The following is a 64,128-nucleotide window of genomic DNA, read 5'->3' on the forward strand; positions in this document are numbered from 1 at the left end:
TATTCTTCGTCCGAGTCGTACGAATGTTAAGATGTTTTCTAGTGAAAATTACACAAAATGAATAGATAAAGTATAACCCATATGTTATTCTGATTTTTAAACTACATAATTGCAAAGCTCCATCGAAATTTGTTCAGTAGTTCTTGTAAGAGAGACAAACGTAGATAAACGCAAATATTGTCACAAAGCTTCCCATTTATAACAACATTAGGATTAAAGAATAATAAATTTATTTATAAAGAATTCTTCTTATTCTATTTAATGCAGGTTAATAGACACTAAGTATTATTTAAGACGATCCATTTGAGTTTCAACCAATATGAGGTTTCACCTCTATATTAATGTATATTACAAGCACGCTTTATACATATAAAAAGTGTAAATAATGCTAATCCAATAACAATAAAAATACAATGACTGCAACGAATTCTATTATCGATTAAACAAATAAAATCTCGTGAATAGGATCAAATCACGATTTCGATAGCACGATTTATATTTGCATACGATTAGGCAGAATCAATTTGTGTCTAGCTATTTAAATACTTTGTTTACTATGATTTTTATGAACTTTAATAATTACGAATGAATTATTGATAAAAGGAGGTTGTATATGTTTAATATTTATTATTATTCTGCTACGAAACACAAACTGAATAACTTAAGACCGTGTTATAACCAAATGAATCAAGTCTCAGATCCTTAAATGAATATTAACAAAACACATTGTTGTAAAAAGAATAGAATGATAATGAAATTAGTTGGTTTCTGTTATATTGTAAGTAACAATGCCTTTTATGTGGACTTAATCACGGGATAGTAATAAATTTATATATATATTAGTTATGGAAAAGACTACTAGTACTAAATTAGTTAATAAAAAGACGATTAAAATAATTTAAATACAGATAATGATGTACCTAAGTATTGAAAATCAATTAATTTCTACGTCTTTATTTGAAACGCTTGTAGAATGCTTCTATTCTATTTCAACATGAAAAAATTATTCAAGCCTTCGCTGAACACATAAATATACATACGCATCTATAAAATAATGATTTCATTGATGATCTTGTGGCAGAGAACGTAGAACCTTGCGTGGATTGAATGAGCCGCGTCGGATGTTACAATTACTCTGTTATAAATATGATCAAAAAGTTTTGCTCAATTATTTAAATAACTGTGGGAAATAAACAGAGATAAACATCTCGTATTAGATGACCTTTACCTTTCACACTGACAACTCTTATAGTTTGTTTAAATTTTAAACTTTAGAATTAGTTTTGTTCCGACAAGACCGCTTTGTATTATATCTAATTATAAGAGAATTAAAGAATTAAAAATGAAGAGTATAGTATGAGAACTATATGTTTACTTATATATGTGTTCAGTATAAATGTAGTAAACTCAATATATATATCGTTTTTGTTATGTTTTATACAATATATTAAAAGTAGAGAATATTTTTTCATTTATTTGGTTTGGGAAACTTTAGTTTGGAATGTGCGCATCTTTTAAAGGTTACAGCGAGGTCATCTGTTACAGTACAATGTGATGTTACATTATGTAGCAGGCTGTATTGTGTCGCTGGATATTATCAGTCAGGTATTAACTAAATAATAGCTTTGCTTCGATCCAAAATATAAATTCTGTTATTATAATTATAAATATATTTGTTTTATAAGGCTTTAGTTTTTAATTAATGTTTCCTTTTTCATTTTACATATTTTCGCTGCAGATTTTATAACAGTATCAATGAAGTCGAAATATTGTCAAGAAATACGCGAAATAATAGCTTTTATACGCACGCACATTAGTATAAAAAATAAGCTCATAACAATTTAATATATATAAATGGTGGAGCACTGTCAAATAATAAGTGATTTTTGTTAATTTTCTTGCGTTCGACATCAACATATCATCTAAGTGACGTCTAACTCAAGAGTCAAGCTGTTACGTAAAAGCCTACAACTACCGCTCAGCTTTCTATTAACTCACGTATTATTTCTTTATGTTGTATTATGTTACTTTTTCTTGTTTTGTTATCTTTGATTTTAAGATTTTTTTAACAAGAAACTTAAATTCTATATTTAGGGAAAATCATTGATTTATAATAACTTTTGTTTAATTTTATTATATATGCGTATATATAATAATTTTTTTCATATGTATCTTGCTATAGATGTGGACTATGTAGAAGCGTATTGAAGCAATAAATTTCGTATTTCACTAAACATAAATACAAAAAGAGTTAAGCATATCAAATACTATGCGACATTATCTTAGTAGAATTATTTAGAAAATTCGCAAACGAAAAAATTACGTAATAATGCGGACTTGGATTAGAAAAAGTTTGATGGAGGATAACGGAGTCTCCGTCATTAAACAAGAAGCTGCGGACATTCTGTGGACTTGATATGTGATGTGATAAAAATTATAACAAGCTCTGTGTATTATTATTATTATTATTTTTTCGATAATAACATATTAAATAAGAGAGATTCAACCTAAGCATATAAAATTTTGAGTATATTTTCGATCGTTTTGTTCAAAAGAATAATTTAAAACTACTTTTAGTTTAACTAAACGTTTAATAACAAACTTAAAATGATGATATCTGACCGCAAAACTATAATAACGAAGCGGTTAAATGTGACCCTTAAAAAGAAGAGGCTGCGACCTCTGGGCCGTTACTTTTACATTTGTATAGGCTTTAAAGGCAATTAGGTAACGTTCAAAACATTTATGGTACTGTCGTAAGTTGCGTCACTGAAGGCTTCGTATATGTCATTGTACATAAAACAATACGTCGAATTTATACAGACTTTAGTATGACAATGAAATTATTTGTTAATGTATAATATTTAACATTATATTAACAGTATATTTTAATTATAAAATACATAATATGAAATAATTAATTTTGGTATATTACCAATAAAGCGATAACGAAATTTCTCCATACAAAAGACATCAACGCACATCACCAACTCTACATACTTAAAAATTTTCAAACAACGAATATTATTTTATTTCATCATTTATGCATATAAATGCCTTTGTTAAGATATATGTATTTCATACGGATAGAATTTAATTTAAACTTTTCTATGAACTATACAATAATTAGACAAAGAATAAGTTCATAAAACCAAATTTAATTATGGAACAGGTTGTTAATATTTACACGTACTTTTGTAATTGTAACTTTTAATAGAGCCCTACGATTTTTTGATTATTACAGGAGTGTTCATTTTATATTGACACAAGTATATTATGAATAGACTTAAGAGCATACTAACAATACATATATAGAAATAATATGTGTGTGTTATTTAAAAAAACAAATTTTTGATTTTTTTCTTTAAATAATATATACCAACCAACTTGAAGCCTTCGAAAACTAAGCATCTACATTATATAACAACATCTGACATATATTAAAGATTTAAATACACGTCATTAAAATTTTTAAGACATTCGTTATTTACGAAATGTCCTTACGTGTAATGGGTTGAAAAAATATTTCGGTTATAACTTATTTTTCCACGTTCTATATAAATTTTCTTTCAAAAACGTGTACTACGAGAATATCATTTGATTTCCAAACGAATTTTTCTAATGATATGAACAATATGATAGTTTTAGAAGAGAGGTCGAGTATTGGTTTACTAGAGCCTATTCCAGGGTCCAGTCCGCTTATAACCGCAATGGCATTGTGCTCATTCAAACAGAACGTTATTATTGTTATTAATTTAATTTAAAAAATATATATGATATAATAATATAAAGATATTTTAAGTATGAACAACAGTCCTTAAAACATAATGTATGTCACAAACGCGGACACAAAGCCTCTCGCATGTATTCTATTCAGTTATGAACAGTCGTGTTACTGCGCTTTCAACAACTCTAAAATATTCTTCATACATTAACGAACATACTAAACTTTTGTATTGCTTTCAAGCTTTTGTTACGCTTAATACTAATATATTTCTAGTAATTTTTTTTTAATGATTCCACGTAACATGTTAGCATAGATTATTTGAGAAACGTTGAATATTCATTTTTTTACATAATTAATTATACATATATATAATGATAAATTATTAAGTTAATCTAGCTACAACCATTTAATGAGCTTGAAAAGGGCAAAGCTAAATGTTGATATTATGAAACTACTCATGGAATGTCAACAAACATGATAGCGATGTTTGTTTTAATTTGTAGTTAAGAAAAATAGTAAAAAATAATGATTTTTACATACATATAAAACTACATGTCTGTTTTCTTATTTCTTATTCCATCTCCTTATTAATATTTTAAAATATTTTATTAAATATCTAAGTTAAGTATGATTAATAGTTAAGGAATCATTCAGGTTAAGGCTGTAGTTAAGGTGTTAAACAATTGTATCTGACTGAAAGCGACTTCCAGTGGGCGGTGCGGATCAATAGATAACTTTTAAACTGACTGACAATTGAAACAAATTAATTATAAATTTTGAATAATTCTGTGTGGGATGAAACAGTAAGTGAAAACTTTAAAGTAAGTAAGTAAAAAGTTAAGTAATTTAATCGTTACTGTAACAGTTGTATTTTTTCTGAATTTAAATTAAATGAAAACTAATGAAGAAATTTTAAATTTTGTTGTTAATTTCAGAGTCACGAATAATAAATGTTGTAAAGTTCTAAGGTACGTGAATGTGTGTCAGGATGTCTGTAACAAGGAGATGTATGAGTTGGGAGTTGCACGCTTACATTCTGTTTACTCGGTTCGTGACTCGTGACGATTTTGTATAACTAACGAGATGTTAACGAAATATACATCAATAAAAACTAAAACAATGAGGATCTTGAAGAAAATATTAAAAATATTCTCTTATTTTTCAATATATATATTTATATTGTTAATAATAAATCTTTTTATATGGTTGTAATTCCATTATCTTCAATATTTAAAAAAATATTATTATATATTTATTTTAATACTTCAAAATTTTATATTATAATTAAAAAAAGGTCTTTATATTTTAAAATACATTCTCATAGTGAATTTTAATAAAAAAAAACCAAGTAGCACCACGTGAAACAGTATTCTATCTAACCTTTGTTTAGTCTCTGAGGCGGGCGGGCCAGTCAAGAGTCCGCCAGTGACCGAGCCGCCAGTCGCCAGTCAGTACGCGACGCTCCTCGCGGCAACATGTCTCCCGTGTGGCTCGTGCTCGCATTACTCCCTATCATCGGTAAGTGCTAGTGATGTGCCACGGATGTGCTTCACGTGCTTTAGTGTTATGTGTCTAATACTGACATATATACAGGATGTCCGGGCTCGTGGGATATTAATTTTGTTTCATATTTGTCGTGTGTGGGAGTTATTTTAAAATATTAGCATATGTAATCTCTTTTTTTTTGTTTCGCCGCTCATATATAGAATCATTTCGAACTAAAATAAAAATAATAACGAAATTAAAAAAATTAAATCAAGAGAGATGTGAAAGAGCTTTTTAAAATATAAATAGTATTATTTTAATTTAAGTACGTATGTAAGACGAACACATGAAAATATCAAACACAGTTTTTACTCGAAACCTATTTTTTCTTCTAAGTCGCCGTTAAAGGCAATATATATCTATAAAGGTACATTTCATATATTATTTTAATTAAATCTCGCTTTGATAATATTTTATATATTTATTACTATCTGTATTGAAAAATTACAAAGAAATTTTATTTAAACAAATTTTTCAGCTTTTCTTTAAAAAAACGGTGCCTTTTTACAAACAAAATTATAAGTTTGGCATTAAAATTGGCCACGTAATTAACCCGCTGTAAAAAAAAAAATATAAATTTTCTCCTACAGAAGAAATATGTAAAATTGTATTAAAAAAAAAGATTTCAATAATTAATTTGATATTTTTTAATATTAGCTTTGCCATCCATACGAATAAGTTTACAAAAAGGTACGGTTTTTATGTATATATATAAATTATAATATTATATAATACAGTTCATATATATGTTTTTATATTTTTTTCTTACTTAAAATAATATATTTCTTTCTCACCTTTCTTCACATGTATAAATGTTATAACAATTTTAATTATAAGTAACGCATCAATTACATTTGTTGTATGACCTCGAGCAACGAATATAGGAGAGCTCATCCAACGATGGTTATGGTAAAGTAATATTTAAACAATCTTTACGTATAAACGATTATATCCCTTAAGGTGATGGTAATAAGGGAGTGTTACGTGTATCTGAGACGGTGCATCTGCATCTGTAAGAGGGATTGCAAGATCGTTGCGCAACTCTAATGCGCTTTCCATTCGTAGGCCGCCAGGCACAGACCATCGCATCCATGTTAATCTATACCCATTTGCATAAGTGAATCTCGTGACCTTTAAAAGTAGAGCGGAATCCTGGATATACAAAACGTTTCTAAGACTAACCTTGGAGTATCGCTTTTACAGTAGTACTATAAGCAGGGCTGATTCTAAAGCTGTAGTATGCTGAAACTACTAGCATTTGACAGTTGACACTACCTACTTAGGTCATATATAGACAATATGATATTATTTATAATATAAAATATTATAATGAATATGTTAAGCTTTGGAGATTAAATAAAACGGTCGTAGGTTCACATATTACTTTGGTGTAATGAAATTAAGCTGACTTAAGTATTCTCAAATAGAAACGACATTGTTCGTTCGATCTCGGTCCGTCGCGTAATACAAAAGTTACAGTCCACTTTAAAACAAAGTAGTACATAAAAATATGTCAAAAATATAATCACAGTAATCAAGTCGTGAGAGAAAATACTTTAAGAAATCGTTACTCAGCAATGAAGACTGTAGTATCGACGGCACGTCATTAATATTTGTCAATTGTTTCAAAGAAAACAGCGGATATAGTTTCACCTTTCAATAAATTGAATTCAATTATTTTAGCGTTGAATAATAATTAAAAACTCTATGAATTTAATTAAGAATTAAAAAATATAATAAAACTGCAAAAATAATAAGAATAATCTACTTGTAATATTAAAAATGTAAAAGTTAATTTATCCGTTAACTTCGCCGGCTGAACCTCTCAAATCAGTAAAGAAATGGTTTAGGTAAACTTATCTTTGGAATTATAGCATTACACGAGCAGATCCGAGAACAAAAACTAGTAAACTATATTCGGATATAACACCGACAATTAAATATTATGTTATTGCATAACAAGAATAGACTTAATATCAACAATTAGCAAGTGGTTTTTTTTTCACGGTTACGTCGAGTTTCCTTCCGATCACTGTATTGTTTGAAGACGGAAAACATTTACTACCTGTTCCAGCGCTTCAACATGCTAACTATATTTTTTTTAATTAATTCACGCCCGGTCAGCAGAAAATAACTTTTCTGTTTGTGTAATAATACATTTAAACGGTATCCTATAATTACTACAATTAATAATTGTTAATTCCAAACAGTTTCTCGTTAGTTTTCAATTATATTGTATAATTTGTTGATTATCTTTGAAAGCGGCGATTAAATCCGAAATAAATATTAACTTGCACATGCACTTACCCTTTCTACAAATAAGTTATTATAATCGTGTTTAAGCCAATAAAATAGGGATAATATTAGATGAAATAAAAATAGTATAACTTATAACATAGAAATACATTATATATAAAAGTTGAAGAATAAACGTCCGCCGGCGACCTTTCAAATAGGATGGGGCACAGGTCGCTTGCGTAATCTGTGCATGGGAACGCTTAGCCTTAACGAATTGCCATGCGAAACATTTGAGTGATGCAACCACTATTATCACAGTTTAAGAAAAAAATACTAGAAACAACAAAATTAAATGCAATTTTCGTGATGCGTGTCTGAATATTTAATACACGTGAAAAATTTGGTTCCTTTATACTAATATGCACTTTCAATGATATTAACTTTGTGTATTTATTAATTAAAAAGTTGTTGGGGCTTGTTTTAATTCAAACTACAAATACTTCAAATTTAACAAAAATGTACCATAATAATATAAATATTAGTACAAAAAAATTGTTTTATAAATATTTGAATTGACGAAAGTAGATTTATTTCACATCGCGATAATAACACGCGTGTCATAACGTATTAACAAAGTTCATAAATTCCTCTGGTAATGATCATAGTAAAAAATCTAAATATGGAGGCGTGTGAATGTGCCACTGTGGTAACGATTTAGCAACTGAATTAGGTAAATATTACTGCGGTCTGTTCTAAAGATATCAATTACATTAATATAGTGTAGATTAATATATAATATAATTAAATAATTATAGACTGGTTGTTGAGTAATAAAATTAACGCAAGATCTGTTTAAGGAGAACGTCATTAAGACTTAAGTACGTCTCTGATTTAGTCTGTAGTGCCTTAATTTGAAATTCTTAACCGCGATCGGATATTAAAAAATATTTACCGTCAGTATCTTAAGTTATATTTCAACAAAATCACATGAACCTTTTTACAATGATTTCCAATTTTTGAGAGAATCAGAATAAAAAGTCGAATAAAGACAAAATAATTTAATTATTTAAGGGTTATTATTATTCTGAAAAGACATAATAATAATCCGATCACTGTTTCATTTCCTTCCCACGATTGGCTAAACAGGTCATTTGATTCACGTAATCACCCTCAATACTGCCGGTAACGTCTAATATAAAATGAGTTTTTACTAGAAATTACATCGAAGGATTACAGACTTTAATGATGTTCTCTATGATAATGATATTTTAACGTATTTTATTGGATAAGAAAATGTAAGTTGCATGCTATGAGGAAATTGATATTAATGAGTTTTGTGTCACAGGTGGAGCTCAAAGGTTCAATTGTCGTGGAAGAATTCTCGGAGCGTACTATGCAGATGCTAAATCAGGATGCAAAGCGTTTCATGTTTGTGTGAGGGTTGCGGGCGGGGGTATCAGAGACTTTAGATTCTTCTGCCCCCCTGGTACACTGTTCCACCAGGAGGCCCAAACATGTACCGACTGGGGTGATGACGACCCTCTAGCTTGTCCCGCAGACATCTACGATGGTTCGTTTGACCTGTACAAGATAGGATCTGGTGAGCTGCTTTGCAACTAACAAACTTACAAATAGCTTAATTATATATTATTACATCTGCTGTTTAGATTCCAGGTCCTTCAAAAGCAATCGGTTGTATCGTATGGCGTAATTTTTTGTCTTTTAATCATTATAGCCAAGTAGTTATGCTGTAAAGAGATATTAGCCTCTTAAGTTTATGCTTACAGATTTACAGGCTTCAATGTGGTTCTCAAAATTGACGCATTCAAATACTTATATTATTTATTGAATAGTAACTTTACGCTGCATAACAAACGAAAGGCTTAGGACGTATGCTTACATAGTATTGCTTGAAGCTGATGAGTATAATACAATATTGAAAGAATTTAATATCTTAGATTTCAATTAACGCTTAGGTATTATAAAAAAAATATTTCTTTCGTTTTATTAACTTATATTTTTATTGTTCAGGATTCGATACGAAAAAGATCTCGTCTTCTGGAAATCGTGAAGATGAAGCCGAATTCGGCCTACAGAGATCTGAAACCGGAGATCGCCGTCTATCTCAAAATGCTCCTAGTGGTGGATCTGACCTCAGAGCAGCGCATTCCTCTGATTTCTTCACTGGACAACGCGACCGCGGCCGTGACGAAGTGGTTGCTCAGACAAAGGCACCGACATCTATTGCAGTCACTCGACAGTCATTTAGAAGGATCACAACAACCCGCCCTCCTTATACAAGCACTCTTTTCTACCAAACGTCACCGTCTCCTACAACCTTGCCTCCCCAACCGTCGTCTCAACCCCAATACGAAATATCCAAACGTAAATTTTTAAGGAAGCGTCCTGTTTATACCTCAACAACTGTACCAACAACCGTACAAAACACTTACTCTCCACAAACTTACACCGAACCTCAACAAAATTTTAATCGTAAAGTTCCACAACAGAACAAAATATTCCCAACAACAGTCAATATCCCTCCACAGTATAAGGAAGAATACGTTGAAGTTAGCAAAGTAGTTCCAAAACAATATAATAATAGATTTTTCCCTAATAACCCTACTCCAACTCCTTTCGCTGAAACAACGCTTGCCCCACAGAATACTAAAAAAGATGGATTTGGTGATTCCTTTAATTATGATACACAGTCTACTCCGGCTAATTACAACGAGAATCGTCCATTCAAAGTAAGAAATAATTTTAATGTACAAAATGATGTATCGAATGAACAGGACTTCGTCCGTATAAGAAACTACAACGGTAACAATAATGGCAACAGAGCTCCCGCTACTTCAACAGTAGATTATAATTCAGCTCGTAGCACCAGTACACCAGTTTATAAAAATGTCAACAGCCTTTCTTATGAAACGGAAAAGAAAAATTTCGCTCCATTTCTTGGCGCTAAGCAGACCTTTTATAATAATCCCACCACCACCCCTTCTACTACCACTATTTATACGACTACCCGCGCTGATCTTCCACCCAACATAAACACCGTAGCTTACAATACAAACATAGGATTCAATACGCAATCCTCGAACTACGCGGATAGCGGTGAAGACGATGGACAATATCGACCACCACAAGGTGAAGACGATGGTCAGTATAGACCAGAGCTATACGAGAGAGAATCGGAGCTGCTGTCTGGTGCACACTCGTTAAACATCGCAGCAAGTGGTAACAGGCTTCCGGAGGACCAAAAAGCCAGAAAAACTTCAAAAGCAGTAGGAAAAACATCACCACCGAGGCCATTTAGACCCTCCCAGACCTCAACTCTCCCGCCCTCTGAGTACACTACTACATACAGGCCGCAATCTGAATCATCAACTCATAGGACGTTTGATTATTATCAACCATACACAACCACTTCCAGACCTTACGAGGCACCTTCAGCGGTCGCATACACCTTCGCTCCCTCCAACCCACCAGTTAAAGTAACCACGACATTGGCTCCCAGAACAACTGAACGCTCACAGTCTAGAGAAACAGTTCCGCCAACAACATCTTCCTTACCATACTCTAAAAAATCCACTCGACCTCCCCACTATTCAAAAGCCGCAAACCACAGAGAGGACAATAGTTATGACTATGCCTATTACGATTCTGATCCCGGCTTCTCGGAATACGACCAAATAGAGGAGTTTGGTAGAACTAAGTCTAGACTTTAAGATACATACATTACTTTTACTGCCATTAAATTAGTCGCCTCCTAAATTAAAATTACTGTATTTTCATAGATATAATTGAAAAAAATAAATTGATTAAATTAAATTTTGATAAATCACATACAATGAAATTGATATTGAGAAATAGTGTCGTAAATTACTATAAGTCTCGAATATTAAATCTTAATATGTGATCTAAGTTTTGAAGTGGTATTTATTGTTTGAAAGGAAAATCTTTATCATCGAGAGCGTTTCCAATACTACGTTACCCTAAATTATAATTTGTGATATTATTGTGGATTTTTGTATAACATTAGATTGTAATAAATAATTAATAGATGATATAAAAATACGTTTCCATTATAAATATATTTTATATATAAATAAATGCAGACTTGATTTCATAAACGTATTTAGATATTTTAAAAGAATCTATAACTTTTTGAAAAGTGCAAAATAAAGTTATAGTATAATGGATTTTTTTATATATACAAGTACAATTTTAACTTAAACTTTTATTGTAAATAAAATTATGAATATACATTTCTAATAGAACACGATAATGGCATTTTTATTCAAAACTTTGGGATACCTAAATAATTTTAATTTATTAATTCATAATTTGTCTTAAATGTTTTATTTCCATATAAAATAATAGAGAACAATTTAAGTGGAATCAACAGTCCACCTATATGTTACTTTCCGAAATTTTGTAAGCAGCATAGAACTAAATAGAAAAATATACTCAAATAAGTAACTGAAATACTCAAATGTATGACTCAATCGTAGAAACGTTACATTTATTCTCCCTTCATTATAATTAGGACTGAGAATTCAGAGTAGGTTGATACAGAAATTAAAAATCATACTTAATAACGTAAAATTAGAGTAAACTTTTAGTAACTTTGTAGTGTATTTTTATTTTTATTATGCTTTTAATACATTCAAGCTTCATTGTGTCAGTCCACAAATTGAATCTTTTAGAAGTTGTGACGATAATTAGCTGATTTAATTCCGATTACAAAATCATAAAAAATACCCATCTTATATCGAAAATAATTAATTGCTGTAACATAAATCAGACTATATTATTCTAGTTAGATTAATTGAATGCATAAATATTGATATTTTTTATATAGTTTCTTATACCTATTTAGTAATCTTTTCCAAACACATGAGCGCCATCTTGTATCTAGTAGGCAAATTAGGAGATGAAACCATTTTATTGTAAAGGTTTAACATTTTCACACTAGATGTCATGAAAACAAATTAATTATATTTATTCCTTTTCATTACGATGAATTCTAGTTATTTATTGTTAATTTTTTTACTATTAAACATGTATAAATTATTTAAAAAAAGTATTAAATTAGATTAATAAATATACGTTACATATTTTTATTACGGAAATGATCATTAAAATTCTAGAAAAAAATTATATAAAACACAAAATATTATATATTAAAGAATTAAAAAATTTATATTTCATAGTATTAATCTTACAAGGTGACTTCTATTTCCTTGTACAAAGTACAAGAGTGAAGTGGAAGTTATATTTATTTAAATCTTGTTAACATTTATCACAAAGAACGTCGTTATAAAACTAAAATACACGTTAGAACCAATCAATTATGTTAAAGCGTTTTATTATACCTGTTATTGAAATAAAGTTCAAACTTTGTTTGTACCAATAAAAGAATTCCTTATAGTTCAATAAAAACCAGCGGTAAATACGCTGCCCAGAACGTAATACCTACAAACACAGTCAGAGGATCTTTTGGTCAGGTACTTGGTGATGATGCGTTGGTGCCGGCTCTCTTAGTCGAGTTGCAAAAAAAAAATAAACACAGCATATAATTTTAACAGTCGAATTGACGTAGATGGGAAATTTTAATTGTTTTATATTACGTCAATTTTAAACATACGGTCATTATATTTTGTGTATCTGAAAAAAGACAACAGCCGAGTTGTTTGTAGCTTCACATAAATGTTTATTAAATATTAAAATGTGAGAAAGGGATTTTATTAAAGGTATGCTGAGAAGAAAGCTTGTGAGATTTAAATACACATATATATATATATATATATATATATATATATATATATATATATATATTGTATATACATATTAAAAAAATCGTGTCTGAAAGTAATTAAAATAAGAAAAAAGATTATTCTAATATTTCTTTTCTTTTAACACTTAAATGTATTTTTTTTTAATTATTATTCTGAAATATTCAACTTAGTTTAACTGTAAATCCTTAATATTTATATAATTTTCGGTACGGAATACTTTGTTTCTAAATCAGACTTGATCAGATTTTTTTTGCAATGTCTGCGTCAATGGAATCTCAAAAAATAAACGATCCGAACATCATTCTCAAATGCATATCTAAATAAAAACTAATAAAAACAATTTTAAGAATAGCTATTAGTAATTTAATGTGAAGTTAAAACTATACCTACCTTTATGATAGTCTTGTCCGTAAAAATTATAGTTTTTCAGACTATTTAGCGTTTTAATAGTTTCAGCAAATTAAAAACAGCCATGTCTATCGAAAAACGGAAAAAAGGAGTGGCAAAAATGTGACTCCTAAACATAAACCTAGAAAGCTACGATAGGAATTTATTAAAATTGTTGCAATAATTGACTTATATCTATCTTCGAAAAACTTGTAAGCGTAATCACGGATTCGCGTTTGGCTTGTGTGTTACGGCCATTTAGATTTGTGTAAAACACAAGAAAAAACGCTAACAGGAATTTTGTTTACTATAAACATTACGATAATCAGATCGAGTGGTATAATGTGACTGAACTAAATATATAACAGTCAACATACTGAAAACTTTATTTATCCTGAGTATAAATATATAAACTTTATTATATAATATATAAACTTTATTTATCCTGAGTATAATAATTTTTAAAAGGTTGAAGTTAAACTTAAACTTGAAGGTTGTATAGAAGTTCAATATTAGTAAACCGTTAACATTATTTGTTCGTATAATTTTTTTCTTTTTTAATCTACGCGCAGTATGTATCTTGTTATGTCATGAGTGTTTACATTTAAACAATATAACGACTTTATCATTTTGAATTCTCTAGAACATTACATCTTTGCAAATATCCTTTAATATGAAATTATTATACGATTCGCGAATTCTTTCACACGTCATGATTGCCATATACGATGAGTATTTTCGTAAGAACGGTACAAAATGAAAAATTTCATTATTAACAAGGTTATAAGCTTCTCTATAATAAACGGACGAAATGAAACGATTAATAATAAAGTTTAAGATAATATTTTATTTCAATAGTTATCACAAATTTTATTACAAACATTTGCTTTTTAGTTGCCAAACATATTTTTAAATCGACTCATTATAATTTTATAGCATGATATACGTAATGACAACAATATTAATAAATAATATGTATGGTTTGATTGCTTTTTTTTCTCTTGAAATATTTTTACATGCATTGTATTTTGTGCCAGGACATTGTGAAACTAAGTCGATATCTCAATATTATGAAGTACAATCAGATACTGGGCTCGTGCAAACCTTGTGATGTTCACATCATTACCGGACTTTATATATAGAAGATTGCAAGTATTGGCGGGAAAACAAAAAGATATAGATTATAAAACTAATTATCTGTATACAACTCCTTTTACCAATGTAATATATCACACATAAATTCAATATCATCCTGAACGTGGTTTGTCGTAACAGTTTTTACATTGCACCATTCTTTTCATCTTATAAATGAGGTTAGTTTAATACATGAGGGCAGTCTATTGTATGTTTGTGTACAATAAATTTTTCTAATATAAAATGTTGGTACATGTATACAGGCCGCGGGACATCCCATCATTAAACGAAGACAATTTCGTACGACACAAGACCCATATACACCATCGCGCTATATAAACTAGCACTAACTAATTGAGCTTAATTTTATAACTGAGATTCACTTTGTACTTAGTCCGTCTATCGACGTACAGGGACATCTCTAGTCTGTGTCACATCACTATCACTGTGAGGCGACCGCACCAGCCATTCGTTGCCGCACGTCCCCGAGAGCTGAGCCGTTGCTGAATCCGTTTAACAGATACATCCTATCCTTTGATTCAAACTTCGATTCTACTTCTATCTCTTTAGATTTTGATCGCTGTGAACATTTATTACTATTAAAATATAACACTCCTACACATACTAGTGATATATACTTACTAATATTAATTAAAATAAATCAATGAATCAATGAGATTGAGATTCAAACATGTATTACATAACAAATGAAAGAGCTATTTCACCTTAACCTTCTTGAGGTAAGCCTGTTTGTAGAAATCGGAGAAGAGATAGTAGAACAGAACGGCGTGCATTCCAATCCACCAGACGAAGGCTCGTGGATAGTCACAATCGATGAAAAGCAACTGGAAGGCGTGGAAAAATACCAGCACGAATTGGACCTGTAACATACACGAACCAAATAGCTATCATCAAATCACCACCAATAATATATCAATTCGGGCAGACGTTTTAATAACAGGTTGTATTGAACAAAAAATATAATTTTAATAAAAAAAAATGTTTACATCTCGAATATTCCTTACAAACAAGAATGACTCAGCCGAACCGCAGCTTCCTCTATATCATTAAAGTGTTTGCGCTACGGCTTTGACCTTAGGCGGGAAACGTCCCTTTTACTCAGCACACGATGCAAACATCCAATTAGCCTTGCTAATATAAACTTAATTACAACAGTCTATGATATAATATCGCTTGCACCAGCAATGTTATGTCAACCTCACTAGGACATTTAATATAGGGTATACATTATCATTGGTTAGAGATGAACTTGAATAATTTCCTATATAGAGAGATGTTTTACGTGCAAGGTTTAATGGTTTATGTAAAGGATTTGCGTCTGTGTGAGTGTGTTTATGTCATACCATTTGGAGAGCTGTGAGGTACTTCTTCCACCACAGGTACTTTTGAACTTGAGGACCGAGAGCAGCGAGTAGATAGTAGGAGTACATAACGATGTGAACGAACGTGTTCAGCATACCAAAGAATGTTGAGTGACCACCTGCGGGTTATACTGAGATTTAGAATTTCACGACACTTAACGTTCAACAACTAAAACACACGTCATACACCATATAATTCTAACAATTTCAGAACTGAACTGTCAGAATTTTGACACTTGAACGAATAAAGTCTACATATCTCGTTGTTTATCTTAAATGTAAATAGACCATTAGAATTTAAAACTATATTTAATTATGCCTTTAATGAATAAAAATCATTTTTTGAGTGAAATTTTATATAAAAAGGGTTTTTTCAATAATTTTTACAAGGATATTCATTGCTTTTTGTCACACTATGGTTGTCTATTGCATTTCGCTATTCAAGTTACAAAGGATAAAAAAGCTACCAAATAAAATAAATCTTTTAAGGTTATCACCGCTCACTTATTATGTAGACTATGTACAGACTGAATTAAATTACAATATAGCATCCCAAATTATCTAATATATTATACTATTTGTTGTTCCCGCACCGAAACGCTGTATTTTTCCGTTCGAAAGCGGAATAATACGGACTGTCATAATAATATAATTAAAACCTAGGAAGATTGTAGCTAATGTGTTTTTGTTTTGGTTCAACTTAGAACCAGTCTCATTTACGGACTGCTTCATTACGTCATCATGGAAAAACATCATGTTATACACGTTAGACTTTTTTAAATTCGAATTTTAAAAAAACGGTTATATTTTTTTTGAGATTTCGATTATTTCTATATAATTAATTTAGAATAATTGATTTAAAAATGTTTTAATGATATAGAAAAGAATAACCTCAAAGTTAAGATACATTGAACTCAATAATTCCCAAAAAGATTTAGATCTTTTGTACGAATTCAACTAAGAATTCAAGGAAACGACTAAAGTCGCTTATATTTAATAGAAATTTTCATACTAATGTTCGTTATAAACATGCGTCTACGTTTATTGATACAATGTGTACTATTCCATTCATGACTAGATACATATATCATTCAATCTTATAACTTCTTGAACTAAAACAATGAAATATCTCGCTGCGGTTGTTTGAATGGAAATATTTCGGCTCATTACACTGTCATACATTAATAACATCAATCAGATGTATATTAGTACAAAGGTTTTTATGTGAACAGACAGACATAACGTATATGTTATATATCTGACTAGTGATTAGATAACCGTAAAACCGTAATAATAACTTTATAAATTCATGAGATCTTTGTATATTGTAATCACATATCCTCTTAATAACAGTTTAAATTAATTTTTGCAATTTGTGGTTTTATATCCTTGAAACAGAAACGTTTACTTATAATTTTATTTTTTTACACTCAATAAATTATTAATAGTAATTCTATTGATAAAAATATATTAAATTATAAATATGTTCATTAATTAAATAAACAGTTTTACACACTCAAAACATTAAATGCAAATACGAAAATTTGTTTGTCAATATGTGCTTATATTTTTATATATAATATCAGACATAAGTTATAACAAAGAAAAAGTCATTCACTCGATTCAAAGATATCTTTTTTTTACAGCGAATAATGCATAAACCACGTGAAAACCGGAATTCAACATGTTTTGCTAACTTTTTTTGCCCTAAAGCTGACTCCGGACAAAAACAATTTCGTTGTGGAATTACTATAATTAGGCGGAGAAAATAATAAATAATTTTAACTCAGGCTTTTATGTTATGACTTAAGGAACCTACACAAAGTGATTATGACTGTAACAAAAAAAAAAACACAAGGTAATGCCAACATAAAACCTCCTTGCTCCTTTCAACAAGCCGCATAACTTAAATAATGAAATAATAATTCATAAAGTAATTTAAAAATGCTGTTCACGTACAATAAAAATTGTAGGAACTGAGAATATTCTAGAATCGTGTTTGTTCAATTACGTCGCGCAATACAAACATACATTCAGGCGGATTATTGAATGTTTGAACAACATGAAAAAACTTAGTGATAAAAAAAAGGACGAACATAATCAAATTAAATATCTCGTTACTTTGAATCACATCATAAGTGTCGGAAATATCTGTAAACAATTATAATGGAATTCCATTAATATGCGACACTTCTTAGTTTCCATACATTCAGTTAATAAGTAGCTTAGAGGCAATTACTTTTATTTGCAAGTTTATTACGACACGCCCAGAAAGATATAAAACCTGTTTGCAAATTCTTCCAATCGTTTCAAATTAAAAAAGTTTTGGTTGATATTCAATGTATTACGGATAGAGCAATCAAACACGGAAACAATAATGATGCCAATTAAATGTATACAGATAAAAATTTTTTGACGTCCCCATCAATGGCTGTCTGCGTCTCATTACATCATAACGAAGTCTACCTTGAAAGTATTATCTACATATACGAAACGGCACTTCTACGTTATTGTTTTTATTATCTTGTTTGTGTGAAATATTATGTTGAGTAAGTTCAAACGCACAATGAAATTTATGACAATATAATTTTTAATGCACAGAACATTACATTTGTGTAACAAAACCTCGCTAGTGGAATAATTTCCGCCAAATATTCCATGATATCTGTTGGCTTTATTCTATTCTATCTTTTTCAACTTTATCATTAAAATAAACGTAATTTAAGATCCATTAATCGACTTGATATTCCGCCTCTCAGATTAAAAGTATTATATGAATGGTAATAAGAATAAGAAAAAATACAGCCATTGACTGTTCTTAAATATACCAAAATTACCAAATATAAATACATTATTACCAATAATTGTATAATAATATATAACAAAACATGACTGATACAAAATAAACATACCTCCTTTAGGCCTAAATGATTAGATCACTTAGAATATTTAGCAGATAAATAAAAACTGACACTCTTAACAATTCAAAACAGAAATGACGTAAAGTCCTATATTAGTAAAAGTTATGCGGTTGTACGTAAATACCGAAATACATAATAAAAAAGAATAAACAATTTCGAGTTATCCGATGTGTCTAAATTACGTAAATCTAAATAAACATTCGAAGTCAAATGTTTTATTATGACGAACGTTTTAAAACGTTTTTAACAAGAAGAGCCTCTGTATTATTGTGCAAATACATAGTTCCTCTTTACATAAAAGTGCGACGGAAAATACTATTATCACTCTTTGTTTTTACTTATTACAATTTATATTAGTAGCTGTCAACAAAACAACAAAATAATGTAAAATGACTGTATTTTATGGGACCATTTCAAGTTATTTAATTCAATATTACTGCAATTTTCCTTCTTGGAACCTTCGTTTCAGTATTTTTTAAACGACCTCAACTATTATTCAGGGTAAAGGAAATATTTTTAAATGTCTTGAATATTCAACAACAAAGCCGTAGCGTAGTCTTATGAAGATACCCGTCATACATGTAGGAACTTTGAAATAATATCCCGTTGAGTAAAATTGAGTAAACAACAGATAAATTTAATCACGAACAACTGCTCTGACAGTATGTTAATAAGTAATCGTTTACGGCAAACGCTCGTGGAAAAACAAGTTCTTATAGAGCAAGTTCAATACTATCGATGATTATTTGCAAATCAAACATCATTCTTACCCGGTGTGAACTTGACTCCAAACCAAACCGACATCGGCATGATGCCGTGATGGATGACGTGCAGCTTGGACACGTGGTTGAACTTTTTACGCATCACGAAGAATATCTGAAAGTAATACAATATGTTGTTATATTTTACATGAAATTATTAAGCATATGTTACGATGTATAATGCTCTATAAATATATATATATAAAAGAGAGAGAAAGAGAGAAAGAGAAAGAGAGAGTCCTCGATAGTCCCTTGTAGTTATAGTCAGTCCCTACTCACTCTTCTAAAATGTTAAAGTATACAACTGTTTATACTATCTATTTCATTAAAGCGAAATTTTATGAAACTTCTTGAAGAAATTTTTGAAATATTCAGTACCTACTGGTTATATGAATTGAGTTCACAGGAACTCCTAAAAGCAAAACACTTCAATACTCTATCCGGGCTGAAATATTTTTATCAAATCTTTTCATTTAATAAATCTTTTTAATCCACAAAAAATCAATAAAGGTTATAAATGATTCAATTAACCTTTTGCTGCAGACATAAATACATTAAAACATAACCTTTTATATGATCAAAATGAATCTCAAACTTTTTTATGCGATCCAATGAAAAAAATCTACACATTAAAAGTACGCGAACCTACGTACATTAATTTATGCTTAGATCTATATTTTTTTTCTGTTATTGAAACAAAAATTTAAATATCGATTATAAAATCATTATGATAAATATCGTAAAACGTAAACAATACATTCAAGTGTTCCGCGTTGAGATGATTGATATATAATATTAGGAAAATTAATATAAACAGATTATATGCTAATAAATTCGTCTACATATATGGAAGTAGGAAACTCGAATTATAAATTTATTTACTGACGCAAAAACATTTGTATCATACATTATATCGTGTTATGTTAAATTATATGAAAAATAAATAAATATATATTTGCCCAAATATCGTATATATAATGTTTATATTATTCATGTCGTAAAAATTATAAAGATGTGTTCATTATAAATAATCTATTGTATATATAGTATTCGGTTTATATTTATTTATACTTACGGTGTCAAAGAACTCCGTGAACTTAGAGAAGTAATACCACCAGCATCCGCGTACTATCTGCAAAAAAATATAACATTAATATCTTCAAACTATCATTAAGTAGTATAACCTTCAGCAGCCTTAAGCGGCTTTAAGCGCTTCACGTTAAGTTTAACTGTTAGCCGCTTTCATAATCTAATAAGCGTTTTCTTTGAAAAATAATAACGAACAGCAATCCTTAAAAAAAAATACATTATTGCAACTTTTTTCTTTCTCTAAAAGACTTCTAAGTTATTCATTATTTAAGAATAAATCATAAATTTCACAACTTGGCCATTAATTCTTCATATATATATTTTTATTAGTCATTCAACCTTGAAAACTCTCTCATTATAGCGCAGACTTACTAAATTATTATATATATGCTAATTCGCTTTAGGGTTTAAACCTTGATCGGAATTCTATCGGTCACAAAATTGCTACACAGAACCTGTTTGACACTAATAACTCGGAAACATCGGATTTGTACGAACAAACGATTTATAGATTATACAAAAAAAAAAAAAAACTTTAATGTTATAGCTTTTAATGACTATTAATTATATAATTGATTCCGGGGTCATAACACACTATTGGTAAAAAATATGTATGCGATGACAAAACCGAATTATGAGCGAAATATTCGAAGGTAAACAACTCACTGGATTTGATATCATTTCATTAAAGTGAATCGTGTATCATGTAACCTTCTAAAATTTCACAACCGGCTGTGAGAAATAACTTATAAATTTTACTTTAAATATTACAATTTGGACAAAATAAAAAAATATCCTACCCTCATGGCGTGAGGTGTCCTCGAATAATCTACTGGCTGACATCTGAAGCTGTATGTTGTGAACCAACCGCTCGCAATGCTCTGTAATAAAAAAAAAGTTATAAAATTCATGACAGAATAACTTAATAAATATTATTAAGCAAACTTAACATTAAAATAATACGAACTGATGACCTTACTGCTCTTGCAAAACAGAGACACCGGTACACACAAACTTAATTAATTAATATACATATATAGACATTAAAAATATACGTAACTAAATACACATCACAGGTGAAGAAATTAAAAAGTATCACATGTTTTATTCATTTAAAAAAAATTACTAAAACTAATATTTTCATATAGGTTACAAGAATAAGTACAAATAGTATCAAAAAATGAAGACTTTATAATATACAGGGGTGAGTTAAAAATAAGGCCTTTCCCTGATACATCCCTACACTCCAAGATTACATGAATTTGTCTCATTTCCTATGACAAAATCCTGTTTCTATATTAATTGCTGATAATTATAAAACCGTCAGTGTTGTAACTTTGTATTATTTAAGTTATTAAATAAATGAATGAAGTCTAATTTAAAAATTGATATCATACAATATACGAATTAATTTCTAAATTGGACACCTCAAGTTATAAAAGGAGTATCTATAGTTAAGAGGTGGTATCGTAATGTTGGCTGTTCAATTAAGTTATTAATAAATCAATCAACGGTGAGATGAGTCTGTTGTTGCTAAAGTATCAATTACTTTAAACCGAAGATTTACCCAACATTTGGTAGAGTTCATTGTCACTGTTCGAAAGTTCAAATCTTAAAGGTCAGCACGACAGATACATCTCTAGATCTAATCTCGTGAAGCATTTTTTTTAAATTTATAAACAATAAAATAACATAAACTTACAATCTATAAAAATATTAAAGTACCTAAATAATATTATATAGACGATAACGTTTTAAAACTATGTAACATGTCTTAGATATGATAATAATACAGAATAGGATAATAAATGTAAGATTTTATAATCATATCACACAATTAAAAAAAAAAATTATAAGATATTTTATAAAGATTTGCATTCTTTTTTCTAGTATTAATATAGTAATAGGAAAAAATATGTATTATTCCAAATAATAATAATTATTTAATATTACCTCATAGAAGAGCCAACAGCTAAAAATAACTTGAAACAGGTTGTACCATATGAGGATCTGTTTGAGTTCGAATGGTTTTCTGTTCTCCATCAGTTTTGGCCCCAAAACCTGTAAAATAATCATTAATTAGTAACTCGATGCATAAAATGCGAAGTTTTTTTCGTTCACTTAAAATAATATAATTTTGTTTATTGTATAGATGAAAATTCATACACCATGACATTCCGAAAAAAAAAAAAATTTAAAATTTAATTGTAAAGCAAAAAAAATATAATATCTATGTTTCCTTGCTAGTGAAAGACACAAACAGAAATATAGTTTGTACTGTTAAATTAATTTTTTTTTTGTAAAAAAAAGTATTTTAATTTATAAAAAGACTTTAAAAAAAAACACAAAACATCACAGACTTCAAGGTAACTGGCTTTATTATTATAAAATATTGTTGTCATAAGTCAATAAAACACAAGTGCACATAAAAAATATTCCATAGAAAAAATATTTGTATAAATGGATAAAAAACTAATTGTTCTATGAGGTTAAACTTTTTAAGTATTTATTGAATTATACATTTAATTAAACTTACTTTAACAACAAAGACATATGTGAGGCAGATGGCTAGTGTTGGGAAAGGAGATGACATAAGGAACCAGTCCTTCACCCTCTGATCACTCTGGTTGTCCATGAGGTCATGGTACCCCTCAACTATTCGGTTTATAGTTTCCATTGTTCACTGTAAAATAAAACGAATATTATAAAAATCGGAAGACAACGTGACCAGTAGAGCACGAGCGACATACATATAGCGCGTATGAGTGTTAAGAACAGCGAACGTGAAATGAACTGCAATTTCGTCAATTTCCCAACCTGGGCGTCAAGCAAACCGAATGTCAGGGTGGACCGGCCCCTCTACAGGTCCAACGAATGTATCATTCAATATTTTTTTCACCCCATTCGTTCAGTCGCATGGTATACTCTTAAGCGTCTCTCAAGTGATTTACATACTATCGGAAAAATTAATTTATGAATGGTAACTATTTAAATGAAACTCGTATTATTCAGATATACTACGCGGATTTTATTATTTAAAAACTACATAATGGACATTCACATCTCGTCTGCCCGTGATCACGGTTGCTGCAAAGTAACCGAAACGTCGGGATTATGTAGTTTTTAAATAATAAAATCCGCGTAGTATATCCGAATAATACTAGATTCATTTAAATTAATAAAACTCGCGAAAATCTTAGATCTCATTATGGTAACTATTTGTAAGGTTTTGTTTATAGGATAGCAAATATCGACGTATGTTAACTAGAGTTACATTAGAAATTAGACATTTTTGATAAGATTTTTCTCTACATACGAGTATATAAAGAAAACAATTCAGTATCAAAATTAGAATTCTGATTTAATTTTAAGGAATTTTAACAAATCTTCGTCACTATACAACGGATCGATGACCTTTTTAAAAACGTTTAATATTATAAAACTAAATACCGTTATCTGATAATCTTCTTTAATACAACACGTGTATATTTAGTGAGAGTTTAACGGTTTTCTACGATTAATTATGTAACATTCAGTGTCATCTGTGTCTGTGAGAATGGGGACAGAAGATAAAGGGAACTGACATAGTTTAATCTTGGGGTTGATATTTGACAGATGTCATTAATGTAAATTGTCATGAAAACAAAAATTTTCGTTTCTATTTGACGTTGGCAGAATATTTTATGCACAAATAACTGTATAATATGACCACAGATTAAAAATAAACTGTCAACTATATATAGTTTATAAAGAAATCAAATAAATCATGCGGACTTATATTATTAACTGTATAAAGAATTAATGGTAATATGCCTAGTAATATAAATTATATACAATAGTTAATTGTGCAATATTGTTATGGCGACCTTGATATAAACGAAAGCTTTTACTTATAAATCGGCTTAAGTTTATTGACGAGATATTGAAAAAGACATTAACAAATAACACGACATCTCAGAATTCAGAACTACATAAAAAATAGACTTTATTTTATTTATCAATCTTTTTTATTGGTAATTTATTGTGAAACAATCGATTAATAATAAAATAATGCTTTTATTTATGACAACAATCAAAGTTTAATGAACATTATAGGATTAAATTTATTTGTTATTTATATGTTTTAAATTTTTTCTCCGTCTTTATGTTCGTTTTTATATTTATTCCTTGCTATATATAGCATACTATTTGCTTCCTAAATAGTAACAACATACCGAGCATTACATTTGTATCATAGCCGACTGTGACGACAGTGAAAATGAACCAAATAAAACAATATTTTAGAACCCAATTTAAACTTAACACAAACGTCTAACACATTGGTGCTAATGAAGTCTATCGACCTCATACCTATCGTTTAAACCATACTTAATATAAGAGAGAATAATTATAATTTTTAAAATGAAATGTTCATACAATTTTAGTAACGAAACAATCTGTACCACCCAATTAAACCTCTAAGCTAAAAGTTGGGAAGTTTATTAATAATAAAAATCTTTTCTTCATAATGGTGTAAAAAAAAATACGGTAAAAATTGGCATGCATTAGTTGATCTCAAAAAAAGTAAGCAATCGATTCGGTTTATTTAATTTTAAATTTGTATTACAAACATTACACTGAACCTTCATATATTACTTGACTATCAAACTATTGATTCTAATACAGACTAAATTTTTATAACAATTTGTTGTAACCCATTACATATATAACTGCATAAATCTGTGAAAACTGTTTTAACGATGCAGAATCGGATTTTAACTATGTGTAATATATTAAAAAAGATTACTGGTGTGCTTTCATCATATGTATATCAATAAACTGTAGGTAATAAATGGTAATCAAATGTTATTATATACGAAGGCTGCCATGCATCTTGTCTTTGTACAACTATCACCAATGAACTTCAGAAATGGTGCCATGGTCCGAGAAATTTCCTAACACGATCGGACGCAAAACAGGTAATACATTTAGATTATTAGTCCGTATTATTTTAATTACAAATATTTTATGATTTTTTACATATTATAAGAGATTTAAAGTTATATATATTTGACTAGAAATAGTATTTTTTTTTATATCTTTTACAATGACGTAAACAAAGCCCACATAAGGTCAAAAATATTCCGGTACACAGATGTTATTTGCGGATTTTAAGCGTATAGCGATGACCGTGAAGTATAATATTAAACAAAACCAACTCTACCAACTCTACCTACTCTACCGTGTTCATAATTAATTACTTGAGATTTATCTAAAAGCCCGCACCTTAAACCAAAACAGATCTAAAGATCCGCGTAACCACCTTTTTAACAGGTAGACAATTATATTTTTTTGTTAAAAATATTTTATAAAAAACGTTCGCTTAAAATGTTTCGAAACGACAATGACAATTTTTAACATGTCACTATAAATAACAGATGGACTTATTATAATATTTTAATCCAATTCTGGCATTTCTAGATTGTTGTCATACGCGGAAGAACGAGAATTTATACCGAGCGTTGTGTTATATATGTTTTTATGAAATATTTAAATTTTATTAAAATCATATGTCGCGTATCGTAATAATCGCTAACAATCAAGTTTTATTGCGCATTCAGTTGGCGAGAGCAGCATACACATGGTCCGAGATTAGTTTAAACAGTGGCCCTGAGACCTGAAGATCCCTATGTTACCCCGCCATTATTGTATTAGCCGTACACTAACAAAGAGATACACAAACAAAGATGTTTTATTTATATAATTTACAAAATACAGCCTCAAACTATTATTTCTCCAATTATCAACACGCATTTCAGTATTATGACATTTGGTATATGCAAGTTCAAATTTATTTTTATGTATAAAAATATATTGAAAACTTGTTACCATGTTTTCATATTGATTCTAGAGTTTATTAATAAATGCTGTTTTATATGTTAGTATATGTTTAAAATAATTATGAACTAACAACTAATACTAAAAAATTAACTTCATATTTCCGTCAACAAACGCAGGAAATGATATATGTATGTATTAAGGAAGCACGTTGGCCGAATATTACAAAAAAAAACTTTTAATAATATAATATATATATATATATGAGGTCCAGTTTATGAGCTACAAATTGCAATAGTGCTTAAAACATTTTATCTGCGATCGATTGCTCAAGTACCATTGATCTGATTTACGTTTTGATGTATTAAGATACTATTGAAATCAATACGTCATGTCAATATTCTGTATTTCTATAATATTTCATGTTTATCATTTGTTCTGATCCACTCCCAGCTTTCAAATCACAATATAAATAATATTAATATTACGGAATTAATATTAAACGTTGCGTTCTCCATTAATGCAAAACAACGATTCATCCAATCTAACTTTTTTTTATTTATTATATACTGTACAAGGTCGAAATTTTTATGACATTGGTTGCAACATAATTTTTATGTACTTTATTATTATGAGAACTTATTAATATTTAATAACAATTTCTATTTTCCTTTTACTGTCCCACTTTGAAAACTAACCTAGAATAACAATGACAAGGGCAAAAATAATTATTGTATAATAGAAGGGAACTAAAAAGACGTTAATTTAAATCTAGAAAATAGAATAGTTTATTTGAAAAAAGAACACACGTTGAAGTGTTATAGTGAAGCGAGTGATGAATAGATGAAAAATGTGCGTGTCACAAACCTATTGAATCTCAATATGAGACGGTGCTTGCAATGAATACAGAAGACCTATAATTTGTTATGTATTTATTTATTTTTGTATAAGCACGCATGCGAACGCATTAAAACATTGATTACAAGAGACGAAGGACAATCGTAAACAATAGTAAAATAGTAAATGTTTACAGATATATCTTTGATCATCATTCACATATTTTTTTTATCATTATTTTTTTTCAATCTAGCTTTACTTTGTTCATAGACAAAAGAGTCGGTCTGGTTGACGTATAATATAATGCTTTCTGTATAATTCGCACTGAAAAAAATCGATTCTCATTTAGCAAATTTTATATAATTTTATTTTTCCGTTACATTACAATATAATAAATTATAGTGGTGCAAACGAATTAGATGTAAAAGAACACTAGTGTTAAATGTCGTTGCATGTGGGTCAATATATCATATTCCTAACACGGTAATGCTAATTATACTATTATGTACCTGCGACTTTGGCTGCTTGTTAAATATAATTAATTTCTTTATATGTTTGTAAAACGATATGGGAGAAGCTTACTTCCAATAATCGACAGGCTACGGCTGCTATTTGAAGATAATGAATATAAAATTCTTTTCAGTATGACCAGATAGAAATAAAATATGATATTAACCGCGACGTCTAGTGAATGCGAATTTTAAAAAGTATGCTAAAATATAAGGAAAATTATTATGTAATATGTATTAATAGATTTCAAATTTTCTTTATTCCATCTAAATAGACCTAAAGAGATTTTTTTTTAAATATAGGTACATATGTCTTTAATTAGTAGTATAGAAAAATAAAAAGATAGATCAGTGTGGGTCAAAAATAAATGGAAAACTATTAAAATTTATATAATAAAACATTAATTCTATACCATTGTTTAGTCTAAGATGTTGGTAAGCATTGGTATTCATTAATTTTTCATATTAACAAAACCGGTACATCCGTTTCATCCGATCCTAATAACCGGCTAAACACGTTATTCACTGGCTCCACGAGTATGTAAAAAAAAAATTTTATCGTATAGCAGGGAAATCCCTTTTCGTTACAATAAAAATTCATACGCGATAAAATCCCACAAGTAACCTTTAAACATTTTTACCGTGTAAAGATAGTCGAGTATGGATTTTGGGTTACAGAAATACGTGAGTTACATATTTCGTTTGTGTTTATTTTGTTATGTATAACTACCTATTTCATATTTTATGACCTAAAAGTTGTATACATACATGTCAATTTGTATATCCTATCTGCGATTAAAATATATCTAGAATTTAAACCATGACGCGTTAGAAATAGGATATTTTATAAAAAAAATCTCTATATCCATAACGAGAGAGTTCATTTTTGTTTAATGTTTTTTTTAAACTTAAAATAAAAAATACATTTAATAAAAGCGAATTAATGTTTTTAAAAGAGGGGAATAAGTTTTGACGTCAGTGTAGTACCATTAATGTGAGAAAACCCTACGCAATATAAAGGTTGCAACGAAGAATAAAAAGCGGAAAGGCCATAATTGGTGTCAAGAATCAGTGCGGAAAAGCCTTATTGATCCTAGTATTTGTGACGTTATTTACATGTTCAAGGGATAATAATTTAATTACATACTTTGCGAGGACATGCCATGGCCGTTAGGATATTATGTTCCATTTGCTTATGAATACTCGGAATATATATATCATAGACAACTATAAATTCCTTTAAATAAATAAATATCAGTGATATAAATATAATAATATCAGTGATATAACATAATAATATCAGTGATATAACATAAATTGAAAATAAAACAACTTTATGTGGTCACATAGATTGAATGTGGTCGTTTGAACTGAATACAAGTCGCATCTCGCAAGTAACAATACATTTAAATTGCATGGTATTTCTCAAGCAATTATCTCGATTGTACTAGTAAAATTGTATATTACCAAACTTTTCCATAGCTAATCGAAAGAGACATGTAAAATTTTAATTAAATTTTTATAATTTAATATTAATTAAATACATATAAAACCTCATTGCTTTTACAAACATTCAAATTCTTTAAATATACCTTTGAGTAGAATACGATTTCTGCTGCGGATATTGTATTTATTTGTGACTCAATAGTTTGTTCTTCCCCTAAATAATGTACTATGTATAAATGTCACTTATCTCAATGGCCCATCTCGTATGTTAGTACGAGCGCGTATCATATACACTTGTGAAATTTTTAAGGGTATTTAACTAGATTCAATCGAAAATATAAAATACTCTCATATCTTTATAATTTATTTCATCAAACTGGGATTGCTACATGTGATTGCGAAATGGTTCACGAAATGCAACTCCAGAGGGCGCTATGTTCAATGTTTGACTCATTAATTCTTAAAGGATTGAAGATATACACATAAAAATACTCTATACACTAGTATTTTATTTAATTTAACGTTTATATATTTTTTTTATTAGCCAATATTCCATTTTACCGAATCTAATCCTCTCAAAAAAGATTCTAAAATAATGAACAGTTTCGTTCAAAAATTTCAAAAATTTGGTTGTCTGTATGACATGCAAATATAATTTATATGAGAGCTTAAGAAAATAATTTATGATAAAAGTGGTTTAGAGTCAATGTTCTTTGAATGTACAACACGTTTTCCATCATTATGTTAACTAATGTGTTAATCGCATACTAAAATTTTATCCTTGCAATAACGTTTACTACCGACATCTTAAAAAATATTTTACTGCAATCAAAATGCAATTAATTCTACGCGCAATAAACCTATTTTAATATTATTAAATATTTGATACCACCAAACAAATACGTTTGATGTACGAGGATTCTGTCGCTTTAATTTTCTGTTGCTTTCGTATTATGTTCATATAGTTTTCGTTTAGTATAGTTATACCAGGTCATATATGTTTCCAATATTGTACTTAGACTAATCTACTTGTGACTTCTTTAAACTACACTAGACATTCTTATGTTTTCCCTACAATCATTTTCCTGGGCACATATTAACGGTATAAATATGTAGAGGATGTTAGACCCGAAATCTTTGTACAAACCTGTTATTACGAACATCTTAAACACACCAAAAGGTCACATTATGTTAAGAAAACAGAAATAATCATTTTGTATTATATTTATAACTCAGATTAGACTTAACTGAAATATATTAAAATAGTTATTGATGTAATCTAAACCCTAAAAAAAGGTCACAAACATTTTATGAATCGTTCTGTTCAGATTTTAACTATAAATTCACGAATGATTACTTAATGTCAACGAAATTTCAAGGTTTCTTACATCCTTACTTATTAATAATGACCATATGGCGACTAAATCAAAACAGGTTTATCGTTTAACGAATACCGGACATTCTTTCATTTATTAGTTTATAGGAGAGTTTGGTGAAACATAACTATGAAAAAAAATACATTATACAATACACAATATTGAAGTCTTTTTAAGATATATTTGTATTGTCAATTTTATATACATAAATAAAACGAATAAATTCAATAATCAATATATTTTTTCTTGTTTGAAATGATACGTACTCTTAATTATACACATAAATTTAAAAGAATGTTTTGAGAAGGTCATTAAATGAGAAAAACCTGATTTTAAATATACATAAATATTATAAGAAAAAGTATTTTAATATGCGTTTAGCTCGGAATTCAATATGTTACGATATATATAATACAACAGGTGTTTAAGATCCGTAGACGTAAAACCAGATATTCCATGTCCACGACCTGTCCGTAGACCCCAAAAATAACCTTGTACTTATTAAGACGTGTGAGAATTATGTATTATTTTACATATGCAATTTGGTCAATGACTTTTGTAAAAGTATCAGAGCATTAAAACCTTCATCTATTACGAAAACAATGTTGTCCATAATATATTCACGTGGTATGAAGTTTGGCGCAGAGACATCTATTAAATATATCATACACTATACTGAATACAGTATTAAAATATTTATTACTAGACATACCATAAAATGGTATAAAATAATATAAATTGGGCAACACACACTACTGTACTGTCAATATATTATTAAATAATGAGCTATTAGACAAAATGAAGAAACTATAATGGTTAATCGAGTCATATTAAAAAAAAAAATAAGTTAAACATCCTTATTATATAATAATGTTTGATTTTTGTTATGCAAAATAATTCAGATAGATAAATAAAGAGATGACCAAAAAAAAAACAAGCAAGAGAAATAAAAAAAAAAGCTATCGCATCAACTGAAAAGCTGACGGTAATTTGACATGTCGTTATGTTATTTTGTATGAAGAACCATCCATCCATTCAGACCGAGAAAATTGTAAACAGTGACCCGATGACACTTGACTTTCACGGACTTGACTCGTTTGAAATTTGTTACGATTTCCTTCACTGATGCGTAAGTCAACAAATTGTATGGAGATTTGTTGATCAATTAGATATTGAAGAAAATATATAAATATAGAGATGGACTAAATTTCGATTATTAAAGACGATTTTACTTAAACGCTACTGAATAGTTTCGTAATGGAACTTTACAAAACTTAATGGCTTTCGCGATTTATTTAATGTAAGTTTAAAGTGACACTCTCATCTCGCCTGCTCATGGTCAGGGTCACTGCAAAAGTATTCTAAAGTTCCGGAAAATAATGATAGTTTTGTTTGTAACTAAATATTTTCCTGTTATATAGCGAGCGTGGCTACGGGGGCCGGCTAATTATATTTAAGAAGCAAACAGTCTTTATATCCCTTTGTCTACGATACAAGATAATATGTACAACCACTTGTAGAATATTTATGGTGTTTTGTTTGCAATTTTAACTTCGGTACGGAAAGACTTTATGTTAGAAATATATATATATATATATATAGTATAATATAGTTTTTATTAAAATATATTTTTTTTAACATATACTTAATTTATTTTCTATATTTAAAATAATTTCGTATGATATTTTTTTAAATTTAAATTTAAATAACAATCTGTCCAAGTATTCATTTATCAGTAATGTGTTAGCTGATTTTATTACAATGTTGTTTTATGGGAATGTTAATGAAAAATAAATTTATAACCATTTACAACAGTGCTAATATAAAACCAGATCTATAAATGACATCATTAAAATGCGACTCTAATTATTTCAATGGAATTTCTTCCATTATATTTTACCTCCATTAAAATTAACTTGGAAAATATTAGTTTAAAATTTATTTATGAAGTTACAATGAATAAAATAATATTTTATTAATATAAATGAAATTTTTATTTATATTATTTAATATAAAAAAATAATAAATAAAAATGTGATATTTACTTAAATTCATCAAAATGATTGAAAAATTTGAGTATATAATCTGGGAAAATGTTTCAAATTAATTATAGTATTTAAAATTCATGCTTACCTGTAATGCAAACACTCGTGGCAACACTAAACACTATACAAATAAATAGTTTGAAACGTATACTTCGATTACAGTACGGGATCACTCGCGTCAACTTGCAATGTGCGCGCGCGCCGCCATTCAGCAGATATATATTACAGACGATGTGACGTCACTCTACAAAACTACTACCAACGTGCCATATCTCCCACAGAACCATATCAGAGATTAATTTTATCTATATACGGTTTATTTCATAAAAAATAAAAAGATTTATAATTTTTTAACACCGAAACTAACTTATTAAGACTTTTGGATGTGATCTTTATTTATGATTTCATCGTTTTATTTATTAACTTCATCATTTATATGATTTATCATTCGTTTTTGTAAACATCAGAAATGTAAATTGAATTTGTTTTTATGTCATTTGTCATCAACAATATGTCTATGGATTTTGGGTGCGTTCAAGCGTAATAGAAAAAAAGGATAAATATAAGTTTTATTTGATTCAATTTAATCATAAAAATAAATCGAAAATTTAAAAAAAAGACATACTTTAGGAGAGCATGTGACGCATTTCAAGTTATTTCCTTTCAGTAAAAATAATTCCAATGTATAATTTATGCCACTGAACTCATCTTCCTTTTTTGTTTCGAGTGTGCCTCATTCGTGATTATTATTTAAAGATACACTTGAAATTAATGTACATCAAAGCAACATTTCTTTTTTGTTGGTCTCGAACGTATGAATTATCTGAACGGTTATAAAATTTATATTTAAATTTTTATATAGACATCGATAAAAAAAACAATACGTTAATGTATAGTGCAAATCTTATACCACTCGCTAATCAATATTGTCTATATGTTCGCGTGTCCTGTTTTTATACATGTATATGTATAATGACAATTATTTGTATACCAATCATATAAAACCTGCTTGTTTAAACAGCACCTTAAAATGTATAATATCTTAGATCTTCGCGTGTACATATTTCAATGAAACTAAGTTTTTTTTGGATATTACTCGTTTTCTGTTTTTTTTTTTTAATATTTAGATGATCATCACGTTTTGGTTCCTGTTAGGGAACTGTTTATAAAATCATAAAAAAATCACCGTAAAATCCTAAAAAAAATTGTCATTTAAATCTTAAATATACTTTATTTAAGAGCTATATTCTCATACATTAACATAACTGATGGAATTCTGGTATAACATAAATTAATTTATCCGATTATACCGCGTGGTGAAACACGTGCCTAATACTGGACTCGTTATTTTCATTCAGTGTATAACATGAACATTTTGATGTATAAAAATATGTGTTCCGTTTAGAAAATTATAATGTTTAATGTCAATTATATAATGTATGTAAAAATATAATTAATTATAATATATTATCAATAAAAAATAATAATATTGCTTGAATCATAGATAATAGAAATATAGAGTTTGTTTCGACCGCTGCCTAATTACCATATTCGATATCAAAACAAAACACGACATACGGAAAACATATTATCCGGAAATTCAAAAAAAAAAATACAATAATTAATTTGTAGAACAGATCAAAGTATATGTTATAACATATATATTTAAATTGCTTCAACTATTTTGACATACTAGTTAACATAATGAATCGGATATTTATGTTTTAATACTATAACTTTATCCTGGAGCTCCGCTCTTGTTCCGGAAATTTTAAGACGGAGAGCTATCTGACTGGTTTTCCTATGTAATAGGTACGTACAAAACGAAAAGTCATTCAAAACAATTCGATAGTTTTTATATGAGATCATACAATACGCACATATATATATAAATGTGTATGTTTCCATATATGTATATATGTATATGGAAACAATTTCTAATAATATTGATAAGAATCAATTAAAATGTTCATAAACTCTACATGAAACTAATAGTTTTCGGATAAACTATTCAGACAGACAGAAAACTCGTCTGCCGGTGATCACGGTTGCTGAAAAGTAACCGAAACGTCGGGAGTATGTAGTTTTTTACAAAAATAATTCACGCGTAGTTTATCTGAAAAATATTAGTTTCATTTAAATGAATAAAACTCGCGAAAGCCTTAGAATTCACTTCATAAACTCTTTCAAAATATTCTTAAAATTAAAAAAAAAAATTATACGATCATTTTTGTTGTATATAAACATATGAGTTTGTAATAATCTTTACTGTTTTCCACTTCCATTATTAAATATAATAAATGTTTGATAACATTATGAAATGTATTTATCGAAATGGAAATAGTCTATGGTAATTTATTTACATCCTTATCATCATCTCCTCTCACCTATAATAACATGTTGCATAGAAACAATTATATTTTTTTATTCAAAACCACTAAAATAATATTTAACTTAAAATAATACTATTTCATTAAATTTTCATTACTGATTATTTCAATTTTTATTATATAAAATGTATTTTTTATTGTTAAGTTTTAATTTTTTGCTAACAGTTATTGTTAAATATATGTATATAAACCATTTACTAAGACATTTTCAGAATACTTTGTATTTTATACAAAAAATATATATTTATATATAAATATGTATATTTGTATTATTATAATTTATTTTATCGAATTCAACACGTCTTTGATTTTTTTCTTTTGATATATCACTTTTGATTTTTAATACATACCTAATGTTTGTAAGGTCATTTAACTGGGACATTTAAAAGATAAATTATAATTTAAGGTCCAGCCTAAAAAAAGACAATGCTTTGGTGATTTTACAACTTACCTCAGATATTATATATACTTATAATAATATGATTCAGTGAATTATTTTCATATCCTGATAATAAAAAATAAATTTGAACTTTGAAATGCTTATATTAGCATGCCTGTTGACATTAACTGGCTATAAAACGATTACGCTACCGAAAAAAAAAATGATCAGGAATCCATTAAGAGTAAACAAAGTCCACAGAAAACCGGTGATATAGAATGAAGACATGAACCGAGTCTGGGATGTGGACTAATTTACTGTTATAATTAACATCATATACTATCACATTTACATATATCGAAGATCGAAACGTGGAGATAACGTTGACACAATTGAAACCTTCGTTTCGCGTTAATTTTTACGTGCCTTATCAGTTAGAGATATCAATCATCAGTCATTGATTAAATATAAAACCTTTTTTTATGTTTTTTTTTTTTTTGACGTCACATCATATTTTAAGTCCAAAACAATTAAATATTTAAGAACTTCTAATATAAGAACTATGAACGTATGTCTTCTTTCTAATAATCCTTGTAAATTTTTTTATATTTTTAATTTTAATAAACACCAAAGAACGAAAATTTTCTTTTTAATAAGAATTTGTTCTTTCTTCATTTATTGATACTCATTAAAAAACAAAATTAAATACAAAAATATACATTTGAAAAGTAAACAAGATTGATAGATAGGTAATAAACAAAGAAATAATAGTTACATAGAAAAAAATAATTAACAGTCGAAAAGTTGATATTATATACTAATTCATATAATGTATATAAGAAATTTTCTCGGTATTTGAAAAAAATATTTTAAATCATAACCTATTAGATTCTAAGTCTTTCTTAGAATCATTTCATTATAGTCAGTGTGTGTTCAACATAATTAATAACAAATATAATTAACTTTAAAAAAAGTTGGAAATTAAAACCAATAAAAAAAAATTCGAATGCTTCTAAACATATCAAACTAATTGATAATGTTACCAGTATTGGAATGACTTTTGAATAATTAATTATTAGCTACGATAAAAATTTTATCTAATGAGAAAAATAAAAAATACGATAATTATTTATTAATATATAATGTTATTGCTATTCAGACAGATGAACACTTTATCTGAAAAATATCTCGATCTTATTAAATAATATGTTAGAGTAACTGTCACTATAATTGAGATTACTACTTTGTTAAATTGGTTATAAATTTTGTGTTAAACTGATGTCTCTGAGTATAAATATAAGCCAACAATAATTACGATGTTAAAAACCAGATTCTCAACTGCAAATAACATGCTTTTTCTTAAAAAATTTGTTTACAAAAATCTCTAAGTATATTTTTTTTTCGTTTTATGGACGCACGAAGCATCGAACCGGTACCAACCGACGTCATTTTTGCATTTAATTTATTTCAATTCAAATCCTTTTAACTTTACACCGTAAACTGTACCCTTAGATTTTTTGGACTAAAAAAGATCATTTAATTTCGTACTGAATCTTTGTTTCTCGGGATCAAGCTCAGGTATTTCTTTTTAGAATTTTTCACCTTCGATCTGATATCTCTCAAAGTAAAAAGGTTTACAGGTTGCTGACAAAGTGATAGTGATAAACTATGGAGATAGATGGATTATTTGACGATCTGCTATAACTATTGAAGCTATGTAGAATTGGTTTTATTCCTAAGTTTGTCACAGTATAATCGATTTTATTGTTATATTTTCTTATGTTATAATTATAAAAATCGATCTTCCTTTAAATTTTTGTAATTTTTTTATATACACAAAGTAGAGTTCTTTAATTTAATGAGTCCGTACAGATTTAATCTGTTGTCAAAATTTAAGGAGATCAAGATCTAAAATAATTGAAGGCTTAACGAATTTAGATTAAATTTCATAATACAAATATTAGAATGTAAGTTATTCTTTGATAAGAAATAAGTGCTGGTAAGATATAACAGCACAGAGGACATATGAGGTCAGAAAATACAATGTTGTTGTGTTCATAAATTATACAAGTTTAAAAAATCTCTATTTTGTGATAGTTGAAATAAAAATATATATATTTGTCTATGAAAATGTCATATGTAAAAGAAAAGAAAATATTTTATTAGACCAGACGTTGAGCTTTGTAACATCTGTAACCGGAACATAGTTCTAAATTTCCATTTCTCAATAAAATGTTACTTTCGCTTAAGCTACAAATTTTACTTACAAAAATGTTCATAATTGTTAGCCATTTTGAAACTGTAAAAATTATATTTAATTGCAAAAAACATAATTTTATATTTACATTTCTGACCTCTATCAGGCAATAGCAATATTAAAACTATACAGTATAAGCTGTCGCTTGAGACTGATTTTTTAATAAAAAGAGCGCACAAGCAATGATTTGACATTTTAATTCTTAAGGTACGCTGACCAAGTTATTTTCAAATTTGTCAATAGATGTCACTTTTGTCAATAGATATCATACAGAATATTCAATTTTAAAAAAAACTTATGACATATTTTTATATATATATATGTAAACAATAAGTAATTACATGAAAATTTGTTACATTTTCATTTTGTATATCATTAATATCCTTTTAATCCAATCTTTGATTATAGTTTTCTTGTCCAGTTTATAAAATTGCAAAAAAACTCTACATTGCATAATGAGACTGATTTAAAATCATTCAGTTTATTTCCTTTTAATTAATAAGATAAGTATAAAATAATACTTTTCCATTATTTTATTTACTACCCTTATCAACGAGTCACATTAGTGATGGCAATACCATAATCGTCGTAATAAAAATAATGTAGCTTTTAATATTTTCGCGAAATAATTTAAAATTCCTTGAAATAATTTATAAATAAAGTTTTAGCGCCTTTCTGAAGAATATTTATTTTTAAATATAAGCAACATCTTTAAATTATATTACAATAAATTCATCGTAACGACGTGTTAAAGCTACCTCACGTGATTTTCAATATCTTTGGAAACTTAATATATGTACATTGATCGATTTTATAACAAATTGTTTTCCTTTTATAATATTTCAATAAAACTAAAATAACATATCCATTAACATAGTGCATCACATGCGATAATAAATAAATTTCTGAAATATATTTTAATAAAACACGTTAAAATCTCTTTTATAAGAAATTAAATTATATAAAAAGTATTTTTTTGTTATTATAAAGTGAGAGCTATGAAAATAAGATAAATAGGAAATGAAAACTATATTTAGTATAAAAGTAATTATTTCTAATTAAAACGAATCATGATTAACAGATTGAATTTAAAATATTTTAACACAAATAAATCAAATTGTAACTAAATAATGTTCTTGCGATAACAATGTTTAAGAATTCTGATATCAAGATTATGTCACGAACCATCTGAATATCTGTACTTCCGATGAAAACACTGTCTACGGGTAACACTGAGTGGGAGTGGAAGCGGTAGTGAGTGGTGTTGAGAAATGCTAAATATTCTAAAATATAATTAATCTCTTAAAAACATTTCGTTAGAAATGAATTGTTGTATATAATAATGTTATTCATGACCTATATAATAGTAACCTATATTTTATGAGTAATGAATCGTTGACAGCTATTTTTATAACCTAAATTAGTCATCCAGTTAGTTAAATGAAGAGGTGACAAACGCCTGAAGTTGTTTTAGTGTAAATTTAATATAATGCTACTATTGAGTACCTTAATATTAAAACTGTGATGAACCGTGGTGGTTATATCAGCGTTTCTTTGGTAAGTGAAATCAATATAATTCTGGTTGCGCTAAAGATTTTTATTTGAGGAATTTGTACACGCCCACAAAACTAATATTTTTTTCTATTTCAAAATTGTGACGTACAAATAATAATATAATAAATAATTATTTATTTAATTAATAATAGAATATAAGTGATTTTATACATATAAAATAAATTGCAGCACCTACTTTCACTATTATGTAAATCAAGTAATTTGGTGTTAAAAAAAAATATTTATATTATTAAGAAATTACTACATATATACTTTTCGATTTAATTATAAGTTAATAATTTTTAACTATTTATTTATATTATTTTATTTGTAAATTTAAATTATTAGGTCAAGTTACCAACCTTTTCATAAATACATAGTATATATCTGAATTGCTTTAAGAGAATATTATTTTTGTTATAACATTTCCTTTAGTGCAGTTTTGTCATGTTATTATTTTTATGAATGTTATCTTGTACCTGTGAATTACAATTCATTGCTAATTTATATTTAAGACCAAGATTTCTTTACTACCTATTGTGTGAATAGTAATAAAATGTTTTCTAATATTACATGAAAGTTCCATTATTCATATAATCAATATTGCTTTATTTAGGTTTTGAACACAATTCTTAAATACTCTTTATTTTAAAGTATAAAACCTTTCCATAACTTCTTATTTTGTTAAATTTTCTAACCAACATATCATGAATAGTTTCTTTTTTTTTATATATATATATAAAATACATGTATGTTTAGATATCAACAAAGTAATATGCGCCTATTGTATGAAATTCTAGCAAATTCTTACTCGACAACAATTCCTGTAGGCCCCAATTGCATCGTTTACATAACTTTTCCTAGTAAAATGGTCTTTTAGACAACAAATGCAGTCCGCCTTAAATTACCATAAATAGCTTTAACAAACTAATGTTTATAAATAGCAATAAAATGTTCATACATTTTCTTCAAATCAATTAAATAAATGTTATAAATAAAATACTTACAAATTACTAATATTATGTCATATATTATGTGTGTGTAAATGTAATGTAAATGCACATAATAACCTTTAATATATTTACAAACTTTTGTGTTGGAACAATTTTTTTTATGTATTTATATTGTAAATAATATTTTTACTACAATATGGCAAACCTTACTCAAATTGTGATTAGAATATTAAATGTGTGATAAAAAAAAAATAAACTGATTTAATATTCAATAATCAATGATTATTAATTAATAATTCAATAATAGTTGTCAAGTATATGGTGACCTTACACAGCTTCATGATCGCTCACCAAATTAGTCATTTTACTTATTACTATGATATCTAAATTATATGGATTTTACTCATACATCTTTTTTGAATATTTTTCTGTACAAAAAAGGTTGTAATGATTTAAAAAAGGATCATCCATCATTGTTAGCAAATATATTTGCTCAGATAGCATTCAAATTCACTCAATTCAAATTCAATGCATTGTATTGGAACTTTGTACACGCTTGATTTTATATTTCCATTATTTTTTCGTGTAGGTACATAATTTAATAGTTCATGAGTATTTTTTTTAGTCTATGGTATCATAAAATTTTTATGTATAAAACTTTAAATGACTATTCATAATTACTAATAAATGTAACTATCATATCAACTAAATAATATATTATAAAAAAAAGATATTTTATTTATTTTGTTTTAAAGTTATTTGCGTGCAAAACATGAAGTTGTAATCAGGATCAAAGGAATGTTTAGTTACTGTTGTCACTTATTTTAATCAGATCCTTTTCTCACGGTTCCTACATTACAAATGGTCAAAGACCCTCATTGTTCACATGTTGAGATATATATGTATATATATATTTATATTTATTTATGTATTTATTTCTTTACTGTTTGCATTTAGTTATGATAGCTATCATGAAAGCAATCATTACAAGGCAGTTTGAGACACATTCTTGTATTACATCATATAAGCCATATTTTTATAGAACTGTATCATATTCTAATATTTTATTTTATATTTAATATGACACTCTTAATTATTATACATAAAAATCACATAAGTATTGTAATCATTATTTTTCTTTACAGATACTCAAGATTGTTTTAAGTTAACAAGTTGCTTCTGTGATACCAAATCACTTGGTAAGTGTTATAACAATTGTTTATGAATATTGCTAACTTTTCGGTATTATATAAAACAACTGTCAATTACATTTTTTTTTATATGCTATGGCAATTATATTCATGATAAAAGTATCCGTGAATGTTATTAATAAAATACAGCCACTAACCAGCACTTAAAATGGAATGTAGAAATATTTAGCCATAATATCCCTTGGAGGAAAACTAACGGTGTAATGTCGTCACGAAAAGGCTATGAAAGTGATATAAATACATTTTTCACGGTTCATAAAGAGCTTTGACATTATTCATATCGGTTTGAAATCTCCATTGTTATTTTTTCCTTATTCGGGTAGCTGGTAAGGACGCGGGTCGATACACCATTTGATATTTCCGTTTTGATAGTATTGCATCCGTGACGTATCAATGACGCAAGACGCCATCGGAGTCGCTAAACGAAACTCGGCGCTCGCGCTCGACGTTCAGTCCCCGCCGGTTAACCGCCGACTGTGGTATGCGTTGAAACGGCGCGCGAAAGTCGAGACGCGTATTATACTTTTTTTTTTATAATTCGTATTCCGTGTATCACGCGTAGGTTTTAGAAAGGACAGCCCATATCCTTTAGCACCTGTTTCGGATAACCTCTTTACATGTAAGTATTATGAAGTTTATATCATAACGAGGATATCTTTTTTAAATTTAATTATTTATTTTTTGATGAATTATATTTTTTGTATTTTAGTTAAACAATTTTAGTTTATCATCGGTTTTTTCTTGCGAAAATGTGGTATTAATTATATGTTCGTATTTTTTTTATTATTTATACGCACAATATTAGTAATTACGGCAATTTTAAGACTGGATTAATTTTAATATAAGGATAACTTTATATAATGTAGCAAATGGATACATTTATTCTATATTGAAATGTATGCCTTTATTATGTACACATATGTATATATATATATGGATGCTATTAAATAAACAACATATCTGCACAGACAGGTTTTGAAGGTAATAAAAAAGATTTTTTTATTTATACGTTCTAAATATTATATATTTTTAATTTATCAGGTTTTTTAATCTTGTTGTACGTATATATATATTTTTTCTTATTATCATATAGCTTCAAGTATTAATATGAAATTGTATGTGACATTTCGCACACTTTTCCTGTCTCCCTATGGACTTGCAGCATTTAGTAAGGTCAGATAATTATTTTAATTCTGTAATATAATAAGGTAATGACTGAGACACGGCCTCATTTATTCCCTCTAGATTTGCTTGTATGTATTTATGTTTCACAGTTCAAAAAAATCTATTTAAAAATTTATTAGAATGTGATAATTAAATTTAGGTTTTGAATCTTTTATTAAATTTATTCACGGACATTTATATTATTATTGTCGGACGATTTAATTACATCGTATAATTTACCACAAAGTAAACAAATAGACAGTAATAGAGCAACAATAAGTTTGGTACATGCGTATTCTTTGTTTTTTTTTTTTTATAAAAATATTTTGGGACTCAATACCATCGGATTGAGGAAACCTTTAAGAACAAATAGTGTACAGATCACGTTGTATTTCGTTTATATATAATTCGCGAATCAGGTTTCACAGCTCAATCAATACGTTGTTTTAATAAAAATAATCTCCGCTATTTGGATCAATATAAAATCTTCATGATTTTGTATGCCTTACCTTATTCATTCATTAAGATTTTTAACAGTGTTTTCTTTTTTTTTATTTTAACCATGATTGTTTTTCTAAGACGAATTGAAGGTTACCTTTTGTCGCTGTTTGCTGTTTTACAACAACACAGAGGTGTAGCTTCAAGCGTCTCAAGGAAAAACAAACCAACATACATACATACAAGAGTGAAAATGTTAACCTAACATTATAATATATTAATTGAACCCAACAAACAGCGGTCATTATTAAGTGTTAATGTTGAATAATTAAGCTCCAATTAATAATTAATATAAATAATGTTAACATTAATTGTGAGGTTTATAAGACAATGTATTCAGAATTGTATGTAAATTGACTAAAAAAGAACACGCTTTATATGGGATACGTCAAGTGTAAGTCTTGTTAATTTTTGCTGATAATTTGTAAAGAAAGCGATTGACATACATCTTCCGAGAACACTGTTATGTAACACAATGAGCCCTGAGATATCCAATAACGATAGACCGCTCATAGACGATCTTTGTGTATATATGTAACCATACAAATTCTCGTTATAATTCATTAAAGATATATAAATATTTTTTCCTCATTCCGCATAGCATTAACACAATATTCAATAGTGTATTCGATTTATTTTATTATGTATATTATATGAAGTAAAGATATGATTAATTGTACATTTTGTTCACGAGAGAATTTGTCAAGAACACGTTGAAAGCAACTTTTATGTTATATTCAATCTCTTCGAATGTATATCAACTGTTCAAACTTTTAGTATACCTCGTCCCGTCTTAAGAAATTCCAGTCATCAAATATTTGACATACATTTTGTAAAGTCTAAGCGATAGTAGTATAGAAAATATAAAGTAGGTCAATAAAATTCACCCACATCTATTAAAATTTTATACGCTCCAAATATTATAGCAGTTATGTAAAGACGTAGGAAATTTTATTTAGTAATTGAAGTATTATAAAATCTTTTCTATTTACTTCATCTCAGATCACTCCCAGCAACTATTCTTACATATTTTCTCGTTACCTTAAAGGATATATGTTTTATGCTCAACCTGTTTAAACTATTAGTTTGCATATAATTATTTATTCTGAATCATTATATCGTTAGATTAAATAACGTATGTATTATAAAAAATAATACTAAGTTATGTTTGAAGCATATTTTTTTTCCCTTTACGACATACCGATATTGCAGCTACAAGTCTTGAGAAACATTAACAGTTTTGCCCAACCGTTCTAATACACGCTTCTGGAAAAATTTTATTTCGATGAAACAGTTTTCAGGCTTTCGCTGTTGTAATTTTTTAATTGTGCTGCCCTGGTTGTTATTCACCTTCAGCGATCGTGTGAAATTATATTTGAATATATTATATACATCGGTATAGAGCACGTAACGTGTGTAACGCAATGTTTGAGAACGTTCTATGGGATGCGTGGTAGGGGGGTGGCTGTGCCAGTAGGTCAGTGGTTCCGCAGGGCGGGTGATTCTCTTTTGCAACGTCCTTACGTAAAGAGCAGCGCCCGCGCACCACGCTCGCCAGAGGTGAAAGTTGTCAGCGATAATGGCGCGACTAAAAAAATACTGTCACCTGTTCTTTAACTTGGTAATTTTTATTCTCAAAACGACGTTATCCGCTGACCTCGTTGCGTAATCAAATGAAGGCGTTATATTTGATAACAATTAGCGTTAAATAATGAAACATTACCGAAAGTTTTATATGTTTCCATACATCTCTTATATTTTTTTATGTTCTCTTAAAGTTTATAAGTCCTACATTTTTTTAATGGCGTAACTGTTGACGTATTTTGTAAATTCCATGACGATATCGTTGTAAAAGTTTATTGTCTAGTGGATGTATTATTTAACAGCTACATTAGAATCGCATCAACCGACTTTTAAAGACGAGGGTAATGTGTATTTGTAAATTGAATTATGATATACAAGTGGTATTGAACGAAAGACAAATTTAACAATTCTTTGAGTTATCCATCTTCTGTATGTATCAGTAAAAGTATTTATTTCATTTGTATGTATTTAATTATTTAATACATGTATGATAATATAATAGTATTTCGCTGAACGTGATATTGTAACAAACAAACAAGCATTATTCAGTGGACGTGCTTAAAGACATCGCATTAGCTTCGACTTGATTGTAATATTGTGATGCTGACGTTACTTATTTAATAATATTTATTATTGTCTGACGTAAGTTCACGAATTATATATATATATATGGGATTAAATACTGTATTTATTATGTACAGACTACATACATACGTCTCTCGTTCGTATGATAACTTGGTGTGTTTCTGTTGTGACATATCTTGCGTGAGAATGTACAAGTCGCAGAAAGTGGGTTGATACCATTTTTTATTATAATATATTAATGACATAACATACGTACGTCTCCTAAGAATGCACTGAAACCAAGTATTATAAATGGTAAAGTTTGTGAGGATGTTTGTTGCACTTTAACGGTAAAACTACTAAATGAATTTTGATGTAACTTTTGCAAATATGTAGTTTTGATAACAGAGTGAGACATGGGCTATAATTAATCCCGAAATTCCGTACAATTACCGCAGGATTACGGCTTAATGGTTACATTATGTGTAAAGTCACGTAACACAAACCACATACACGTATAGATGACACAGACTTGATAAATTTCACTCTATGCCTAATTCCTAAACGCAAGCGGACGAAATCGCAGGCAGAAACTAATATATTATATCTATTTAAAACATTTTTTTCTTTATTTTCGATTGTAAGTTCTGTCCTATTCCTTGTTTAAATGCAATAATATTTTATAAGTATTGCATCGGTTATAATTACTTAATAAGTGACTATGGAATAAGATTTTTTAAATGTAATCGTAACGATACATTATTCCTGTTTATCTCATACTTAAATAACAAACAGAAAAGCACAATTGTCTGCTTTTTTATATCACAATATCACATAAGAATATACGCGTATAATGAGATCTAACATTTCCACGAGTTTCATTCATTTTCGGATAAACTACGAGTTAGTACTTTAACCCAAAAATACTAGTTTCATTTAAATATACGCATACAACTAAAGATATGGACAAAAGAAATACAACAAAAAGTTAATTAATTTAACAATTAACATGATTATGTTGTTCATAATTTTTTTTATAAGACAAAAATAATAAAAATTTGAACAAGGCCATACGTAATGTAATGAATTTGGTAATAAAACAGCTCTTTACGTACACATATAAGTCTCCCTATATATTTTTGAACGATCTCATTATGACGTGATATTTCTAATTAGCGATACTTCATTGGGACATTTTACAAACAGAATGTTATTGAAACACGCTATGATAATTTTAATATATAATATAATAATACATATCAAACATGCCAACAGCAGAAACTTTTATGTCACGAACGACCACACCTATGTGTGATCTAATAAATAGAGAAATATATAAATAAAATGTAACATTTACTTTATAACTTGTATTTAATAAGGTTTTACTTTTTCAGATACATTAGTCGTAAGGGAAAATCAATCCAAAGATGGAGAGCATTAACTCTTGGTACAGAGACCTGTTGGACAACAGGGCCGGTGAGTAATTACATATAAAATTATCCAACATAGAAGTTAAGGTTAATATTTACAACATTGGTATGAGCTAGAATCGAACCTAAAATACCCTGGACACTAAATGCATCCCTTTTTACTCCGATACAAACAAAATTATTACGTATCTTGTTTGAATTTGTTGAAACTTAAGGAAAATATTGTAATAAAAATAAGTAATTTTTTTATTAAGATATTTTCCGTTTTAACGCTATATTTATATTTTATTTTAACTTTTTATTAAAAATACATAATTTATAAAAAACACATGTATAATATTCGGACACCGCAATATTTCCATCGAATGTATTTTTTTAAGGAATCTATTATGTATTTAATAACAAAAAAATTATCATATTTATTTTATACTGCAAACCTGTAGATTTTTCATCTTTCCGTGATTTAAACCGATTTCACGTCAAACCAACGGGCGATGACCCCCATAGATTGTGTTTGTAGGGTGTTATTTTAGTAGCATAAAGAAAAACTAAGCATTCACCCCCAATCATTAAAACGCGAATCAGTTAATGGGTCTTTGAACCCAACCTACATATTTTTTATATGAACATTGTTATCAAATGTAAATTATGCTTTGTACTGATTTTTTTTAACTGTATTAAAAAAAATTGTATAGCTGTTAAATGTTAGAAGTGGTTGGAACTTGAAACTATCGGTAGTACAGTCCCCATTAGAGATTTGCTCAACTCGGCTGTGTTACGTAAAGTATTACAGAGTGATCTACTGGAGCGTCGCTGCCGCAACAGTCGTCTATTATGTCATCACTTGATAGCCTTCGTAAATTTTCACCTTGGCCCTGAAAACGTTTTTTTTTTAAATACTTTCTCTATTGTTATTATAGCCACCTGATTTCAGCTCGCGTTATTGTTGTCGAACGCTTTGAGAATATGTACCTGCGCTGTTACGGTTAGATCGATATCTCATTACTATTGTATGCGATCGCGAGACGGTCGAGATTTTATAATACACCATTCAGCATTTTTAATTTTGAAAGCAAATAGAAATAACAATAGATGTACTCGTATTATTAACTTTTCAATTGACTTTACTAAATCTTTTTGATATTTTTTATTACCTCATATGGTAAATCAAGGCTATATAACAAATCAACAAACGATAAAAATGTATTATAATTATGTTTGACTTTAAATAAGGCTCTAGACTTGTAAAAAATTTCATATTGACATGTTGATACGTGTCTGTCACAGAAATAGGTACAGGAATTGACTTTTTATATATATCTTTTATGTCATTCTCAATGTATTATAATATATACTAAATATTAGCTTTTCTCCGCCTTTCACGTTAGTTTATGTATATTTTGTAAAAAATATAGGCGTTTTTACATGAAGTTTATATATACGAGGGACCGACTGGCATCGTGATGACATCCTCGATATATGTCTATGTAGTAAATAAACATGTATTATGACGCATTTAGATACTTCAGATTCTTTACGGATGCTGTAAATAAAGTGGTTGTTTGAATTGACTAAAGTGCTTTCAACACTGAAGTTAAAACTATTTACCAAATATTATTTTATAATTATAGCATACCCTTGTTCCGCTCAATTGTGCTCAACATACAACTATCTCGCCGTTTCAAAATGTTTTAAATATATATATATATATATGTAACATTTCAATAGAACTAGATTTCTTTGTAAGTGTTTAATGCTACGTATCATATAGATTCAAGACTGTCGAACAAACTGACATTGAACCGCTTATGGTTTTAATGTTCGCAAATTATAGTAAACCCGAAAATAATGTGTCACCTCTGTTGTCGACCTCGTACATCTAGCCTTCATGTTTTGACCTATCAATATTATATTTAATGTCCTCTTAATTCAGATAATATCTTATATTTAATAAATTCACTAGTCTCAGCTCGCGACTTCGGCCGCTTGTACATACTTGAGTATTGTGTTCAAAGAGAAATGTATAAATTATATTAAGGCAATATATATCATAACTTTTCGGCAGCGACATCTATAGTCACGTGACTTCATGCTAAATACAAAAGCTTTACCGCGATCCCGCACGGAATTCCGGGTTAAACTTAACTCTATATTTTATCATTTTTTATATCACAATGTGTGGTCTCATAAGATTTTAACAATTTGACAAATCACTTACCGCTATTATATTTAGCATGGAGTGTGTGTCAAAATTATATTAAGACAAAATATAAACAACAAAGAGATTAAGATTGATAGGAAGAACAAGTATTAAACGTGCCATGAGACAATAGTCTCTTGTAAAAGAAAGAAACAAAAAAAAAATTCTTACTTTGATGCCTAAGCTGAATCCGTGAAGTGGTTTCAGCGTGAAGATTAACAAAAAATTCCTACATCCGTACCTTATAAATTCTCTCATTTGTAATATTATTTTTATATTTTCTAATTTTCAATTGAACACATAATACGTTTATACCTTAAGGATGTTAGAACGGAGTTTTTACCTGTATACTTGGATTATATAGAACTCCTCACGAAAGTGTAATTGATAATATTATTTACCTTTTTTATTATTAAATACCTATTTTTAATCCACATATTAAAAATGTACTATCATTCAAACTATGCAGTCTGGTTCGCATTTTCTAAAGTCAACGATTACTTTTTTTTATTCCCCATAATATGTGTAGGGACTATTTGTTAAGCCTTCATTCGTCAGTTACTTGAGAGACTAAATTTTTTTTTTTTATTATATAAATCCTCTCAGACGGTGCTGCGGTCATATAACAGCATCTGACACTCAAGTATATAGAACTGAATGGAGCCAAGGTGCTCAAGAGTACCGACAGAAGGTCACCTTGGACACAAATCTATCACGACCTCTATCATTATAATATAAGTTCTTGATAGTTTTCATAATTATACAACATTTAGAGTCCAAACTTAATCTGCACTCACTAATATACTACGAAGAAATATTAAACATAATTTTCCTCTTTAAATTTGTTATATTTTTCATGTGTTTTTATACATTTATGATTTTTATGTTACATATAAGTTGAAATTAATTCGGATTTACTAGCGATATATCAAAAAAAAGGCCTAGTTTCATTACTTTTAATTAAATATGATTTGTCATATTATTCGTCTTATTCCAACAGAAAAACTTTAGTTTCATACAGAGAGTTGTTTGGTTTTTCATTAACGATTAAACTGTAGGTTTTGAGTTGGACGATCACTAGTAGGTGAAAAACTCTTTGTTCATCTAACAAGAACATAGCTCTTCTATGAGTTTGTTTAGATAAAGATAACATATTATGTTATAGAGATTACATGTGTACATAAAACGTAATATACACGAGTTTTACTATATAAATAGTTGTATATGCCACATATATACACCCAGGTCCATTAAGTATAATAAAAAATATATATAGCTTGCAAGATAACAGGAACAGCTCTATACATCGGAATGTTGATTCTTCTCAGAAATAGCAAGAAACTAGACTCTAATAGCGAAATTATACGCTAAGCTAGTTAATGACTCTAAAATAGACCACTATTGGTGCACACGAAGATTAATTTGTACTTTGATTCTTTTTAACTTCTTGCAACATCAGTTAAATAACTTACGCATTATTCCCAGATCCTCGCGTTAAAGATTGGCCCATGATGTCATCCCCGTGGCCGACGCTGGCCGCATGCTTGTGCTACGCGATCTGCGCTAAAAAGATTGGCCCCAGTTTCATGGCCAACAGGAAACCCTTCGAGCTGAGGAATGTTCTCGTGGTTTACAACCTGGCGCAGACGATATTCAGTGCCTGGATATTCTATGAGGTATGTATTATTCCAACGCTATCATAAGATCTATCTTCGGAACATTTTAACTTGTTAACATGTATAACAAATCAAGGTGAAGTTTTGTATATAACTCTAAAAAAGATAAAAAAGTTTTGCATATTAATTAAAATGTTTCCGTAAATGTTTTGCTTCTATATGAATTTTATTAGTTTTTACCATATTAAGAATCCATTCGCCATTAAATTGATTATACTCTACCTTTAAACTTCAAAGTGTTCAAATGTTCTGACCATATCTTCGTCTCGGGGTTACCTTGGACTCGTACGTAACAAATATGTATTTCAACAGCCTCATTATACAATCAATAAAGTATTTAAATATATATATTATGTCACGAGGACATATCTACAACGCGGCAATTAGACAAAAACCAACTGCTTTATGTTAAACTATACAGTTCCTGTTTTTAATGATAATTATCATTTGATATGTCACCTTGTTTATTATTTTTATGTATATGTGAAATGCATATTAATTGTCATTGAAAATTTTATATGATTAATTATAAAGATAATATTCTCTTAGAAATCAACGAAACATAACTAACTGTATTACTATCACGAGTTTCGTCAAATTTAATATTGACGATTACTTTGATATTCTTAATATTATGTTAAGATTTACAAATGATATACTAAATACTTTCCGTTTCTAGTATAGTCTACTCATGGTAAAGATACTGAAAAAAATTTTAACACAATTATTTCACATCCATCTAGCAAAAGTTACGTACAAATAAATTTCCATACATATTGTATCAACGAATAAATTTATTATGTTTTTATAATAACAATACTGCGAAATAAGTAATAATAGTCACGAATGACAAGAAAATGACCCGTAAATAATTTAAGAAAATTAAATATGTGTTAATGAAGAGGCATTTACGTCATTTATATTTGTTTAGAATTAATTATGTAATTGTCAATTGAAGTGTGCTTATAATGTATTTGTTCTTATAATGGAGGTGCGATTTTTTTTATTACATATGGAACTACGTTTGTATGCACAAAATGAGTCTGATGTACACGCTCCGTAATTAATGCATGCATGTGTATCACCAGCTTTATAATATATGTTATGTGTGCAGTACTTAGCGAGCGGATGGTGGGGCCATTACGATTTTAGATGTCAGCTGGTCGACTATTCAAGGAGCCCTAAGGCTATGAGGGTGAGTGTGAACGAAACTCAACTTGTATGAATTAATAATAATTAATTATTTTTTTTTATTTTTATTATAAGCCCTGTTATTTTAAAGCACTTAAAATATATAGTACAGCAGCTAAATAAGTTTAAAGTATCGTATAAAATTAAAAAAAGATAACGAATATTATTAGTTTAAAAATAAATATTTTATAATAATTAAACAGTAACCAGAATAGAATTAATTTCTCGTTTAATATTATCGTCATCGGTCGAGGTCTCCAAAACCATCGTTTACATACTGGAACCGGATATTATATAATTAATAAAATTCGTCAATTGATTACCCAAGAATATTTACATAGATCTTATGACGTAAATTCTGTTTGAATATCAAATAGGACACATATATTAATACTTGGGATATTTTTTATAACAAGCCTTTTTAAATACGCTTTAAAGGACTTTCTATTAAATGGTTTTAATTTTTTTTTTTAATTTTAAGTCAGCTTTATATATTTTTATGCCAGTCTTAAATGGTTAGTTTGAATGAGAAATATATTTCCAAATACTACCAACAAGCGACATTAAATTTTTTTATTGTAGTAAGTGGCATAAGCGCCACGTCTCAAACGATGTACCAATTTGGATGAATTGCTTAAACCGTTCTCCGGTTAGAATCGAAATTTAACAACGTAATATACAGGTTAAAATTGAGAATTTATTGTTATGTTAATTTTGATTTATTCCCATAGTTTATGTAACTACCGAGAAATGTTTAGTATTATATAGGGACTGACTTTGTTACATGTTCATTAATATATTTATATGGATTTAATTAATTCGACGTCAATATAATATAAGTATATATATATATATTATTATTTTTTGATACACAGGATGTTCTAAACGCATTATCAATGCTTTAACAGATGGCGAACACATGCTGGTGGTACTACTTCAGCAAGTTCACGGAGTTCTTCGACACGCTGTTCTTTGTTTTAAGGAAGAAGAACGAGCACGTGTCGACGCTTCACGTCATCCACCACGGCATCATGCCGATGTCCGTGTGGTTCGGGCTTAAGTTCGCTCCAGGTGCGTCCCGAGACTTATATCTGATTTTTTATTTGTCCATCAGCCAGTCGTATTTAAACCACTGTAGCTGCAAAAAGTTTGAATTTTATGTTCATTCTCGAGTTCTATTCAAAATTTTTTTGAACTGAATATATATCTTTTGTACATATGTTATTTATCAGCCAGTCATATTGACATAACTTTATGTCAAAGAGTTTGCATATTAAAATCCTTTTGAGAAAAAAATGTATATCTTAGCACACGTTATTCTATCGACAAGTCATGTTAGCATTACTTTGAAGCAAAAAGTTTTAATTTTTCTGAAGACTTATTTGAAGCCGTCTTGAGAAGAATAACATTTGTGTACATAATGGAGGATGTTTTCATAGTTTTTTTGTTATTCAATATTCCGATGTGATTTTTTATTAATTTTTCGTAATTTGCTTTGACGTGTTACAAAGTATCCGACATTTCAAAGATAATTAAGGAGCAAAAAGAATGTATAACCACAGATTATAACAAAATTTGTTTATATATAATAAAGAGTTTGTAGGTTTGTAAACAAGGTCTGAAGGTAATGTATTATAAGAATGTTCGCTTAACCTCTAATCTTGAATGAATTAATAAATAACTTTATTAACATTATAATTAACTTTAACGTGATACCGGTCTTGTGGATATTTAATTTTGTATTTTTTTTTAAGGACTAGTTTCATTAACATATGAGAAAAAAATGCCAAAAAAAAATTACACCACAGCATAATTCAAACTAAATAAGATAATATATATATATATAGTCTATTATAAAACATAATACGAAAAATCAACTAAAAATTATTTTTATGCTTAGAAAAATACATAGATAACTTCTAACACAGACACTTATACATAATAAGCGTATAATTGACGTGTGTTAGAACAGGTTAGGTCCTCGTCTGAACCCCTTCTAACTTGTTTACTCTGCATTTTAAATTAACCTATAATATCTCGTTATAAAACATATTTACTGCTATTTAAGCCGACATGTATAATATTAAAAATTGTTTTATGAGTCTAGAATGTTCTTTTAATATCAACACAGAGTAATCGCAAACGTATCAGGAACTATTTACTAAACAAATGTATTTTACTAAATACTAATGACAGCATTATACCAAAAGCCGTTTTGAAAAATTCGAATGTTCTTTTTTTAAATTAAGCCTTCATTATTCATCTCTCTGCCTGATAACCTCTGTTTATATATAAAATGAGTTTGTATATAAATTGTTTTTTTTTTGTTTGCACAGGTGGTCACAGTACTTTCTTCGCTCTGCTGAACACTTTTGTACATATCGTCATGTACTTCTACTACATGGTGTCAGCTATGGGACCTAAGTATCAGAAGTACATATGGTGGAAGAAGTACCTCACCGCCTTCCAAATGGTATGACATTAAAAATGAGCCTTAAATATATAATAAATAACGATTATTTTGCTCAGAAATAATAAATGTCGCATCCTGTAACTTTACACGTTTGCAATATACTATTAAGTTTATTTTTGTAAGAAATGTGAGATAAAATAAGATCATATTTTTTCAAATGTTAATAAATAGCCACTGATATAGTTCAAGTCACCATTTTGCATGATTGAGTAGGAAACGCGTGCAAATAAAAAAAAAATACCGGGAATCCCCTATACAGTTCCAACGTGAACCACAGACGTTAATTTCACCGCCAACAGTATAATTCAAGCCCGACCTAAAAAAAAAAATTCTTTCAGCGCCGTCACAATACGTTCTCATTTGTTATTTTCATATCCCAATGGTTTTTTGTTCCTCGCTAGCATAATTCTTTACATTGTGATCTGAAGTGTGAGTTTCGTAAACAATGGCCAGTAAAATTTCAGTTTCGTGCCGTTGCAAAAGCTTTATGATAGTTTTTTTTTTCTACACCAGAATGAATTAATAAAACCGGATTAATTTATTCTGGTTTATTTTTTTAACAGTCTTATATGTAATTAAGGACTCGAGAAAAAATATACAGAGCAGCCATTGAGTTTCAATAACAATTGTATCGGATGAAGTCATGCAACTTATAGGAAAAACATGTTAGTAAAAATCTATAATTATACATCATTTGCAGATGGTACTTTTTATTTTTTAGTATAATATACTGATAGTGACATGAGAGTAGTTTTATATCGGACGTTTATTAGTCATAAAGATTGACAGTTGCAATTTATTAAACAAAATATGTTATATTGGTCGCTGACAATATTTCGATACTTTATCACATAGTAAAACCTTTTATAAAAATATCATTAAAAATGTCTGAATATATATTTAAAAAAAAAACTAAAATTCGAAATTTAAAAAAAAAAAGCTATATAAAAGTCTACATAAAATAATAGAAAAAATAAAATGGGTCATTACAAAAGAAACTGGCTGCATATAATAAAAGTTAAGTTTAAAATAAATAGATGCGTAAATCAAAACAAGAACCGGTTGTATACAAAATGTTATAATCAAAAAGAACAAGAGTTCCGTGATTAAAAAAATAAAGGGCTGTGTATAAAACTTTGAACTAAATCACAAAAAAGAAGAGGCGTCATTCATAGGAAGAACCGGCTGTATACAAAATATTTAAATTAAATCACAAAATAAATTGTTGCATCAATAAAAAGTTTATGGCCGTATATATGTGTACGAAATAAAACCAAATAAAAATCATATAAAAAAAATAATGAAAGGGCTGGATTCCCAATTCAAATTAAGAATATATATATATTCTCGTGTTTCCCCCCGCAGGTGCAGTTCGTGCTGATCTTCAGTCACCAGCTGCAGGTGTTGTTCCGTCCGTCGTGTCAGTACCCGCGCGTCTTCGTCTACTGGATAGCGATGCACGGCTTCCTGTTCCTGTTCCTCTTCAGCGACTTCTACAAGGCGAGGTACAACAGGAGCGGAAAGAAAAAGACCACCAACGGTCTCTGTATGGTGAGTTATAACATGATATATTAATGACTTATAATATTCTCGAAAAAAATCCCGTTTCAAAGTTTTTCATTAATCGACCATATAATTATTTTAATATTTGATTCTATATCTTTGTATGGCTTGTAAAAAACATCGAGATAGATTTTTTTACAAATGTATTTTTTTATTTATCTTACAATTATATTAACCTTGCCTTTACAGTTATCTTTATTTATTTATTTTTATAAAAAAGAGAATTTTTGTTTCGCTTTACAAAATATTCTGTTTATTTAATCTAATAAATAGGAAATATGTTTGAAACAAATTAATTTGAAAAATCATCCAACCTTGTAGATATTAGCGAATCAAAGGCCAAGTGCGTATTATTTAAATAAATAAACAGAGATACAATAAAATTATTAAAAAAAATAATCAAATAAAAAACCCTCATATATTGTGATGATATGCGGAGGTCGTTCTCTTATTCATTATAATATACGATGTTATTTGTATACGGATCGTGCTGAATGGACTTTGTTGATATCTTAATTATATTGTATTTGGTTTCGTTTTTTTTTATTTACATGTATAATGTTTTTTTTTTTTTTTTCATCTCCGAAAACGAATTTCATTCGTATTAGTTGGTTATAAAACATAAACAGTACTTAAATATTTTTATAAACGCAACGTGAACGTGAACGTATATATTTTATCAGAATGACCCGGAACAAACAAATATATCCTTTAATGTAGAGCCTCCAATGACAAACCTTGAGGGACACCCATTAATTTTTATAACATAATTTAAAAATAAAACAGGCTCGGCCTTTGTTTCTCCTTTTAATATTCGTTATCGACAATTAACAAAATGAATAGATTTTCTTTTTTGTTTTGCAACACTAATTATGTAAAGACAATAATATAACGTCTTATGCAATGAGACGCTATCGTAACACCCTGTGTATGAAAATTTAAACTTTATAATTATAAGACATAGTTGTATGAAGGATTAAACTAGTTATATCTAATATAACGGAAATTAATGATATATTTTTATTAATAACTAATTTTTATTACTTTTTTACAAGAGTTCAACTGTGAACATCTCTTGTAGGTATATATTAATATAAATATTTTTTTTATTCCAGACGGTTATGGAGGACAGTTGTATAAGCAAGAACGGTTACAAACACGAGGAGGGTTCCGTACCTAATTCCTACGCTTCATCAGCAGCAGACGCCTTCGTAAGACGAAGACCAGTCTCATAGAAGGCGTATAGTACGCCCGTTGAGAATCCGTACCTTTGACCTGAATACCGTTCATCTTATTTTTATTTCACTCGTATTGAAGGGTGACGCGCTAAACCATCACACGGTCGGTGTTAAGGTTGACGGAGCAACTCGTACTTGTTACATTTCTGTTTCTCATTCCGAACACTCAAAAACATATCCGACGTCATCAGGCTGCTCGAAACTGACGTCATAGATGACGTCACCGATCCGACTCTCCGGCGCCGCGCTTCCAGTATCCTCTAGTTTTTATGCGTAAATGTTAGCAGTTCAGTTATTTTCTTGTATACCCACAGCGCACGGCGTCCGTCAAGACACTGAGAACTGTAACATCGAATGCCTTAAATTATTTTAAGTACAAAAACCTATTTACTAGAGCTATTGAATTAATATAATAATTAATGATCTTGTAAATTTATTAATCGGTTTCGGATATAAGTATTCTTAGTTTTTCTTCTCCTCTATGTTACTTCTGTTTGTGTATTATTTCAGTGATGGCAATGTCATCGGTGAGTTTCGTTCGCTTCGCTGTGGCGGGGCTTTGTGTAAATAAGATGATTGAATTGTGTTTTTTTTTTAATATTAATCGCCTTTTATGTACAGAAATTCGATGGGTTTTTTTCTTCTACTTTATTGTAATGTAAATATTTTTTTATTATTATTTAATCTCTCAATGTTACCATTACAGAACCAGTGTCATTTATAGTATGCGAACATATTATTTATATTTTAGAGCATTTATTGTATCACACGTTTGTATGGAACCCTGTAATTTTTCTATAAATATTAACGCTTTTTAATTATACTTCACACGTGAAATGGATCACTAACATATTTATATTAATGAGATGTATTTGTAAGTTTAGCACGCGTTTTAATCGTGCGATAGAACGGGTTGAGTTGACAGCGGCTTATTAGGGACGAATAATATGTAGATAAAAGGGATAATAGATGTTTAGATGTTGTAAAAGTTTTTATTATAACAATCCGTTTTGCACAACGTCGGCTCGACTCGTTGCTGTGCATTTCCACCAATGACGTGTTGCATGGAAATATATAAACCAATGGGATGGCTCCGTTTTGAAAATCGTTATGAAGATTTTAAAAATGGAATAATCCTATTGGTTGATTTTATTTACTCGAGTTTCGCTGCACGTATATCCATCTCCTATTGGTGGATATATTAACGTTCATATTGAATAAATTGCAAATGTCATTTGGGGATGCACTCTTAACGGCATCAAGGGTAAGATAAGCATTGCCGTGTCTTTATTTGTCAGGTTCTGTTGTGCTTTAAATCCGCGGTCGCTATGGGCTGAAGGACAGTCTTCACTTGCTCAAATATTAGCTGCGAGTTCCCTATTTTGCAACCATTATTTATTATTTTAATAAAGTATTTTACAGAGTGTTTGTTTAAATTATTCATACCTCGGTCAGTGCTGCTGTGTTGTGATAACATTTGACCGTCAAACTTCTTCCGCAATTAACGTTTGTTGTCATGTTCACAGTTTAAAGTACGCATAATAATGTTCCATGAGTTATGTTAACCAAAAAATACGGAATCACGTTTTTTTGCACTTGCACGCATTTATTTAAAAAAAGGTTTTATAGACATGTCTGAGTCTAATTTTTAACATTAGAATATTAAATAGCGACAATTACTTGTTAAACTATATTCAAGATTTTTTATGTTGAATTTATACAGTACGCCACATAAAGAATACTCAAAACATGTCCGTTAATACTACCGCTGTATCGGTGTGACACAACGTTAAACAAGTCACCCGTAATACTTATTGCAAATCGTTCTTGTATTAAGCAACACTCCCAGCCGGTCCTTGAGATGAACGCTGTTAGTTGTGTCATACAACCTCGTGCGTACAACGAAATCCTTTAAACGTCGTCATTAAGGCACCCAACCTTAAAAATGAGGCCTTACTGTGTGAATATTCTAAGAGAAATTCTCTAAGGCCAAGGACTTTGAATATTCAAATATACTTTGTAATCTAACAAGATATATTTTCTAGTAAAAATGGTTTCACTAGAAACTCCTTCACGTTGAGTCATCGAATATTGTGAGCCGGTTTGTAAAGATTCTTATCATATCAGCGGTTTGGGTAAGTAATGTTAAGATAGTTATCGAGATGAAAAAAGAATCCATATCTAATATCTATAAACCTATAGAAATGATTATCAACATGAACACCACTTAAACCTGTGACTTCAAACTGGCTTTTCAGTACTGGCTCAGTTTTGTGAAAAGTTATAAAATTTTAAACCACTGTCTCAAATAACACCATCCTTAGTTATTGAAACAAGTAAGGGTGCTTTTATTAAAGATATACGCTTAATTCTTTAAAAAAAATAGTTCTTAAATCTATTTATATTGTTATTATTTTTTTGCATGGACAAAATATACTCGATAGCCCGAAGTCGCAGTTTCGAATCCCGAATAATCACAAGTTTGCGTCCACACTACATACGGAGCGTTTGCAAGTTTAAATTTATAAATCTTAAAGATTACAGCAGTAACGTAGATTAATGTATGAGAAATGAATTACGTTTCGTATGTTGTGTGCTCATGCAAAATAGTGGCCCGCATCCTGTTCGTTTCATTATATATATGTAGTATTATTCCACAAACGTACATATTTTTATAAACTCATACTATACATAGGTAAAATGGATTACATCAAATAATAACACATGCGACGTGTGAACATTTTTATTCAATACACTAACTTTCCTCACTGTAAAATCCGAATTCTCATATTTCATTAACTAAAAGTGTTTGTTACTTGTATTTAATATCTGGAATAGCAATATATTTTCATTAATAGTTGTCAGAAATATCTAAATTTGATGGTCTAAGCTAGTATTTTCTTTTTAAAATCTAGTTTGTAAGTATCTACAATAATAACTACATATATTTGTAAAGCATGATATATAAATATATTAACACTGTATTTACATTAATAAAGTATATTTGCTAAACTTGTTCACATAGGATTTTGTTGCAAAAAGGTGTTTTTATCATCTCACATTACGTTCATCCGTGGTATCATAATACCTGCTTATAATATACTTAAACTACTCGATACAAACACCTAACTTGTCAAGGTATTGCATTGGTTTCTTTCCAAAATGCTTTCTAAAGAAGAAATCTAGTTCGATACTCAATAGACAATAGCTATCAAACCGAGTTACGTCTCAATATTTTATATCTATACCTAACCTATATTTGTACTGACTTAATACGTGGCTTAAACTTATCCATGTCATAGAACTCGGAGATAAGAATATTTATAAACAGACATTTTTATGTAGAATTTTTAAATTGAAATATTAGTTAAATTATATCTAAGTAAACTGATATTATAAACGTCAAAAAAAAGTTATTCGCCTGTCAATCATTAGTACTTCATGTCAATGTTAATGAAGCCATAGAATAAAAAAGTACTTCATATGAGCGTTATGCGGAAAATGTATTTATAAAATAATATATGCTATTGTAAAAACATTTAATAATAGTTAGTAACTAACAAGTAAAACATCGGATTCTCTTTATAGTTAACTATAATTCTTTATATGTTTTTAAAAAACTTTAGAAAATTAATAAATCTAGTTGTAACATATTACATCAAGTAACCGTTGTAACATCTTTCTTGTATTCGGATATTAGAAACAATGTATGCAGTCTTTATCGCATTTTTATAACTAGTTTATTAAGTTCCAAACGATAAAAATATGAATATAAATTGTTTTTAAAATCGATTACTAGTTAATGGACAGTTGATAATTTTTATCTTAATGTCAAAGTAACATAAAACATTGTTATTTAATTTCATATTCTGTTTATTGAATTTTTTATAGTCATAATGGAATTGTCAAAATATTTTTTTAAATACATTACATTGCATTAGTCAACAACAAAAAGTCATCTTTATAAGGAAAATTGTTTTTATTTTTATATTTTTTCTTAGTTTATAACGAAAATATTTTGACATTAATTTGCAATTTACAAAGATACTCGGGTTAACGGGTACGGTGTTCGAAAATTACTATAAGAGTACTAGCTATATTTTTGAACTAACTAACATATTACATCGCAATAATAACAACTTTTGGGCTATTTTTTACTCCGGAAATATCATAAAAGTAATGAATTAATAAAATTAGCAGAGCATTTTTTTTAACCTGTATTGCTCTTAGCCTTCGGCTTGGATAACGCTTTTACGAAGGGGCCTGAAGGACCCCTAGGTAACGTAATTTGGTAGAGCATGATTTATCTATAAGCAATGTATATTTGTAACAAAATACATATATGCATAAGTTCATGACTATTGGTGGAGCGTTAACTAAAAACTAAAAAGTCTAAGTAAAGGATGCGTAAAAATAAATCAAAAACTATTCTTTATAATATGTGGAACATATTATCAGTCAGACTGATCATCAATGGATGTTTAACTGCCAGTACACTCTTGAGCGGTAACAATAATTCACAATTTATTTAATTAGCTGTTAGATACCATAGTTCTACAGGAACACGAGAGGTCGTGTTCGTGTAGAACTATGATATGATAAAACGATCCGTAGGAAACATTGGTTTGACAAACAAACATTTTGCCGACTGGTCTTATAAAATGCTGAAAGAAATGTCTCATTGCCTCACTTACATCACTAAACTTTAACGGTGAAATATTTGATTTGAGATTGAAGGGCTCGTTGAAGAAATTGGTTTTAGTGATTGTGTAAAAGTACAATTTTTACAAACTATTACCAACCTACCGTGTTTAAAAAAAAATATTTAAAAAACCTATCGTTACTGAACCACGTAAAACACTCACGTTCCACATCAGCCAAACCAAAAGTCTGGAGAAGCTTTGAGTATCTCGCTTGTCATCTCGTGATGACCACAACAAATAAGATTGATAAGTCTCAGATGTTACTTCACTTCTTATAGGCAAGACAGAATATGGAAGAAGTTCTTTCATCATATAGTACTTTCCAGATCAGCTCCCAACAACTATAATTTCCAATGACAAACAAGAGCACTAGAACGCTTTTTATGGTGAATGGCACTACAGCAACACCCGCTACTCAATCTAAACATTTACGTTGCCTAAATGTATAACCTAGCTTGGATATGAAATTTTGTTGGTTTTCTAACGAAATTTTTCATTTAGGATGTGCATATCTTTGATTTTTTATCAAAGCACATTCGTAGTCGTCCATATTTTTTTATGTATATTAAAGCAAACGACGTACTTGATGGAAGGTAGTCACCGTCGCCCTTGGACAACTGGAGGATAAGGGATGTTGCGAATGCGTTGCCGACCTTGACGATGGAGGAGAGAGGAAACGGTGGGAAAGGGCTAGCATATCTTCCATATCTAGTCATAAAAAGGAGTAGCTATTTTGCGGTAGATGGCGCTACTCCTCAACATAGTAAGATCCACAAACTCGTACATAGTTTGTAACTCCTAACGAAATAATTATATTATGAAAAAATTACTATAAAATATATTTATAATTTTATAAAAACGTCAACTAAACGCTCTGTCATGATAAAAGCAGTTAATTTTAAACTGACGTCAAGTTATTGATGAGGTTGACGCCATTTTAATACGTCAAAACAGTTGCTTTATGTTTATGTCACAGAAATCTAAATGTTTGCACGAAACATTAAACATCGTTTGACACCTTCTGTCTGATGTCTGATTTATTTAAATTATTAATTTTACTTTGGGTCACTTTGTCTGGCTTTTTTAATGTTTTACTGCTAACTAGTGGTTAACATTTAAAATGATTTTATGATTTACATAAAGCTAAAAGATATTTGATACTGGTATTCGATTCTATGAACATTAAAAAAATATTAATACAATCTGTATATTAATCAACCACAGTTTTTAAGGTTATAAAAAATCGACAAATTTCTTAGATCTGTCCCTGGTTATTTTAAATAATCTTTAAATACGGTAACTGGACGAAAATTGATATAGTTTACTGCCAATCCATATGCCGACATATCCATATTATGTCGGTCCCATTTCCTACAAGACACGTACGACATGATACACATACATTTCAAGTTAGAAACTGTGAAATTAAATTATTTTATATCTTCGGTTTGATAAACTTCCAAAATGTCTGTTTCCTAAACAAAACATGGTAGGTAATACGTCATCTGTTTTTATATAATTATACAAAAGAAAAATGTATTACATGTACGAAAATATGAAATAAACGTTTTAAAATGTACGCCTACATATAGTATATAGATGTTTAAATATAAAACAGTGCTTCTCTTAAACGCAGTTTTTAACCGATGTGAGCTTATAGTTATGAAGCATTCGTAAAAATATCAAACAAATGTTGAATTTATCATCTCAAATACGTACTATTGAAATCAAATATTGCAATATTATGCGGAAACTGAATGTAATGAAGGGCATCCATGAGTATTGACAGTAGTTCTATTGGCTGTTCAGGTGGTATGAATCAATGATGGCGTAGTCAGTGTTTTGTATACATAAGTTAAAACAGTAATATAAAAAAGTCGGATAGGAAGCGTTTACAGTACACTACAATCTTGTCATCATTGGATACAGCCGGAGTAAATATTGACAACTATTTGCACATTATATTCTACGCCGTACATACCCTTCACCTTGAGATTTAACATATAAAAATATGATTTTATATACTAACAACTAACTTATAAGGAACATTTTGAGTTAGTAAATAATATCGCGAACACATTG

General features: G+C 28.8%; 3 protein-coding genes and 1 long non-coding RNA gene across 6 annotated transcripts; 2 read left to right on the forward strand and 2 right to left on the reverse strand.

The window, feature by feature from the left end:
- The first annotated feature begins 5,136 nt into the window (after positions 1-5,136).
- LOC116765991 (probable serine/threonine-protein kinase DDB_G0276461) lies at positions 5,137-11,801 on the forward strand. 2 transcript variants are annotated; one of them, XM_032655644.2, is made up of 3 exons: positions 5,137-5,245; positions 8,856-9,110; positions 9,542-11,801. In XM_032655644.2, the coding sequence occupies exons 1-3, from the start codon at positions 5,203-5,205 to the stop codon at positions 11,239-11,241; spliced, it is 1,998 nt and encodes a 665-aa protein (XP_032511535.2). In that variant the 5' UTR covers positions 5,137-5,202; the 3' UTR covers positions 11,242-11,801. The 2 variants fall into 2 exon arrangements, with proteins under 2 accessions (XP_032511535.2, XP_032511536.2); XM_032655645.2 differs by having other exon boundaries at positions 8,856-9,080.
- Positions 11,802-14,528: 2,727 nt separating this feature from the next.
- Positions 14,529-33,238, reverse strand: LOC116765869 (elongation of very long chain fatty acids protein AAEL008004-like). The gene is made up of 9 exons (XM_061521961.1): positions 33,107-33,238; positions 23,525-23,671; positions 22,942-23,049; positions 21,789-21,869; positions 20,975-21,031; positions 19,909-20,014; positions 16,200-16,336; positions 15,561-15,716; positions 14,529-15,415 (listed from the first exon to the last, which is right to left on the reverse strand). The coding sequence occupies exons 2-9, from the start codon at positions 23,663-23,665 to the stop codon at positions 15,278-15,280; spliced, it is 924 nt and encodes a 307-aa protein (XP_061377945.1). The 5' UTR covers positions 23,666-23,671; positions 33,107-33,238; the 3' UTR covers positions 14,529-15,277.
- A 6,020-nt stretch (positions 33,239-39,258) lies between these two features.
- On the forward strand, positions 39,259-58,767 carry LOC116765614 (elongation of very long chain fatty acids protein AAEL008004-like). Of its 2 annotated transcripts, XM_032655154.2 has the most exons (9): positions 39,259-39,601; positions 41,697-41,750; positions 46,967-47,048; positions 50,688-50,878; positions 51,993-52,073; positions 52,978-53,140; positions 54,406-54,542; positions 55,908-56,093; positions 57,221-58,767. In XM_032655154.2, exons 3-9 carry the CDS (start codon positions 47,000-47,002, stop codon positions 57,338-57,340), a joined length of 927 nt encoding a protein of 308 aa, XP_032511045.1. In that variant the 5' UTR covers positions 39,259-39,601; positions 41,697-41,750; positions 46,967-46,999; the 3' UTR covers positions 57,341-58,767. The 2 variants fall into 2 exon arrangements, with proteins under 2 accessions (XP_032511045.1, XP_032511046.1); XM_032655155.2 differs by lacking the exons at positions 39,259-39,601; positions 41,697-41,750 and adding an exon at positions 42,210-42,381.
- A 1,304-nt stretch (positions 58,768-60,071) lies between these two features.
- Positions 60,072-60,715, reverse strand: LOC116765793 (uncharacterized). Its single transcript, XR_004353186.2, has 2 exons — positions 60,333-60,715; positions 60,072-60,172 (listed from the first exon to the last, which is right to left on the reverse strand). It is a non-coding gene; the product is annotated as an uncharacterized LOC116765793 (long non-coding RNA).
- Between the last annotated feature and the right edge of the window lie 3,413 nt (positions 60,716-64,128).

The sequence above is a fragment of the Danaus plexippus genome, chromosome 11 (assembly GCF_018135715.1).
Source record: "Danaus plexippus chromosome 11, MEX_DaPlex, whole genome shotgun sequence".
NCBI lineage: Eukaryota > Metazoa > Arthropoda > Insecta > Lepidoptera > Nymphalidae > Danaus > Danaus plexippus.

Bases quoted from the DNA above. Each gene is read 5' to 3' on its own strand.
- LOC116765869 (XM_061521961.1), bottom strand. From the start codon at position 23,665: ATGGAAACTATAAACCGAATAGTTGAGGGGTACCATGACCTCATGGAC. The intron at 23,050-23,524 runs GTAAGTTTAATT...ATTATTTTACAG, and splicing joins CATATGTCTTTGTTGTTAAA to GTTTTGGGGCCAAAACTGAT. The intron at 21,032-21,788 runs GTAGGATATTTT...ATTTTTTTGCAG, and splicing joins GGACACCTCACGCCATGAGG to ATAGTACGCGGATGCTGGTG.
- LOC116765991 (XM_032655644.2), top strand. From the start codon at position 5,203: ATGTCTCCCGTGTGGCTCGTGCTCGCATTACTCCCTATCATCG. The intron at 5,246-8,855 runs GTAAGTGCTAGT...TTTGTGTCACAG, and splicing joins CGCATTACTCCCTATCATCG to GTGGAGCTCAAAGGTTCAAT. The intron at 9,111-9,541 runs GTGAGCTGCTTT...TTTATTGTTCAG, and splicing joins CCTGTACAAGATAGGATCTG to GATTCGATACGAAAAAGATC.
- LOC116765614 (XM_032655154.2), top strand. From the start codon at position 47,000: ATGGAGAGCATTAACTCTTGGTACAGAGACCTGTTGGACAACAGGGCC. The intron at 52,074-52,977 runs GTGAGTGTGAAC...ATGCTTTAACAG, and splicing joins GGAGCCCTAAGGCTATGAGG to ATGGCGAACACATGCTGGTG. The intron at 56,094-57,220 runs GTGAGTTATAAC...TTTTTATTCCAG, and splicing joins CCACCAACGGTCTCTGTATG to ACGGTTATGGAGGACAGTTG.